Source organism: Vigna angularis, chromosome 5, assembly GCF_016808095.1.
Source record: "Vigna angularis cultivar LongXiaoDou No.4 chromosome 5, ASM1680809v1, whole genome shotgun sequence".
NCBI lineage: Eukaryota > Viridiplantae > Streptophyta > Magnoliopsida > Fabales > Fabaceae > Vigna > Vigna angularis.
In genome coordinates, this window is record NC_068974.1 from 10,125,161 (window position 1) to 10,197,249 (window position 72,089).

At 36.3% G+C, this 72,089-nt stretch overlaps 2 protein-coding genes and 3 long non-coding RNA genes across 5 annotated transcripts; 3 read left to right on the top strand and 2 right to left on the bottom strand.

The window, feature by feature from the left end:
* Positions 1-2,537: 2,537 nt before the first annotated feature.
* Positions 2,538-4,994, bottom strand: LOC128196449 (uncharacterized). The gene is made up of 3 exons (XR_008248747.1): positions 4,546-4,994; positions 3,970-4,031; positions 2,538-3,095 (listed from the first exon to the last, which is right to left on the bottom strand). It is a non-coding gene; the product is annotated as an uncharacterized LOC128196449 (long non-coding RNA).
* A 318-nt stretch (positions 4,995-5,312) lies between these two features.
* LOC128196448 (uncharacterized) lies at positions 5,313-11,881 on the bottom strand. Its single transcript, XR_008248746.1, has 2 exons — positions 11,225-11,881; positions 5,313-5,705 (listed from the first exon to the last, which is right to left on the bottom strand). It is a non-coding gene; the product is annotated as an uncharacterized LOC128196448 (long non-coding RNA).
* A 21,289-nt stretch (positions 11,882-33,170) lies between these two features.
* LOC128196620 (uncharacterized) lies at positions 33,171-35,805 on the top strand. Its single transcript, XM_052878107.1, has 10 exons — positions 33,171-33,373; positions 33,454-33,702; positions 33,796-34,144; positions 34,213-34,526; positions 34,607-34,827; positions 34,910-35,071; positions 35,149-35,253; positions 35,322-35,397; positions 35,489-35,584; positions 35,668-35,805. Exons 1-10 carry the CDS (start codon positions 33,356-33,358, stop codon positions 35,761-35,763), a joined length of 1,686 nt encoding a protein of 561 aa, XP_052734067.1. The 5' UTR covers positions 33,171-33,355; the 3' UTR covers positions 35,764-35,805.
* A 30,240-nt stretch (positions 35,806-66,045) lies between these two features.
* Positions 66,046-69,078, top strand: LOC128196621 (21.7 kDa class VI heat shock protein-like). Its single transcript, XM_052878108.1, has 4 exons — positions 66,046-66,078; positions 67,822-67,900; positions 68,042-68,167; positions 68,776-69,078. Exons 1-4 carry the CDS (start codon positions 66,046-66,048, stop codon positions 69,042-69,044), a joined length of 507 nt encoding a protein of 168 aa, XP_052734068.1. The 3' UTR covers positions 69,045-69,078.
* Positions 69,079-69,516: 438 nt separating this feature from the next.
* LOC128196450 (uncharacterized) lies at positions 69,517-70,566 on the top strand. The gene is made up of 3 exons (XR_008248751.1): positions 69,517-70,028; positions 70,252-70,375; positions 70,467-70,566. It is a non-coding gene; the product is annotated as an uncharacterized LOC128196450 (long non-coding RNA).
* Positions 70,567-72,089: the final 1,523 nt, after the last annotated feature.

Genomic DNA, 72,089 nt, shown 5'->3' on the forward strand with positions numbered 1-72,089 from the left:
GAGTGAATGAGTGATTACCTCTTATACACTTGTATGTTTGAGTGAAACACTTTATCTAGTGAGGAAAGATTCCATGAGCACATGAACATCCATGCTTACTTGATTGATCATTCATGAAAAGGAGCATTTGTTGGATATTAGGTGATTATGTGAACACTAAAGCATGTGCATGTCTTGATTGAAGTTTTTGTCATGAGCTTAATTGAGTACTTACTTATCTTGAAAAGAGGATTTTTGAATGCAGTGAACCATTATATTGATTGGTAGAAGATTGAGTTACATCTTGTTTGCTTGAGGACAAGCAAAGTTCTAAGTTTGGGGTTGTGATAACAGTTGAAAAATTGTTAGTTTCATGCTTAAAATTGATACTAAAAGCAACCTTTAACACTTAGAAACTAGCTTGGAATCATGCTTTTGTTCATATTTTTAGAAATAAGAGAGTTGGACAGGTTTATGCTTGATTTCAGTGTTTTATGCAGGTTTTAAGGTGAATTTGTTGAAAGAAGTGAAGAAGGATAGAGATGGAATCAGAAAAGAACTCAAAAAGTGCAAAAGAAGAGAAGCCGCAAGTACCACTCAGCGCCAATTTACCGCTGAGCGGCACTAATGAACACCCGTTGGCTCCACTGAGGGGTGAAAGTGCAGCTGAGGGGAAGAATTCAACACACGCATTTACCATTGAGCGATAGTTTACCGCTGAGCGCCATTATTTTAGGCTTAGGCCCACTTTTCTGTGATATTTCGAATGGTATATAAGCTTTAGGACACACACCTTTCCACCCCTTGGAGGAAGATCTTGGATGTTAAGGCTACCTACTCATCTTTCTAGGGTTCTATCGTTCACTATCTCATTGTATTTCATCTAGTTTCACAATGAATATGGTGAACTAAACTCTTCTTGTTGTTGGGGAATCAATGTAATCTTGTGAAAGTCTCATATATGGAATTTTGTGTTTAAACATCATATCTTTGATACATGCTTTCTTTCATCATTAGTTAGGGTTTTTCCTCTTTGCTCAAAGCATGCATTGTTTAACTCATTCGATGTCATGATTATTGATTTTAGTGATATGGACACATACGGTAAAATCAAGATCTGGGGAATTTCTCCCAAAAGTAATATCGCCTAGACATAGGGATATGAGGGTTGGCTGCCTTTAAGCTTCTATGCTTCAGAATTAATTATTAGGGATGGTAGGAATTGTATGAACTCGTAATTAAGGATAGGCTTTCTTCGCAAGGTAATTTAGAGAGTGGCATTAACATTGATGAAAAGAATGTTGAATTCCTAAAATATATGAGAGTGGATAAGATGAAATTGATTTCCTCAACAACATACTCATCCATATAATTCGTTTCGTGTTATTGTGTTCCTCTTTTCCATTGATCAAACTCATACATACATGTTTATTTATTGTCTTTTGCATTTGAAACCACAAGAATTTGTTCACAAGTCTTAAATAATCAACAAATCATATAACTAACTAGGCCGTGAGTCCTTTGGGAAAACGATACTTGGTCTTACCGAGTTTATTACTTGATACGATTCGGTCACACTTGCCGAGGGTTAAACAAGTTTTTGGCGCCGTTTTCTGATGTTCATAAATTTGTCATCAGCCTATCAAATTGTTCGACAACTTGCCCAAATTGACTTTGAACCATGTTTAAGTGACGTTTCCACCAGTGGTTGAAATTACCTTGCTGGAATTGAGTGTCCATATAGTTAACTTCTTGTCCGAATTGCATCCTACAAGCACTAGACACAAAACCCTAGAAAACACTATTAGCACAAAAACAATAAAAAATAAAAATAAACAAAACAAAACACCAAAAATAAAGATAAAAATAAAAATATTAAAAAGAAAAATAAAAATAAAGTTAAAGTTAATCAAGAATCACACAAATAGAATAGCTTAAACCGTGAGTCCCCAGCAACGGCGCCAAAAACTTGTTAACAATATTTTTGGTCCCCGACAACAGCGCCAAAAACTTGTTGATGGATTGGCAAGTGTACCAAATCGCACATGTAATATAAAATGGTAAGACCAAGTATCGTATCCCAGAGGACTCTCGGCACTAAACAATTGTGTGATAACTCGATTAAGTAAGACTTAAAAGAAACGAGATCATTGGCTTAAGATTCAAAGACAGAAAATTAAATATGAATGCAATTGATCAATAGCAGAGAACACAATGATGAACGAAGGTTGTTTATAAAATGAGATGATTATGTTGTTAGGGTTTGATTTCACCAAGTTTACTCTCATGTATATCAGAATTCTTCTTTTTTCATTAATGTTAACGTCACTCACTAAATTACTTAGAACCCGATCCCTCGCCGCAATAAGCCTGCCCTAAATCCTAGTTCGTGCAATTCCTAGCGTTCTTAGAAAATTAAAACTGAAGATCAAGAGCTTAAGACAACCAAGTACTCATACCCTCATCCTTTAGAAATATTACCCTTGGGAGAATTCATAAATCATGCTACTAAATGAGTTAAATAGAGCAAGCATTGAAACAGATGAATTCCCTAATAATTAATGAAAAAACATATAAATTAAGAATAAATTCAAATACATGAGAGTTTAGAAGGTTACATCATTCCCTAATAACAAATAGAGTTTAGTTCCTCATAGACATAGAGAAACTAGATGAACAATGGAAAAGCATGAGATAGAAGAACCCTAAAAGTAGAGGATGGACGCTCCCGTATCCAAACCTGCCTTCAGAGAGTAGAAGAGTGTGTTGTTGTGTTGCTCAATCCAGAGATAGAAAACCTAGAGCGCCTGGATCCTTTAAATAGAGTCGGAAAAGAGTAGAAATAGGGTCCGGTCCAAAATTGTCAAAACAGAGCAAAAACTGGGACTGACCCGCGAATCCTGACGCTCAAGCACCCCACCTAGGGCGCCCGGGCGGTGAGCAGAGCTCATGTAAGCTTGAGCTTCCAGTTGGGCGCCCAAGCTTCGAGGCTCGACGCTCAAGAGCCCAAGAGGGGCGCCCGGGCAGTGTATGTCGAATTCCCAAGTGCTTTTCCAGGCCTTTCTGAGCTCTGTCTCCTTGGTTCTTCATCTCTGTTTTCCGTATTCTCTCATTACCTATCAAAATAAGGGAAATTAGTCATAAAATCATCAAATTCAACCTCAACTCTCTTATTGACATAAATAAAGAAAAAACATGAGTTAAAGCAAGTTTCTAAATCAAAAAGGGTGCATTTAGTATCAAAATTACATCATAGATAATGGTATTTTAAATCGTTATCACCTAGCAATTAATTCTGCATTACATATGCACAGAAGCTTAAGATAACAAAAACTTGTATCCCTATGTTTAGGCAATACTACTTTTGGGAGAAATTCTCCAAATCTAGGTTTCCCCGTATGTTTCCATATCACGAAAACCAATAATCATGCCTTCAATGAGTTAAACATAACAAGCTTTGAGCAAAGAAGAATAACCCTAACAATTAATGAAAGAAGCATAAAAATATGGGAATTAATTCAAATACATGAGAGTTCACAAGGTTACATCATCCCCAACAACAAATAAGGTTTAGTTCCTCATCGTCACGGAGAAACTAGATGAACAATGGAATGAAAGAATGAAAGAGATAGAAAAACCGTAGAAAGAGAAGAGGAGAGTTTTCACATCCCCAAATCTACCCCCAAAGGGTGAAAAGTGTGTTTCTGTGCTCAAGCAATCAAAAGATACAATCCCTAGGACGTCCAAGTCCTTAAATAAAACTAAAAAATAATAGAAAACAAGTCAAACAACCCACTTCACTGACGCTCAGTGCCCTAAATGGAGCGACCAGGCGTGGTACGGGACAAGCGCCCTAACGGGGGCGCTTAGGCGCCCTGGGTACAAAGCTGGCGCTTAGGCGCCCTTCTAGGCACTCAAGTGCCCTACAGTACACAAACTGGCGCTCAGGCGCCCTACGTGACCTCCTGTGCTCTTTTTTTTATACTTTACCTGTCCCTCTTAAATTCCAACTCCTTGATACTTTTGCTCTTCTTTGAAATCATTCCAATAACCTACAAAATCAAGGGAATTTAGTGATAAAATCATCAAGTATACCCTTTACTCTGTTATTCACAAAACAATACTAAAAACATGAGTTAAGCAAGCTTCTAAGTAAAAGGGTTGATTTAATATCAAAATTAAATCTTTGATAACGGTATTTTCAACCGTTATCACATATCTGCCCCAAGATTAGAAAGAGACTTACAAAAAAATTAAATTTATCCAAAAATTGGATCCCTAGGTATGCATTTCCTTTCCCACTATTAATGCATGTCACTTGGTTTGTGATAAAAATTTTGATATTCATCACTTGATATTTAGCTTTTAATCATGTATTACTTGATGACAGTTGGTCTGGAGAAAAAATGTTTGAAGTTAGGTATTTTGTAGTGATTACAAACAAGTTTGCAGTCAACCTTGACAGTCAAGAGTGTACCTGTAGGTAATATCTCATTAGTGGTATCCCTTGTTACCATGCAATTGCAATAATGAGATTCTTAAATTTAGATCCAAAAGAGTATGTACCAATTTGGTTCAGAAGGTCCACGTATGATGAAACATATGCCTCCATCATATATCCAGTGAATGACCACCTTTTATGGGAAAAAACATCCTTCCCAGACGTCATCCCACCATTTAAAAGAAAATTACCTGGTAGACCAAAGAAAAAGAGAAGGTTGGAGAGTTGAGAGCTAAGGAGGGATGAAACCCAGATGACCAAAGGTAGCCACCGCAAAAAAAAAAATGCAACATTTGTCATATTATTGGGCATAACAGAAATCATTGCCCATTACATCTCAAGATCAACCAGACTTACCACAACCATCTGAAGCAGCACCCAACCACCAGCTCAGGAAATGACACAACCATCTGAACCACCACCCCAACCAACACAGGAATCTAGAGAACAACCAACTCAGCCAATCAAAAGGGATAAGTTACCAATTAGGAGACCATCTGCTTTATAATCTTTAAAATTTGGTGTATTTTTGTCTTCTACAAACCATTACACACTTGGCACTAGATCTGTTTTGATATACTTTAGTAATTAAGAGCTAATGTCCTTTATAATGTTTTGATATACTTGGCACTGGATCTGTTTTGATGTGCTATATAGTAACTTGATGTTTTCATGTACCCATGAATTGACTTTTGTTTATTAAAAGATATTGTTTTGATGTTTTCATGTACCCATGTTTTGATATTGATTTTGACAACTTCCATTTTGTGCACACATCACTCATTATCATGGGGACCACATTCGCACATAATTAACTAAAATGAGGACTAAATTGAACAATTAAACACTAATACACATTTCATTCCTTCATTTATTACAAAAGACAGTCGCCCAACCTTAACATTGGGGTCACCCAAAAACCTCAACCTTCAAAACACTAAAGTAAATCAGATGACGACCACCTAAAAACACACAGAACATATCAACCTAAAAACACACTTACAACACATCAACCTAAAAACATACACAACATAACTATGATCACTACACTGATAACACACATCACTGCTACTAATAATTGGATCCGTCTCTTCAAAGCTTTCACTGTGTTCTCCATATCATAAATCTTCCTCCTTTGCCTAGCAATGATAACATCCCTTTCACCAACATTTTCTTCATTGCATCACTTGAAATAGTTACAACACATCACAATAACAGGTCCACTCTGTTATTCATCAAACACAATGTTAATTACCAACAAATAAAAAAAAATAAGCTTTAAATAGAAATGCTTTTATTCACATACCAGCACAGTAACGACAACCCCAAAAATATCTTCCAACATTCTTTGAAGTTATAGCCATTTTTACTACTATCATCTCAACATAATTGCAAATGGGAATTATCCCTACCCCCATTGAACCACCACTAATTGAGTAATGACAACTTCGGTGGCCCAAGCTATTGTAAGAAGAAGAAGATTAGGAAGCAAACATGGCTTATAAACCACCAAGATTGGGAAAAAGATTGCTAACCTCGAACCTCACTATGGCTTTCATAGAGGAAAAGTAAAAAACCCTAATTTTAGAATCCACCCTCATCAAAAATTGGGTTTCATTAAATAAGTGGCATTTCTTTCAGAATCCACCTCACTGTGCCTGAAGGGAATCGACATGGGCAGTTAAATACCATCTCATTTGGGTTTTGCACAACTGGACAGTGGGTTGTTAACGATTTAAACGTTGTCTGTAAAAATGACTAAATTGAACATAAATTACATTTTTTAGGAATACATTGAACAGAAAAAAAAAACTAGGACCATTTTGAACAAACCTGATGAAAATAGGGACCAATGGTGTTATTAAGCCTAATTAAAATTCAATTAATCTTATAACTATCAAGGAAAGGTTAGAAAATATAACTAGGTTTATTTTATAATTTAGGATGACAAATTATGGAACAATATATACATTTTGAGAAATGATAACGGTTGAAAAACCGTTATTTTTATACTTAATTTTGACATTAAAAATAACCTTTTATGACTTAGAAACTAGTTTGAAATCATGCTTTTGCTTAAGTTGTGAGAATAAGAGAGTTAAAGGTGGTATTATTGGTTTTATGCTTGGTTTTCCTTGTTTTGACAAGAATTAAGATGAATTGGATGAAGAAGTTGAAGTAGCAAGGAGTTGTAGTTAGAAAAAGCGGGAAAAGTAGCACTTAGAAGAATCGCAGAGAGTGTTGAGCGTCATTTTGGGGCGTTGAGCGCCAATTTAGAGGTGCAACCATTGTTTCACGCCTGAGCGCCACCGCTGAGCGTCACTTGAGTGCTGCAACCACTGTTTCACGCCTGAGCGCCACCGTTGAGCGTCATTTGAGTAGAACTCCACTATTTGAGTAAAACCTTGAGCCTCAGCTTGTAGGGTAACTCCATTAGTTTGAACTCTACTTTTATCATCTTCCTCCTTTGAATAGAACAAGTAATTGTTTGTGTAATAGCCGCCGAAAGTGATCACATAAGTGTTAGGTCCACGAGCTAGTCTCAATAGATTTTCATAAACATTCCGAGTCGCATAAATCTTTTTCTTAAACCAAGCTAAAAAGGATTTGTTATGTTCATTAAGTGTCAACTTTTCACTCATACGTGGATGTGCTGACTTAATTTCATCAATGTGTTGTGAAATGTAAGGAATAACATCCTCTGTGCTGTTTAAAATGTACAAATGTGCTTGATTAACTTCTTTTCCACTAACACTTTCAATCCTTACTCCTCGAACTCCCTTTCCTTCACATATGTTTTCATGTCTTTTCTTTGGAAGTCCTATTGGGTCACAACTTGGCATATAACTTGAGCAGAATTCAATGACTTCCTCTACAATTTAGCGCTCTATCACTATTGCAGTAAGGGGAAATAATATTGGTTCATTTTGCTTATAGGCACCGGTTATACAACCGAGGCATATACGGACGAGGTAAAAAGGGGTGGCTTTATGCCTCAGTTCTGAACCGGGTTAAAACGAGATCGGATTAAGCCTCGGTTCTTAGATAATCGAGGCAACTGCGTGTTTTTTTTTCGGTATGCACAGTCCACTTCTCCCTGTTCCTTGCACAGTCCACTTCTCCCTCTTCGTTGCACAGTCCACAGTCCACAGTTTAAGAAAAACAGTCCACAGTCCAAGCAAAAGGGTTAATGAATTTTCCTTCCCTTTCACAGAACAAAATCTCAAAAGATACAAAACCAAATCTCAGAAGCAAGCACTCCAACAGCAACTACACTAGCCTAACAAAATCGCTCCCAAAATAACACAGAAAAAATATTATGGGTTTTTGATGTAATGAGCATTGCGGAGGTTGTCATTACCAACTCTGAGAACGATTTGGGGAAGAAGAGAGGCTCCTACAAGGCCAAACTAGAACAGAGAGAAGAAAAGATGAAGGTTGATGCCTCCCCTTCTCGCAGAAACGCCACCACTGCAGGACGCCCTCGCTGCGACCTTGCTACGGTCTCGCCGCGGCCTCTTTGCGGTCTCATTGTGACCTAGCTGCCACCTCGCCTTCACAGAAACAACCGCGATTCATTCAACTCTTAGATCGACGAACCTCCCATCATCTCCAAGGCACCATCTTCTATGCTTGCCAAACGCCTTAGATCGGCGAGCCTCCCATCATCGTCGCCGCGGTACTCGTCTCCACCATCGCGCCTCCCCTCCGCTTTCGACGCCGGCCACAATCGCGCCTCTCCTCCGCTTTCGACGCCGGCCACCATCGCGCCTCCCCTCTGGAGCACAAGTTGCTGCAATGGAGGAAAGAACCTCCTCGCGCCGTGGCTGCCAAGTGGGAGAAGAGAGATTCCCCTTTTTGTTTCTGCTTCTGTTGGGAGAGGAAAGAAAAGAGTTTCGTGTAAAATGAAAAAGGAGATATGAGAGTAGGTCATGTGCGAGAGGTAATAGGCCTCGGTTCTCCTTTAACCGAGTCAATACACCAAAACACAGACCTCGGTTCCACCTTTAACCGAGTTAATAGGTTGTAATATGTGTTATATGCTTCGGTTCTCACTGAACCGAGGCATATAAATTCATCAAAACTACAAAATTGCCACCGCTTTCTGGTAGGCTTCGGTTTTTCTTAGACCGAAGTCTATTAGGCGAGTTAAAAAGCATATTTTTTACTAGTGTATAATCGAAGCTTTCGGTCTCAATTAATTCTTAACACATCCCTTTAAGATCTTCATGTATCTTTCAACCGGGTACATCCACCTCAAGAAAACTGGCCAACATATTCGAATCTTTGTCACTAGATGGACAATGAAATGAACCATGATATCAAAAGTTGAGGGTGGGAAATACATTTCTAATTCACACAATAGTCTTATGGCCTCATTTTGCAAATCATCTAACTGTCAAGGATTAACAACTTTCTTGCAAATGGCATTGAAAGACAAACTCAAACGTTGAGAATACCTCTAACAGAGGCAAGTAATATGGCTCAAATAACTACTGGTAAAAGTTGTTGCATTAAGACATGACAATCGTGAGACTTTAAACCAATCAACTTCAAATCTTTCATAGAAACAACGCTACTAATATTCGACGAATAACCTTGTGGAACCTTCACACTATGTAAACATTGACAAAAAAATTGTTTTTCTTTTTTTGAAAGAGTGTGACAAGCTGGAGGAAGATAGGTGCGTCTTCCTATGGATTGCGGATGTAACCAAGAACGGATTCCCATGTCAACCAAGTCTTGTCATGCTTTCACTCCATCTTTTGTCTTTCCTTTAACGTTTAGTAAAGTCCCAACAACACTATCACATACATTTTTTTCAACATGCATCACGTCTATGCACTGTCGCACATCAAGTTTACACCAATATGGAAGATTGAAGAATATTGATCGCTTTTTCCAAACATTTTTCTCAACATTCTTCGTTTTATGTTTTCTGAAGACAACATCAATGTTCCTCATATGGTCGTATACTTCTTTCCCATTACGTGGTTTGCACACTACATCATCCTCCAGACTTCCATTAAACGCTTTTTTCAATCTACAGTAAGGGTGATTTCGAGGAAGGAATCTTCAGTGTCTTGTGTACACAGTTTTCTGCCCATGCTTCAGTTGAAGATAACTAGTATTTTCTTCACAAATCGGACATGGAAAATGATCTTTAACATTGTAACCACTCAAGTTCCCATATGTTGGGAAATCATTAATGGTGCAAAACAACATTGCACGTAAACGAAAGTTTTCTTCTAAATATGAATCGAAGACCTCGACACTCTCTTCCCACAACATTTTTAAATCGTCAATTAATGATTTTAGATAAACATCAATGTCATTTCCAGGTTGTCTAGGACCTGATATCATCATAGACAACATCTTGTATTTTCTCTTCATGCACAACAGAGGAGATAGATTGTAAATCATCAAAATAACAGGCCATGAACTATGTTTGCTATTTAAGTTGCCATAAGGATTCATATCATCGGAAGCAAGTGCAAGTCTTAAGTTTCTTGGGTCTACACTAAATTCGGGAAATGTGCCATCAATTTTCTTCCATTGTGGGGAATCAGCTGGGTATCGAAGAAGATTATCACATTTTCTTCCATCAACGTGCCACATAAGATTCTTCGCATCTTCTTTAGCAGAAAACAATTGTTTCAACCTTGGTACTATAGGTAAATACCACATGACCTTAGCCGGTGGACCTTCATTGTGTTCATCGTTATTTCCATCAAGTTTCTTCTTAAATCGTGACGAACCACATGTCCGACACACCTTCATTGAAGCATACTGATCTCTATACAATACATAGTCATTGGGACATCCATGTCTCTTTTGGTATTCCAAACCCATTGGACATAGAATTTTATTCGCGTCGTAATTTCGGATAGGTAACGTGTTATTTTCTGGTAGCATCTCCTTTAGCAACTCCAACAATTCCGTGAAACTTTTATCAGTCCATCCGTTTCTTGCTTTCTGATGCAGTTGTCGCGGCCCATACAAATTTGATGTGCATTAAATAATACAGTATAGTGCTAGGAAGTGACTCCTAGGTCGTCTCTCAAGGACCAAATGTGATTCGAGTCTTAGGTTAAATACGTAGTGGGAGGTTTTGAAAGTTTTTTTGTGATTAGAAATAAACTAAATTAAAACTTGAAATTAAATACCACCAAACATAATTAAAAACATTGAAATAAATGAACAAAGCATGAAAACTAAACGGTCCTACAAATGACCGAACGGTTCTACATTGAGACCGGACAATCTCTAAAACAAGATGTGCGAACTAATTAACATGTAGCATATAATAATAATAAAAAAACTTAACTAAAAATGAAATGTACATTATAGTCATCCACCAACGCATATCTATCACAGGAATCAATAAACTAATACTAAAAATGCGCTAACAATAAAAATGAACCATATTGCTGACTGTAATTCCAAATTCAATAATATTAAAGTGAGTCTCGGTGCAAGTTGAAGCTAAATCAAGAAAAATCATTTTGGAGCAAACCGTGTACTACTCTAAAATTAAATTTTCAGAAATTAAAAAAACAGCGTGTACAATTTAAAAGAAAATTAGCGTCCACCTTTCTAAAAGTTAAAAATTGAAATTGAAATTATAAAACAGCGTGCACCACTTCTATATGAAAGATGAAATGCTTAAATAAATCACCGTGAATAAAGAAAAAGCCAAAATCACTGCACACGATCCAATTCAATAAAATTAATCTCCATTACCAGCCGAAAACCAATGCCTCCAAAGCTGAAATGAAAGCACCGAATAAAATGATGTCTGTGCCTCTCCAGCAAGCAAAGCAATGCACGTCCTCTCCAGCTCCTATTTCAAACGAAGAAAAGAAATCAAACATTTTTTTTTTCTCAACATGCTGGATGAACGTGACTTCTTCTAGCATCTGGAGCACCGCTGCCTTCTAATGAGAAGTGTGCCCCCCAACGCTACTTCGCTTCTAAATAAAAGATATTGCTCCCAGGCTGGCGGCTGCACACATCTTCTCTTTGCAAAATCCAGCTTCTCTCCGCGTGCCTCACTTCTTCCAGGACGTGACCGAATGCTTCTTCCAAAAACGAAACCGACGTGCTTCTTTTCGCGCTCTCTGAATGTTGGACATGGCAGTTGGATGTGACCGTGCCTTCAATTCAGAATATATTAATTTTTTCCTCCGTGGCGGCTGCCTTACTTCATATTAATTGGCCCCCATCCACGCTGGACGCTGCTGGACGCTGCTGGACGCTCCTAGGACGTGTGTTGCTGCTTTTGGACGAACATCTCTCCAAGCTGCTGGATGTGTAGCCCATCTCGTGTGCTTCTTTCCAGCCCAAGTTGTGACACTCCATTCTACGTGCAGCCCATGTGCCTCTTTGGATGGAGGGTTACTCCCTACACCACCCCACTTTGTTATCTACATCATCACATTTTTTTTAAATTTCAAAATTATTCTTTATATTTCAAAATATCTTACCCCTTCACCTTTTTTCTTCAACAGATGTTAACATCCGTTGAAGAAAAAATTCTTCAACGGATGTGCCACATTTGTTAAATTTTTTTTTTAATTTATTGTATTTTAAATTAATATATAAATTAATTTTTTTAAATTATTACTTAATTATTTATAAATTAATTTTAGTTTATTTAATAAAATAATTATTATTAATTTAATTTATGTATTATTATTTAAATAATAATTAAAATATTTTTTATAAATATATTAAAACGGATGTGCCACGGATGTGGCAACATCCGTTGAATTTGTTTTCTTTTTTTTTAATTTTTAGTTTTTTAATTTTTTGTATTTTAAATTAATATATAAATATTATTTAATTATTTTAAAAATATCACTTAATTATTTATAAATTAATTTTATTTTATTTAATAAAATAATTATTATTAATTTATTTTATATATTATTATTTAAATAATAAATACAATTTTTGTTATAAATCTACTTCACATCCGTTAAAGGATGTGGCGACATCCGTTGAATTAGTTTGTTTTTTTAATTTTTTTTATTTTAAATTAATATATAAATATTATTTAATTTTTTTAAAATTAATACTTAATTATTTATAAATTAATACTTAATTATTTATAAATTAATTTTATTTTATTTAATAAAATAATAATTATTAATTAAATTTACATATTATTATTTAAATAGTAAATAAAGCATTTTTTAAAAATCTATTAAACGGATGTGGTCACATCCGTTGAAATTTTTTTTTTAAATAAAAATAATAAAATAAAATATAAAATATGTAAACGGATGTCAACATCCGTTGAAGGTGAAACGGATGTTGACATCCGTTTTATAGCAAGGGCAAATTAGGTATGAAGTGGTGCAGGGAACGGTTGGTAGTGATGGAAGTGATTCAGTGTTTCTTCACCTCCAAAACGCTCCTCCCTTAAGCTAAATAATGAATCTTTTTCTAGGTGGCGGTTGGCTCCCTCTTTGTTGGATTCTTCTGTGATTAAAAACAAAATAGAATCAGCACTCCAATTAATTTCGATGGGTCGGGTGTGCTACTGCCATTTTCTTTGTCCACACCTTCTTTTCCATTTAAAAAAAATGTAAGTGAGTTGACATTTCTCTTTGAGTCCCAAAATATCACCCAACAATTTTCTTACAATTAATAATGCAAATAATTAGTCTCAGATATTTCAAATTAATTAAAATAAGAATTTATGGTCAAATTAAGCACAATTAGAAAAAACGGAAAAAGATCGGACATTTAAGCACAATTCTGTGATTAATTCTATCACAATAAACTAAGTGAAGTCAAGAAAATATCGACTCATCAAAATAGACCACACTTAGTTTTTTACACTCCTGGGCAAAATCAAGATGCAGATCAAGGAATAGTTAAGAGGACATCACGGGAATGACACAAACATAACACACAGAAAACAAAGACTCACAAGGAAACAAACAGAATTACAAAGTTCTCAAGGAATCTAGACAAATAAAAGAAGTATACAATATCCAACACAGAATCAAAGAAAGCAGATACTCATGAAATCGCCCAAGCACTTCCAAAGATGGCAAAATGATCAACCAGCTTAAGAGGTGAATCAAAAGTAACAAAACCTCACAAATGCACTTTCACTATTTATCTCAAGTGTCTAGGGTAAACAACTTCAACTCAATGCACTCAAGAAAACAAACACAAACAGACTTGGCAAGCCTCTAATATCAACACTCAAAATATATGCATGTTCAAATCAAAAGGTCTTTTCATGGTTGTAATGGGGCTAAAGACAAGGGAGGATAACATATGGATGAGAAGCTACAAACCAAAAGAAATAGAGGAGCAATGGGGAACAAGTGTAAACACAGTCAAATCAAACCCAAAACCTCTAATTCAATCCTCTTCTTGGCTCCATTATTCACAATTTTTTTTATTTTTCTCATTTTTCTCTATCTTTGTTTTTTTTTTCTTTCTCATCTTGTCTCTTTTCTTTTCTCTCTATTTAGGACACAACTTTCAAAGACAAGATGTACACATTTTTACAGAATCAACCAAGAAGAGGAACCAACTAGCCAACTCATCAAATTCCCCAAGGAGACCACACTTGTTCCCAAAACACTTTCGAAGCTCCAAAATTCCCTCATGTTAAGGTAATCATGGGTTTTTCACTTAGGGCTAGTGTATGAGCTTCAAAACAAACAAATGAGGAAAGTATAGGCTCAAAAGGGGTTATCAAAGGATTAGAACAAGGTAAGCTTATTTGGCTAGAGAGGCTCAAGAACAAAAATGCCTTTATCACTTCCAAACATGCATATCAATCAAGAATTATCAACAAGAGTCAAGCCAAGGCATATGCGCAAGCAATCAAGAGACATCACACAAGAAAGAACATAAAGTGGCTCAAATCTCACACAGGGTATTTCTATCACAATCAATCACCCTCTCAAACATCATGATCATCTTCCAATCAGAGAAAAACATGGATTTCAAACCAAGTATCAATCAAGTGAAGGAAAGGACACATCTACAACCTAAACAAAGTCCAGAAATCAAGAGAAACATGCAAAATTGTACACAACACAAAACAAAAACTACCTAGAAAACAAAAAATTTAACACAGAAAAGAAAAACTAACAAAGAAAATAGAAATCTCTCCCAATAGACCACACTTAAACTACACAGTGTTCTCAATGTGTCACAAGCATAAGATCAGAAATCAGAACAGTCAACAGATCATGGACAAGTGCAATAAAAGTAGGGAAAGGGGGAGAAGGAAAAAGAAAACTCCCCTACGTTAGGGTGGAAGGTGCCAATTTTGGACTATCAAGGAGATGTTTTCCACCACTGGATCCAACAAGGAAGTTTTGAGGAAGAATTTCTTCATCCTCCAGATTTGATCTAGTAGGGAAATGTCTTCCACAACTAGATCTAAGAAGCAAAGATTGTTGATGGGTGGGTTCAGTCGGTGCCTATTGATCTTCAAGTTTTTATGTATGCTAGCACCTTTGTCTTCCACCGTGGGTGTTTGCTGGTCAAATTCATGTGTACCTCCTGCAATAAGGTTAGTGCATGTGGGTCCAAAGAATCTATATGCAGAGGTATAAAACCCAATCCCAATGTAATAGGTTGAACCTCATATATACTCTAAGAACATGAATCAATTTCAAATTTAGAAGCAATATCATCAACAGACTCAGATTCATGTTCAGTGCATTGATAAGAAGTATTCAGATAGGATGGCAAAATTTGTTTCTCATCATGCAAAGAGTGGAAATGAAAATCATGCTCATCAACATCATAATCATCAACAACATACCCATCAATAGTATAATCATTAAAAGCATAATCAAGCTCAGGTATGTCTGCCTCCTCTTCCTTGAAGATTGGTAAAGTGGTGGAAGGTGAAAATGGTCTACCTGGCTCAAAGGTGTTGCTCATACCTGCCTGGTCCTCAAAATCTTTATCAGGATCTATCTCCTCAAGTGCAAGAGTAGGGACATCTGAAGGTGGGAAAGTAGGTGGCACAATGAGCACAAGACTCTGGTTCCCATCTCCTATGTGGATGACACTAACATCATTAGGAATCTGAACAGTCTGAAATGGTGATTCCTCTGAATCTTGAGGTTGTTCTTGATTAAGTTGAGTGGCCATCTGCCTCATCTGATCAGTCAAACTATGAATGGATGCTCTGGTCTCTTGCTGAAAATGAATGTTCTGCATGGTCATCTACTCCAACAACTCCTTCAATGTAGGCTCAGAAGTAGTGGAAGGATGAGGAGTTGCTTGGGCAGGCTCATGAAACTGCAACTGCTGTTGTTGTTGGACAAGTGGAGGCATACAAGTACTCTGGAATGGAAGTTCTTAATAATGATGTTTCTGTGGGGTACCCTGCCATCCCAAGTTAGTGTCATTCCATCCAGGATTATTGTTGTAACCATACTAAGCAGGGAAGAATTCATCCAAGAACAATCGCTTAAAATCTTCCCAAGAAGTGATACACCCTGAAGGAAGACAATAAAGCCAATCCCTTGTTGCTCCTTGTAATGATTGCGGAAATGCCTTTAAGAACATATCATCATCTTGGACATGTGGAGGTTTCATTGAAGAGCACATGATGTGGAAGTCCTCCAAATGTTGATGTGGGCATTCACCTGCAAAACCATGAAACTTATGTAGTAAATGTATCAGTCCAACGTTGAGAACGCAATGAACATCATCCTCAGTAGGTGGAACCGGCTCCCAAAGAGCACTTTCATTAGTTGGATGATGAGTCGTATTGTTCTCAGCATAGAAATCAGCAGAATATACATGAGAATCATAATCAAAGGCACATGCAGAAGGAGAATCATAATTATAGGCATAGGGAGAAGAAGCAGTGTGTTCATAATCAAAATAGTAGACATGGAAAAAGAAGGGGGAAGGTAGAAAGGAAATGCTCAAAATTATTAAACAAACAAAACACAACACAACAACATTAAACACGCAACATGCATACGCAAAAACGCACACACAACACATAACAAAACACAACACACACTAACACAACAAAGACCTAAGACTGAACCGTTGGTCCCCCGCAACGCCGCCAAAATTTGATGCGGCTGTCACGGCCCATACAAATTTGATATGCATTAAAGAATGCAGTATAGTGCTAAGAAGTGACTCCTAGGTCGTCTCTCAATGACCAAATGTGATTCGAGTCTTAGGTCAAACACGTAGTGGGGGGTTTTGAAAGTGTTTATGTAATTAGAAATGAACTAAATTAAAACTTGAAATTAAATACAACCAAACATAATTAAAAACAATGAAATAAATGAACAAAGCATGAAGACCAAACGATCCTATAAATGACCGAACGGTTCTACATTGAGATCGGATAGTCTCTAAAGCAAGATGTGTGAACTAATATAACATGTAGCAAATAACAATAAAAAAAAACACTTAACCTAAAATGAAATGCACATTATAGTCATCCACTAACGCATGTCTATCACAGGAATCAATAAACTAAAACTAAAAATGCGCTAACAATAAAAATGAACCATATTGCTCACTGTAATTCCAAATTAAAGTGAGTCTCGGTGTTAGTTGAAGCTAAATCAAGAAAAATCATTTTGGAGCAAACTGTGTACTACTCTAAAATTAAATCAGAGTTTCTTCAGAAATTAAAAAAATAGCGTGTACAATTTAAAAGAAAATTAGCGTCCACCTTTCTAAAACTTAAAAATTGAAATTGAAATTATAAAACAGTGTGCACAACTTCTATATGAAAGATGAAATTCTTAAATAAATCACCGTGAATAAAAAAAAAGCCAAAATGAATGCACACGATCCAAATCAATAAAATTAATCTCCATCACGAGCCGAAAACCAATGCCTCCAACAAAGCTGAAATGAAAGCACCGAATAAAATGATGTTCGTGCCTCTCCAGCAAGCAAAGCAATGCATGTCCTCTCCAGCTCCTACTTCAAACAAAGAAAAGAAATCAAACATTTTTTTTTTCTCAACGTGCTGGATGAACGTGACTTCTTCTAGCCCCTGGAGCATCGCTGCCTTCTAATGAAAAGTGTGTCCCCCAACGCTACTTCGCTTCTAAATAAAAGATCCTGCTCCTGGGCTGGCGGCTGCACACAACTTCTCTTTGATAAATCAATCTTCTCTCCACGTCCCTCACTTCTTCCAGGACGTGACCGAGTGCTTCTTCCAAAGACGAAACCATCGTGCTCTATAAATGTTGGACATGGCAGCAGGATGTGATCGTGCCTTCAATTCAGATTATAATAATTTTCTCCTCCGTGACGGCTGCCCTACTTCATATTAATTGGCCCCCATCCACGTTGGACGCTACTAGGCTCTCCTTGGACGCGTGTTGCTGCTGCTGGACGAACATCTCTCTCCATGTTGCTGGATGTGTATCCCATCTCTTGTGCTTCTTTCCAGCCCAAGCTGTGACACTCCATTCTACGTGCAGCGCATGTGTCTTTTTGGATGTGTTGCCAAATTCCTTTGGACCGTGCACTTCCTTCTAGCCAGCTAAAAAAAATGAATTGTTCTTTGATGACAATTTAGCACCGAAAACGGTGCCAAAAACTTGTTAAACCTCGACAAGTGTGATCGAATCGTATTAAGTAATAAACTTGGTAAGACCAAGTATCGTTCTTCCAAAGGACTCACGGCCTAGTTAGTTATATGATTGCTTGATTATTTAAGACTTCAAATGCAAAAGAGAAAAAGTAAACATATGTATGCATGAGTTTGATCAATGGAAAGAAGAACAAAAACACTTGAAACGGATTATATGGATGAGTATGTTGTTGGGGTTTATCAATTTCATCTTATCCTCTCTAAATTACCTTAAACGCGATGTCTCGGTGAAGAAAGCCTAATCATAATCACTAGTTTACAATGTCTTGTCTCCCTAGCAATTAATCATGCATTATAATGAACAGAAGCTTAAAGGCAACCAACCATCATACTCCTATGTCTAGGTTTATACTACTGTTGGGAGAGATTCCTCAAAGCTAGATTTTACCATATGTGTCCATATCAACAAAACCAATAATCATGACATTGAATGAGTTAAACAATGCATGCTTTGAGCAAAGAGGAAAAACCCTAACTATTGATAAAAGAAAGAATGTATCTCAAATAAGATGTTTAAACAGATATTCCATATATGAGAGCTTCAAAAGATTACATTGATTTCCCAACAACAATACAAAGTTTAGTTCACCATATTCATGGTGAAACTAGATGAAAAATAATTAAAAGAGTGAAGGATAGAACCCTAGAAAGTTGAGTAGGTAGCCTTAGCATCCAAAATCTTCCTCCAAGGGGTGGAGAGGTGTGTGTTTGCTTCATTCTCTGTCAAAGATACAAACCCTAGAACGTCCTAAAGCTTATATACTATTCTAAAAATACAGAAAATTAGGCCCAAGCCCAAAATAATGCCGCTCAGCAGTAAAATACCGCTCACCGGTATCGACGCGTCGTCAATTCTTCTCCTCAGCTGCATTTTTACCCCTCAACGGTGCCAACGGGTGTTCAGAAGTGTCGTTCAGCGGTAAAATGACACTGAGCGGTACTTGCAGCTTCACTTCTTTTGCACTTTTTGTGTCCTTTTCTGATTCCAACTATGTCCTACTTCACTTCTTTCATCAAATTCATCTTAAAACCTGCATAAAACAATGAAATCAAGCATAAACCTGTCCAACTCTCTTATTTCTAAAAATATAAGCAAAAGCATGATTCCAAGCTAGTTTCTAAGTCTTAAAGGTTGCTTTTAGTACGAAATTTAAGCATGAAAATAACAGTTTTTCAACTGTTATCACAACCCCAAACTTAGAACTTTGCTTGTCCTCAAGCAAACAAGATGTAACTCAATCTTCCACCAATCCATACAGTGGTTCACCACATTCAAAAATCCTCCTTTCAAGATAAGTAAATACTCAATTAAGCTCATTACAAAGACTTCAATCATGACATGCACATGCTTTAGTGTTCCACAATCACATACTATCCAACAAATTCTATTTTTCATGAATGATCAATCAACTAAGCATGAATGTTCTTATGTTTTCATGGAATCTTTTCTCACTAGATAAAGTGTTTCACTCAAACACACAAGTGTATAAAAGGTATTCACTCATTCACTCTACTATCAGAATGTCATATGAATTGACTTTGCCTTTCATTTAACCACAATCAAATACATTCACAAGTAAGCATCATCACAAGGACTTTTCAATGGCTTATAATGTGGCTGGGCTAACAAGGAAAAATTGGTTTTTCTAGATCACAAAACCCGAGTTAAGAGAATCATCTAAACACAATCATTCTTACTTATTCCCAACTTTCCTTTGCATTGAGCTTTTCTTTTTCTTCTTTTCTTTACTTTTTCTTTTTCTTTTCTTTTTCATATGCTTAGCTCTTAGCTCAAGGCTTTCTATTTTCCCTTTCAAAACTAACAACCCCAAACTTGAGCATTTATCAATACCATAGAATACTTTCAACTCAACTCAAGGTAAAGCTTTTCAAAAAGGGTTTTCAAATAATGTTCAAGGCTAAGGGTTCAAAGGATAGAACACATAATGCTCTCTTTTAGTGGGATAAATTTATGCATTTGGCTAACAAAAGGGTTACCAACAAATGGCCTTGATCATATGATGCAAACAAGCAAATGATTCAATCATAGAAAAACCTGGGCAAAGTTATTCATGCTTTCAAAGTAATAACATTCAATCACAACAACTTTGGAGCTCAAAACCTCACATATAAGCTCATTCACATTCCACATACAACATCCTGCTAAGCATCATAATCACAATCACAACATCATGCATTTATTCACAAAGCTTGTGAACCACCTATATAAGCATATAATGTGCACAATATCAAAGCATCATCAAACATTACTTATCACACAACAATCATAAGCAAACCATCATAACAAATAAAGTTTCCAATTGAGTACATCAAATCCTATTCTAAAAACAGAAGCAAATAAGTTCAATAAAACAAAACCAAACAAATCATGCTCTAGTGCTGATAGCATCCATCAGTGAATGCTATCTCAGCTCCTCATCAGCCTGTGTTGTCATTTGTATCTTCCTCCTCTTCCTCATCTTTAGCATCCTCAAATGCATCATCATCAGCATCATCTTCATCCTCCTCCATAGCTAAAACTTTAGCTGCTCTGGCTCTGCCGCCTTGGGCCTGCTCCTCTGGCCAAGCTACTATATTATGGAATTCATCCATGGTCCACCTATGTGCTGGGGGTGTATCATATAACCCAACAATCATCTCAATAGTGGCCACCTGCCCTCTGTGGATAGACTGAAATTGTGCGCCTACAAGAGACATGTACATATCCCTCATCTGGAATGGCTCTGCCTCATGAGTCTCTACAGATGCCTGACTCTGTGCTTGTCCTCTTTCTCTACGAGGACGGTGTGGTGGAACTGGCTGAGCTGCCTCTTCACCTCCACAGTACTGCCTGTAATAAGCCTCATCAATTGCTTTGCTATCTTGCACAGATGTGTGATCAAAGAAGGATGCCCTAAAGGTGCTTTGCTATTCATCGTGTTGGCACACATCTGTATTTCGTTAGCTATCACCTTTCCAATATTGATATTCATATTCCTGATCACACAGTATAGAACAAGTGCCCTTCTAAGAGTGATGTCGGAAACCTGAGAACATGGTTGAATGTTGGCATGGGAGAATGCCATCCAATACTTTGCAAGAGGATTCAAGTCAGTCCTCCTAATATTCACCCACAGAACCAGTTTTGTTCCTCTGGAAATGTCCTCCATATATACATAGAACACTCTTCACATCATCAAAATCAGTGCCTTCCTCCACACATAGAGTAAACTGGCACTTCTCACCAACCCATTCAGTGCCCAAGAAGCTGTTGATAGAGTCAGGATCATGCCTAATAGCGTGGCCTCTGACATAGCCTAGGTAATCCTCAGCCGGATAATCACCCAACTTCCTTGCGTTGGTGTAAAATTCCTTTACCACAGTTATATTGGCTGGTGCAGGGTATGTGGCTAGCTTCCCCCAGTTCCTTCCCATCAGTTGCTCTCCAAATTGAGGAGCAAAGTTTAGTATCATTCCAACTTTCCTCTCCATCAGGAGCCTCCTATCTTGAACAATGTTAAAATGCTTCTCATGTTTGCGAGATAGGAACCTACTAGAATGGGGTTGTTCTGGTTCCTTATCTTTCCTTTTGAATGCCATGGTCTTCAATCTTTTGCCTGAAGAGGATGCCATTCCTAAATCAAACACAATTTACAAAACCATAAGACATGTTGTTAATCATTAGTAAACCACAAACAACACCCTAAATCCATGCTGAACCACCACTGAGGGTTAAAATCACCCCTCAGCGCAACCAGTACACCAAGCCAACAAGATAAAACAGCCAAAATGCAAGTCTGGCAAAGTGTCGCTCAACGAAAATTTGCCCCTGAGCGGTGATTCAGCAGATTTTGAAAAATGCTCTTTTTACACTTCCTAACTCCACCCACATGCAATTTTCATACTTCCTAATCAGTTTAATCAATTCAAACATCAATTAATTCATCAAATCATGCATCAAAATTCCTAAACAATCATGCTTCGACAATCATAATCATGCTTTTCAAAAACCCTAGAATGAAAAATGCTTAACTTACTTGGGTGGAGATGCTAGATGAATGGAGAATGCTTTCAAACTGTGAAAAACTCGACCCTAACAATGATGCTCTCTCCCAACCCCAAACTTAGATGGAAAACTAGTGAGAAATTGAGTGGAAGGGAGATTTTCTAAAGAGGAATGAAGGGACAAGTGTAGATAACTCTTGGACAAGTGTTTACGAGTGTGAGGGAAGAAGAGAATCTGAAAATAGAGGCCAAATCGTGACCTAGGGTATAAAAATACCCTAAAGGGCTCGGGTTCCGCTTAGGGCAACCCAAAAAGCCCATTCTACAATACTACCATTAAGCGAAAATTTGTCGCTGAGCGATACTTACGTGTGTTGCTTTTCTTCTTCCTAGCTTACCCTAGGTGCCTTCTACTCATGCCCCTCACTTTCTCCCTCCAATTAAGTTCTCAGATCACTCATACATTCAATCCCTATCACTACAAGAAAAGCGCGAATTACCGAGGGTCTTATTCCGAAGGCCTTACTACCGTTGGTAAAAGTGCTTTACCGAGGGGCATAAGTTGAATCACCGACGGCCTAGACGAAATCTCATTTTCGACGGTCAAAAATACCTTAGCGAGGGTTTTGAAACCTTCGGTAAGAGCGTCAAACAATTAAAATCAATGATTGGGGTTCGTCCCCAATTTTGTCAAACAAAGCCCTCCTTCCCCTCTGCCGGTAAGAGCTGCCATTTTCGCCCTCCCTTCCCATCGACCTTCCCATTCACTCCGTCTGCATTCCCTTTCACTTGCGTTCGTTCATTCTCTCCGTATCTCTCTCCCTGTCCGTTCTGTCCAGTGGCATTGTGTGTGTACGGTTCGTCGTGTCGATGTGGGTCTTGCGGGTGGGGTGGTGGTTCGTGGTCGTGCGCGTGAGGCTTGTGCGGCGAGTGGGGTGGTGATTAGCGTCAGGAGGTCATTGCGGTGAAGCCCAAGGTTGGCTGTTGGGTTGAGAGGTCGCGGTGTGAATTGGCTTCCATTGAATTGGGTGTTCTGGAGTGCGAGGTAAGTTCTCTGTTTTAGAACGCTACTTCAATAAATTGATTGCTTTGTTCTTCCCTAGTTGTGTGCAATGTGTCCATGTAATTGGTTGTTGCCCTGTTCTTACCAATATGCGTGAACTTGTTTGCATTGTTGATATTTGTGTAAGGACAAGGTACTCACACAGATATGGAACCCCATCTTTCCGAAAACGTAGACATTTACTTATGTGGCCATCCGAATCTGTTTTGTATGTAATGCAAGTCTAGCAAAATATTTTTGTCTTTAGATATTGACATCTTTTTCTGTTCTACGGGTGAATTGGAGAACTGAACAATAATTTTAGTCGCAAGATTCGATGTCTTGCTTAATTTCCTAACATTGAGTCGTAAAAGCGAGAGTTATAACTGGCTTTGTTGAGCAACTCTAATTCCTTACCTTTTTGGTCTCAACATTAATTCTAAAACCTATTTCTAACAGTATAGTTATCTCAATTAGGCGTTGATTAACCCTGCATCATGATAATACTCGCGGAGAAACAGATTATACGTTGAAGTGTATGGATGTTCAACAGTCCCATTAGAGTCATATCTCAAATATTACCGGATTGACAATAAATTTGAATGTTTGACTCTCTAGCAAGCGATGTCCCTTAGTTAAGCTCGTAATACATCTGGACTGGAATAAAACAAGTTTAAAAAACATAGGACCACTTAACAAAGTACATTGATGAAGTAAAAAGGGACATCAAAATCCTCTAAAACAAAGTAACATTGGAATAATCACCTTGTACCAGAATCTGTTTTCCAATACTTTGACCCCAATAGTCACTTTCAGATGTTGTTAGATTGTGTCAGTGGGACTAGTCCTGGAGCATTTTCTTCATGGATTTTAGTGCAACAGAAGCAGAATCCAGTAATTATGTTTGTGCCTTTCTCTTTCTAAGAAGATCATATCTCCTAAAGATAAGGATTGAAATCCATAAATACTAATCTATACAAATAATTTGTGGGTTAAAAAAAAAATTAACAAATCTATAGTAATGAAATTGGTGGCTAAGAAGAAGAAGAACATGTTGATTGTATTATTAAAGGTTCACATGATGTGGAAAAACTTGAACAGTGAACTGCTGCTTTCAAAAGGGTTTCTTTTAGCCTTGTTTTTTAACGCAACTGATATATAAAATATTCATAGTGTTGAGGATCTTAGTCCTCATTATATATATGTTGAACTGTTTTTCTTAGTCATTGTAAGGGGAATGATTGTTTTAAGTTTTATTTTGGGTAAGAACTGAGTGGGAGTAACTTTGTTCTGCTTCAACTTGAAGTCAGGGGATTCATTTTTGGTTCGTCAATTGCGTTAGGCATTGTTGCCAAGTTTATTCCTTTATGCAAACCTGGAAAGCTACCAGGTATATCTGTGTTGTGTTTGATGTAATTGAGCACTACTATTAATCTTAATTAATCTGTTTTAATTTAAAACTAGAATGTACCAAACATAGGCTGTCTATTCTGACTGGAAAAGGCCTTGTCATAGTCATATATAGTTTGATCATTCATTATTTCTCTGGGTCTGTTTTATTGTGAAATAACTATCTAGAAAACTTGAAAAACATAAAAAATAGATAAAAATGAAGTCACAAATCGAAAATAAGATGAAAATCAAATTTGACTATATATTGAGCACCTAAAGTTACAGTAGAATAGGGTGAAATAGATTAGGATGCAAATGTGCATTCTGTTTTACAAACCTATAACTATCTACACCAGTTCTAATGGACTAGAAATGACAAAGAATTGAGTGAAGTTTTGATTCCTAAGACAACTTCTAAAAATCACTACTCACATCTCTAAATTTGGCACTTAAAACATAAAAAAGTGTACTAAATAGGTCATAAATTCGAAATTCACCTAAAGTAACCTTAGAATGTGAAATCTTCATATTGTAACAAGTTTAAACTAGTTAAATGAAGGTAAGAAAGAAGTGAAATTGGTAGTGTACCTGAAACTCATAATTGGACTACTTAAAACCTACAAAAGTGTAGTAAATATTTGAGAAATTGGGAACTCACCTAAATTAGCATAAGACGGTGTGTTGTACTAATCCTAACAAGTTTAAAGTTGTTAAATGAAGTTAAGAAACATGTAAAATTATATGAAGTAGCTAAATCTCAAAGTTTGGGTACTTGAAACCTTAAAAAGTCAAGTAAAAGGCTGAGAAAGTGGCAATTGACCTAAAGTAGAATAACAATAACTAATGTTACTTTCCTAACAAGTCTAAAATAGTCAAATGAAGCTAGGAAACTACTAAAAAGCAAACAACTACCTAAAACTCAAAGTTTGAGTAGCTAGAACCTAAAAAAGTGTACTAAAAGGGTGATTACTTATCAATTTTTGTTCTGCTGTGATTCTGTGGTGTTTGGAAGTTTAAACAAGTCCAAATTGATGTATTAAAGCTGTTAGAACCATTCATATAAAGTTAGAATCACTTGTATGCAATTGAATATGTCAAACCATCATATTTAAGGCATTTTTTGAACTTGGAAATTGAATCTGAGTTGTTGATCTATTTTGTGCGTAATTAGAGTTCAAACGAGTGTATTTTGATGAATTAAAATTGTTGAAATGATTACCAAAGTGTAAGAATAGCTTAGGCACAAAATCACTTCCAAAACCACCAATTATGAGTCAATTTTGGGAAGTAGAAAGGTCATTTTCAGTACCAGTTTGGTTTTGAGTTAAATTTGAGTTTTAACATGTTTCAATTCATCAAACAAAGTTGCTAAAGTAGTTAGTTTTGATCTAGAGTTTTTGTTGTGTAATTTTGACATTTCTTCTGTTTGGCATTTAGACCATGGCTGAACATCTTGCAATTTTATTTCCTTACAGATACAAAGTTATCAAACCTATATCCCTCCTAGAAAAGTCTACTAAAGAGGTGAGTATTGAATTTGTTTTATAAATTTCACACTTTGAGCAATTTGAGCATGTATGAATGTCTGTTTTGCTTATTATAGCCTTCATGAGAATTAAATTCTGCAAATTGAGCATGGAAACTTATGTAGATGCTTTATTTTAGTTTATTGTTGATGGATCTGTGTAAAAGCCTATTCATTAAAGACACTTTTTTGTTCTCTAATTTCAAAAACTATAACAACTGATAACAAACCTAATGAAAAAGGAGATACAGTACATGCTTTAAGGTTGCCAACAACAATAAGAATGTGTATTGTACACTTCTTCTCATCTTTGCCTTTTATTTCTTTCTTCATTCTGCTCTTGCCAGGTCCATGCCCCCCCCCCCACCATGCTCCTTCCTTTCTCATTTAACTTCCACCCAAAAATGATAGGCCAGGACCATATCCCTCCAACATGCGCCTAGGGTCTCACATATTTCAACCACTTGTTCATCCCATATCTAAACAAGAAAACAAAATCTCTCTCTTTTTATAACATCAAAATCTCTCACATTTTTATTTGAAAACTACAATTTAGATGTGTCATGTAGTGATTGGTTGTTCCTCTCGACCAAGGTTATTCAAATCTCACTTCTAAACTTTGTTAGGGTTCTGTACCAAGTATCTTTTAGAGGATAGAAACTCAATCTTACAATCCCTCAACTATTTTGCTTGTGTCTCAAAATTTGGGTAGTGTAGTTGCCAAATTTTCACTGTTTTTCTCACTATAGAATGATGTTTCAGTAAGCTAATTTTCGTTGCTGTATAGCCACTTAGATCAAGAGCTATTCAAGTTTCCACCCCTGAAGATGCTACCACTATCTACACAAGTGCTGTCTGGTTCATTTTTTCCAAAAAAATGAGTTAAAATTTGGTGGTTCAAGACAGGAAATGTCATAGCAGTGGTTGTAGGTCAAAACTAATCACTCCAACAACTTGATTTAGTGATTTTAAAGTTCTTATAACTTTGAATTCGCTCAAATCCATACTATTACTCAAAAACACCTTGTCACTTCCCAATTTTGACTCCAAATTGATGGTTTAGTATACTATTATGCACTCAGCCCATTATATCACTAATTGAACTCTGTTAGCAACTTTTAAACATCATTTTAGACTTGTTCAAACTGTCACACAACGTAGAAACTTCTAGAATTCGAAATATGACTTTGTTATGGCCAAAAAATGTGGTAAAATGACTCCATCACACCACCAAAACTGAGTTTAAAATATGATTTCAACCACTGTGAGTGGTTGGAAAATCTATCACCCAAGGTTCACTTTAACATACCCCTTCTGATATTTGTATACTTTAAATGCACTTGATTGAATATGATTGCTAGTTTTTGTCAACCTTGGTTGACCATATGTTTCATTTTAAGTTTGATCATGATGCGTGATGAATGGAAGGTGTATACGCTTTATTTTGTATTGTTTAAGCATGTTTTGGTGGTTGTTTTAGTGGGCTGAATATGTTGGTTGTAGATGACTACAAATGTTACACAATTAAAAGAATGTAAACAACTTTTAAATGGTAAAAGAATGTCAAAACTAATATAACCGGTACAAACAACCAGAATTGTGAAATTCACCCAAACAAACCCAAAAAAAGCTATCTGAACCAAGTAAAAACTGGAATGTAAGTATGTAGACAAGTTCACAATGGTAAAATACTAATAAACACTTAACTAACCACTACAAATGACTAAGAAAACAAAATCTGACTATGGATGTTAAAATTAAAGCACTTAAACTAGTAAGAGTAAACCATAAAAAGCTGCACTAAGTTTAAATTTGAGCAAAAATTCCATTTGAACATGTTTCCATTCATCAAACTAAGTTGCTGAAGTGGTTAGTTCTGATAATTAAACTTGTTTGAGTAAACCACTACTAAAACCTCAAAATAAGTACTAAAAATGTACTAGAATGGTAAAAATTTGCAAACTGCACTAAAGTAGCCTAAGAAAGTTCAAAGAAACTATCCTAACAAGTTTATATGGTAAAACCTAACTAATTAGGAAATCACACTACAACAACAACGTAGAAATCAAAATATGACATCCTAGAACCTAAAACTAGTTACTAGAATAGGCTAAAAGTGGTCATAATGCATAGCATATTAAAGTACTTACCAAAATAGTTAATAAACACTAGTAAAAAATCGGGTTTTTACAGCGCACATTATGCCGCGGTTCAACGAAAACCGCAGCATAATGGTGCGCGGTGGCAGTTTTGTAAATAAAACGAACATATATGCCGCGGTTCTACGGGGAACCGCGGCATATACCCCAGTCAACCATTGCCTTTGACGCCACGTATGAATAAAAAATTAAATAACAGGGTATATGCCGCGGTTCTCTGCACAACCGCGGCATATACCCTGCCAATTTATTGCAGGTGCTGACTGGGTCAGAGAATTTGAAAAGTTACAGGGGGTATATGCCGCGGTTCTCTGGGGAACCGCGGCATATACCCCTGTAACGTCTCAACTTCTCTGCCAGTCAGAGAATTTCAGAAGTTACAGGGGGTATATGCCGCGGTTCCCCAGAGAACCGCGGCATATACCCCCTGTAACTTCTGAAATTCTCTGAAAGGCAGTTGGGGAGACAGTTGTGTTGAACACGTTTCAGGGGTATATGCCGCGGTTCTCTGGGGAACCGCGGCATATTCTCCTATATGAAATTATTTTAATATTAATTTGAAATATTTCGATGTTTATGCCGCGGTTGCCCGCTGAACCGCGGCATATAGTTTGAATATAATTTCAAAAATGCCATTTCTGATAATTTTTTAAATTAGTATATGCCGCGGTTGGGGGTTAAACCGCGGCATATAACCCTTTTATACCGCGGTTAAGTAGTGAACCGCGGTAGATTCCCCCGTTCAGAGTTAAAAAACAAAACTTGGAACAGTGCATCGTCTTCCTCGCTGTTTTCGCGTTTCTTCTTCCTCCGAACCACCCTTCATCTCAGATTTTGCGTTTTTAACCGTTTAAACTCAAAATTGTTCGGTCATTATTCGTTTTTGACTTTAAAAACGAGTTTTAGCCGTTCAAAATCGTGATTTTCTGGCGTTTTTCACCCTCTCCGCCGCCGCCGCCGTTGTGTTGCGTTTTTCACCCTCTCCGCCGCCGTTCCTCTTCCAGGTATTTATGTCCATTTGCATTTTTAACGTGATTGCTTCATTAATTTTTGCATAATGCTATAGTTTTGGTAATGTATGAAGTTTCTATAGTTTTGGTATAATTTTTGCTTTAATTTTGATAGTGCATGAAATTGTTATAGTTTTGGTAATGTATGATATGGTTTTTGCTATAGTTTTGGTAATGTGTGTTGTAGTTCTTGTATTATTTATAAACCTTAAAATATTATTTATGTAATATTTAGGAATATGGATTGAAATTGGATTAATTTACCACGTATTAGTGCTGAGTACGAGAGAGGTGTAGAGGAATTTATACAATTTGCGCAACGTAATGAGGGGAGAACTAATGATGAAGTGAAGTTTAGATGTCCTTGTGTGAACTGTTTGAATGAGAGAAAGTTGAACGCAACTCAAATTAGAGAACATCTTATATGTGATGGTTTTCTAAGATGTTATACAACATGGATCTGGCACGGCGAAGAAATGGATTTTCCCACTGACTCTCAAAGTGTAAATGTTACTGATTCCACCATGGAAGAAGATCGACCGGATGAAGACAAATTGGAGGACATGATCCGCGATGTTGGAGCAGAAAATTTTGCCAAAGCTCATGTGTATGAGACGATGTCGACTGATGCAGAAACACCTTTGTATGTCGGTTCAACTAAGTTCACACGTTTGTCAGCGGTGTTAAGGCTCATGAATTTGAAGGCGAGCAATGGATGGACTGATAAGAGTTTTACAGAACTGTTGACGTTGTTGAATGAAATGTTGCCAGATGGAAATACACTACCCACTCGTAATTATGATGCGAAGAAAATTCTTTGTCCAATGGGTATGGAGTATAAAAGGATACATGCTTGTCCCAATGACTGCATTTTGTATAGGAAAGAGTTTGAATTTTTGACAGAGTGTCCAAAATGTGGCTTATCACGATACAAGTCAAAAAACAATAGTGAAGATAATGGTCAGATAGAAAAAAATGGATCTGCTTTGAAAGTAGTTTGGTACCTTCCAATAGTGCCCAGACTTAAGCGTTTCTTTGCGAATCCCAAAGATGCTAAAAATCTTAGATGGCATGCAGATGAGAGAAAAATTGACGGGCTGCTTCGTCATCCAGCTGATTCAAAGCAATGGAAAAATATTGATCGACAATTCCCCGAATTTGGTAAAGAGTGTAGAAATCTTAGGCTTGCTTTAGCCACTGATGGAATGAACCCATTTGGTAATCTGAGTACCAATCACAGTTGTTGGCCAGTTATATTGATAATTTACAACTTATCTCCTGCATTGTGCATGAAGAGGAAGTACATGATGTTGTCTATGATGATATCTGGTCCAAAGCAGCCTGGAAATGACATAGATGTTTATCTAAGCCCACTAGTTGAAGACTTGAAGGTTTTGTGGGTTGACGGGGTTGAAATATTTGATGCATTCGCTTCAGAGACTTTTATGATGCGTGCAATGTTATTTTGCACCATTAATGACTTTCCTGCTTATGGTAATTTGTCAGGATACAGTGTCAAGGGTCATAAAGCGTGTCCTATATGTGAAGAAAACACTGCAGCTCATCAATTGAAACATGGAAGAAAGACGGTGTATCTGCGTCATCGGAGATTTCTAAAACGTAATCATCCATATCGAAGGTTAAAAAAAGCATTCAATGGAGATCAAGAGAGGGACGAAGCACCAAATCCACTTACTGGCCTTGAAGTTCTTCAAAAAGTTAATAAAATACATCATGTATTTGGGAAAACATCGAAGAAGTCATCTGTAACGACCCCTTGGAAGAAGAAATCAATATTCTTTGATCTTCCATATTGGTCAAAGTTAGATGTTCGACATTGCATAGATGTGATGCATGTAGAAAAGAATGTGTGTGATAGCTTGATTGGTACATTACTCAACATTCAGGGAAAGACAAAAGATGGAGTGAATGCTCGTTTGGATTTGGTTGACATGAATATCCGAGAAGAGTTGGCACCGAAGGAGATTGGTAAACGTACTTATTTGCCCCCTGCTTGTTACACAATGTCTAGACAAGAGAAGATAAGTTTTTGTGTATGTTTAAAGAGTATCAAAGTACCACAAGGATACTCTTCAAATATGAAGAGTTTAGTGTCAATGCAGGACTTAAAGCTTGTTGGCATGAAGTCTCACGATTGTCACGTCTTAATGCAACAGTTGTTACCGGTGGCTATTCGTGGAATTTTGCCCAAAAATGTTAGGCACACCATAAACAGGTTGTGTTCATTTTTCTCGTCAATATGTAGTAAAGCCATCGATCCTACAAAGTTAGATGAACTTCAAGGCGAGATTGTTATCATCTTGTGTCAACTAGAGATGTTTTTCCCTCCATCTTTTTTTGACATCATGGTACATTTACTTGTTCATTTGGTTAGAGAAATCAAGTTGTGCGGACCGGTATACTTAAGATGGATGTATCCTATTGAACGTTATATGAAGATTTTGAAAGGGTACGTTAAAAATCCATATCATCCTGAAGGTTCGATGATTGAAAGGTATATTGCTGAAGAAAGTATCGAGTTTTGTTCAGATTACATGACATCAACGAATCCAATAGGAGTTCCTCGCACAGCATGGTTGAATAAATTTTCTACAAGTAAAAGCATCCGAGGTGTCAATGTGGTGACAAAAGATCGCGAAGAATTGTTGCAAGCGCATCTTTATATATTGAACAACACAGATGAGGTGATCCCTTTTTTGGAAGCACACAAAGCCATTGTTAAGAATAAAAATCCAAGACAATCAGAGAAATGGCAATTGATGGAGCATAACAAAACATTTATGTCTTGGTTCAAATCTGAAATTGACAAAGAGCCACATTCTTCTGAAACTTTATTGTGGCTTGCAAATGGTTTGAAGTTTGATGTCGTGTGTTGTACAGGTTATGAAGTCAATAATTGCACATTCTATACGAAGACTTTGGATGATAAAAGCACAGTACAAAATAGTGGAGTCAGTTTAGAAGCTGAGTCACTTCAATTTTCCACATCAAAAGATCAATCTCCTGTACTTGGATCAATGAGATATTATGGTATAATAGAAGAGATATGGGAGGTTGATTACACCAAGTTTTCCGTTCCATTGTTCAAGTGTAAGTGGTTTGACAATAAGAGTGGTGTGAAAATAGATGACTCGGGTATGACACTGGTTGATTTTCGCAAGGTGGGTTATCGAGACGAACCGTTTATCATGGTACATCAACCATCTCAAGTTTTTTATGTCAAAGATCCTTCGTCTGACCATTGGTATGTTGCTCTTCAAGGCAAAAAACAAATTGAAGTTAACGAAGACAATCTAATTAATATTGATATTGCTGACAACCATTCATTTCAAACTACAACAAAGTTGGATGACCAATCTGTAGTTGACGATGATGTACATGCAATTCGGTCAGATCATGATGAGGGAATATACATATGATGAATCCATATCTTTATGTATGAATTTTCAATTTCTGTACTATTACATGTTTTGTTAATTTATATGATATTACATAAGTCTTGAAAGAAAATTTAATGTTGTTATTTATTTTGACAGATATATGGCTGATCATCCACATTCTTCAGGGGATGAGGCTCCCCCACCCAGATCCACTAGAGGACCCACTAGGATGAAACAACTATTAATCAGGAAAAATAGTGGTGAAAGAACTCCGGTGAATGTGAATGTCACCACGGGTGTGGCAACTGGCCCCCATGCAGATGACTTCCGATCATACCTTGGAGTAGTGGCACGTAATAAGATTAGCATTCTCATTCCATCTTTTGATCATGTGTCCGAGGGTGATAGGAACATTATTTGGCAAGATATATTGGTAAGTTAGTTAATAGCATTTGAATTATAATTTGTTTATATTGATAATTTTGTACTAATACAACTTTATTATGTTTTTTTCAGATGACATTTGACATTCCAAATGTCCCAACACTTAGAAATAAGTGTTTGTCAACTGTTGCAGAAAATTTCAGAAACTTTAAAAGCAAGTTGACATCAAGGTACATCTTTGGACACCTTAAACATAAAACTCCATGTAATGCATATAAGTCCATTGATGAGGAGACTTGGCGGGTTTTTAAAGAGAGTCGGATGTCAGAGGAATGGCAGGTTAGTGTAGTTCATATTATTCAATTCCTCATTAACAAATATATATCATATGAACTCATTAATTAATGTGTATGTGACAGGCAATTAGAAGCAAAGCACAAGGAACAAGTGCTAAGAACAAAAACCCCCACCTATTATCTCGTGGTGGGTATAGGAAGCTTGAGGAGAAAATCCTCAAGCAAAAGGCAGATGCTATACCACCATCTCAGAGTGGTAGCCCTCCTCAGCCTCCTTCTCCACCGTCTAGACATGAGAAATGGAAGTTGGCCCGTATGCGACCATCGGGCACCTACTCTTCCGACACTGCACGAGAGATTTCTGAAAAAATTGTAAGTTATCACTGTTCCTAAAATAATGAATATTGTCATTATACATACTACATTAAACTATTTAAAGAATAATGGTGTTTTGTAATGTTACAGGACGCCTTGGTTGAGCAGAGCTCCCAAGGCCAATTCACTCCAGAGGGTCGCCAGGATATTCTTGCTGCTGCAATTGGACGACCTGAGCACCCTGGACGTGTACGTGCTGCAGGTCCTGGAGTAGGCATTACGGATTATTTTGGGAGCTCTTCTCGTCAGCCTTCATATTCGTACAGCGATACACAAAGGATGACAGAAGAGATCACAAAAAAGGTCCGACAAGACCTTATGCAGGAGATCAGGGCCGAGGTGAGGGCTGAATTCCAGATGCTCTACCAGGAGCAGTTTCAGAGCATGCGCCCGATGCAGTCTCCTATAGAGGAACATGTGGTCCCTCCCCCTCCCACAGGTAAACTTAATAAACATTTATGTGCAATTATTTCTATCTCTTGTATAATCTAACATTTACTCTGACAGGGAGAAGCGGCAAAGGAAGTTGTTCCGCATCAGCCATCCCAGAGGATGACATGGACGATGGTAGTCCATGTCTGCTATACATTTTAGAAGAAGATGAGATGGTGCTGGTAGCTCGTGGAACAGAGTTTAGGTCAGCGACTGTATGTCATGGTATGCAACTATTAGAGGATGAGGTGAAGGTATCAGTGGATGAAATGATCATGCCAGATGCCTCGGTTCCACTGTCCACGGAAGAGATTTTCACTGTGGAACAAGCATATAAGTCGTTTATCACTTGGCCTAAATTTTTGGTTAAACCAGTTTCTGACCCCTCGGTATGAAATTCTTCTTTACACTTCTCAATTTTAAAGGTTTTTGATGTCAAAACTTATCTTATCTTTTCATGTAACAACAGACGCAGGAACAACAGAAGATTCCTCTATCTGAGGATGACCCTCTTTCTTCATTGCATCTACTTGCTGACATCCTTGATGATAAGCCTTTGGAGGTTCAGTATGATGCTAATGTATTTGGGCATGGCTCTGAGGTCCCAATATACCTTAATAGCCAAGATGTCCGTGAGCTTGCGTCGGGAACACAAGAGTTGAATATTTCAATTATTCAACTATGGACGATGTAAGTCTATGACCAATTATTTATATATAAAATTGATTTATATATCAAGTATCCTTATATCAAAGTTAATTTTTGATTTCAGGTATATGTCTGGGGTCACTAATAAGTTGGGGCGTTCTGATGATTATGGATTCATTGATCCCCAAGACATTCATGAATCAAATGATTTTGATCATATCAACACGAGAATGATAAGCAGTTTTCGAAGGGGCAATAAAATATACTTTTTGCCTTATATATCCGGGTAAGTGAACTTTGTTAACATAATAATGTTCCATATGTGATTTTAATATTTAATAGTTACGTTATTATGAATTTCAGGCGCCATTGGCAACTTCTTGTTATGTCTGTGCAAGACAACTATGCTTTGTGGTTCTGCTCATTGCACAGGCCTCCTCCCACACAACTCAGACAAGCAATTGATTGGTAAGAACCTCAATGTTTGGACTTTCTTTGTTATATAACTGAATGCTAAAACATTTTTTTATATACAGTTCTATTCCAGCAAGTATGATGATGGACGGGAGATCAATTGTTAAGAGTAGAAAGATTGCTTGGATTTCTCTCAAGGTTTGACATATGCTAAAGTCATACTTTGTTATAATTGTTTTATAACAAATGTTATTCACTAACTATTATCAACTGTGATGATATATTGTAGTGTAACAGACAAAATGGGTCATATGAGTGTGGATACTATGTAATGTATTGGATGACCCATATTGTTCGTTCTCACATCACAAGAAGCTGGGAAACGGTAATATTTAACTTTAACAAATTTTTATTTTTTAACAAATGTTGAATTCATATACACTAATTAAAATGAATTGTCTTTTGCAGAGATTCAAGACTACTACACCAGTTCCTGAGAAGTCACTACTATTCATTAGGAACGCTGCTGCGAAGTATATAGTTAGATTATACAATAGCTCTTAGATTTAGATTTAAACAATGCATTTGATTAGATAGAATTTTCTTACACTCTCTACTTTATTTGATGTTGAAATACATTTGAACATGTGTTTGTTCTGTTGAAATTGAATTTCTGTAAATGTTTTTATATGCAGGTCTGTTTTTGTGGTAGTGGATATCACAAAAACAGACCTGCTATTTTAAAAAACTGCAGGGGAATATGCCGCGGTTCTAACCACAACCGCGGCATATAAGGGGAATATGCCGCGGTTCTAACCACAACCGCGGCATATAGTGCTTTTTTTTTTTTTTAAAAAACGAGACATATGGCCGCGGTTTTGACGCCAACCGCGGCATACTCGTCGGCCTATATGCCGCGGTTCAACCGCGGCATATAGTGCATTTTTTAATTTTTTTTTTAATTTTTTTTTTTAAAAAAAAATGAATTTATGCCGCGGTTGTCTAGGGAACCGCGGCATATTCCTCAGCCTATATACCGCGGTTAGAACTGCGGCATAAAGTGTCTGACTTACTATCGCGGCTGAATATGCCGCGGTTCATGAACCGCGACGTATAGTGAAAATCAACCGCGGTAAAAGCCCCTCGCTGCACTAGTGAAACTATGTACACAAGTTTTAAAACATAAAAGAAACATAAAAATGAGGGCACAATTCGAAAATACAAAGAAATACAAGATTTCAATATTGAGAACCTAAAAGTACACTACTTAAAACATAATAAGTGTACTAAATAGGTGACAACAAGACCAATTTACCTAAATTGGACTACTTTTAAGTAATGTAAAGATCCTAAGAAGTCTAAAGCATTGAAATCAAGTTAGGAAAGTAGTGAAATGCAAACAATAACCCAAAACTCAAAGTTTGAGTATTTAAGTTCTAAAAAGTGTACATAAAAGGTGACAACAAGACCAATTTACCTAAACTCCACTACTTTTAAGTAATGTAAAGATCCTAACAAGTCTAAAGTATTGATATCAAGTTAGGAAAGTAGCGAAATGCAAAGAATAACCCAAAACTCAAAGTTTGAGTATTTAGGTTCTAAAAAGTGTACATAAAAGGTGACAACAAGACTACTTTACCTAAACTCCACTACTTTTAAGTGATGTAAACATCCTAACAAGTCTAAAGTATTGAAATCAAGTTAGGAAAGTAGTGAAATGCATAGAATAACCCAAAACTCAAAGTTTGAGTATTTAGGTTCTAAAAAGTGTACATAAAAGGTGACAACAAGACCAATTTACCTAAACTCCACTACTTTTAAGTAATGTAAAGATCCTATCAAGTCTAAAGTATTGAAATCAAGTTAGGAAAGTAGTGAAATGCATAGAATAACCCAAAACTCAAAGTTTGAGTATTTAGGTTCTAAAAAGTGTACATAAAAGGTGACAACAAGACCAATTTACCTAAACTCCACTACTTTTAAGTGATGTAAACATCCTAACAAGTAACAAGTTTAGGATGGTAAATCAATGCTAATGAGAAAGTCACACTACAAAAACAAGAAGATCTAAAAATATGACACCCTAGAACCTAAAACTAGTTAGTAGAATACACTAAAAGTGGTCATAATGCAAACTGTATTAAAGTACTAACCAAAACAGTAAAACAACTATATACACAAGTTTTAAAACATAAAAGAAAGATAGAAATGAGGGCACAATTCGAAAATACAAAGTATACAAAATCAAACAGCACTAAAAATGAAAACTGCATAGAAAAATGACTTTAAAAGTGTGCTTTCAAACCCAAAAATGATTGGCAGTGTTTGTAAAGCTTAAGTGATGATTCAAGCAACTTTATATCATCAATTTAAAGGTGTTTAAACATTGAAACAACAAGGAATCACAGTACACTCGAAAATCACTAATTCACTTCCAAATTTAAGCAAAATTAACGGTTTTGGAAGTGATTTTGCATGTAGGCTCAAATTTGACCAAATGAACAGTGCACATAGGTTTGAAATGGTAAAATAAACTTGTTCAAACATTCACAATGCACACAAAGAAGCAGATGCTTCAAGTCACACCTGCTATAGCCAATTATGCAGCATTTTTAAACCAAAATTAGCACTAGAAGTTAGAGTTTTTAGTACCTAAAAAGTGTACTTATAAGGTGAGAATTTGTCATTTCACCTAATGTAGACTCATTCTAAGGTATGTAAACATCCTAACAAGTCTAACATAGTGAAATCAAGGTAGGAAAGTATCGAAAACCAAATAATAACCTAAAACTAAAAGTTGTAGTATTTAGCACCTAAAAAGTGTGTTCAAAGGGTGAACAATTGCAAATAGAACTAATGTAGACTAAATTTAAGTAATGTGAACATCCTAACATGTCTAAAGTAGTGAAATAAACCTATGAAACTATTCAAAAGCAAAGAATTAGGTACAACTCAAATTTTGAGTAGTTGGAAGGTATAAAAGTGTGCTTAAAAGGTAAGAATTTGCAAGCAGACCTAATGTACACTTATTTGAAGTAATGTGAACATCCTACCATGTCTAAACTAGTAGTGGAATGAAGCTAGGAAACATGTCAAAAGCAAAGAATTACCTCAAACTCAAAGTTTGAGTATTTAGAACCAAAATACTTTAGGTATTTTAACTAATGTGATTGTAAGTACATACTTTTATAGCTATTTCATTGCCTAAATTATGTTAATATGTATTATATATCAATGCTTCTATACATATTTGATTGCCTAAATTATGTTGATGTATATATTGTATGTTCCTCTATATTGTATGTTCATTTATTACGCTACAACTTGATTAAGTTAAGTAGTCTTTTAAAGTCCTATCGTACTACACACATTCTCAATGGAATGAGAAGAGTGAAAGTACCTTAAACACTTACAATGTACAAAATATGTGGAAGTACTCTATAAAAGAGAACTTCAGTAATGTAAGAAAATTGACTCCCCCAAATTTAATACACAACCACTTAGGATGTCAAAGACCGTTCAATACACAGGACTTGTCTTTGCATGCCCTTATTGAATGCCTATGACAATAGTGTTGAAATTGCCTTCGATGTTCGACTTGAGTAGTAATAGGTTTATTACTTATGTGACATGGAGTGTTCCAGTTTTGGCTAAGTTTTGATTTCTTTGGCTTGTCACAGAACATGGCCCATTTTCACAATCATCGTGGATGGATGTACGACCGTTGTTATAGTGGAAGGAGAGGTTTGAAGGAATCTTTTGTCCTTGGAGTTGAAGAGTTTGTGGAGACAGCCCGACGATGTCAATATTATGCCCTTGATGGAGGGATTCGATGTCCATGCATCAAGTGCGAATGTACAAGGATTTTGAAAGATGAAGTGGTCAAACTTCACCTTTACCAAAAAGGGTTCATGCCTAATTACACGGTTTGGACATACCATGGTGAAGAAATGCCATCTACCTCCACCACAGCTGAAAAGCGGATTGCATCAGGTTCGAATACTATTGTACATACATCTGAGATAGATCAATTTGCCTATATGCAAGAGATGGTCGACAATGCACTTCGTTACCATGCTCAACAAGAAGCAGACGATAGTCATGATGAAGAACCTCCAAATGAAACGACGCAGAGGTTTTACAATTTACTAACAGAGGCAAATCTACCTGTATTTAAAGGTTCATTTGAGTCAAAATTGTCAGTGTGCATTAGACTCATGGCTGGGAAATCTAATTGGAATGTTCCCATTCAAGCAGTGGACTTCTATACAAAATTGATGTTAGATTTGACACCACCAAACAATTTCATGCCGAAGAACTATTACCAAGACAAAAAATGTGTTTCAAAGTTGGGATTGGATGTCAAGAAGATTGATTGTTGTGTTAATGGATGTATGTCATTCTATGACAATGACAATGGCAAAAATGATGCATTGTTGGTTGAATGCAAGTTTTGTGGCTTACCTCGATATCAGACAATGCATGCTGGACGGAGGCAAAAAAAACCAATTCCATTAAAGTCCATGTTCTACTTGCCTATAATTCCAAGATTACAAAGATTGTTTACTTCAATGCAAACATCAGTACACATGACATGGCATGATGGTAACAAAACTCCGGGATTTTTGCGTCATCCTTCTAATGGTGAAGCTTGTAAGTATTTCAATCGTAAACAACCATCCTTTGCTAGTGAACCACGTAACGTCAGACTTGGTCTATGCTCTGATGGGTTCACCCCGTACATTCAGGCGTCTGCATCACCGTATTCATGCTGGCCCGTGATAGTTACCCCATACAATCTACCACCTAAGATGTGTATGACAAAGCCTTACATGTTTTTGTCGTGTATAATACCAGGTCCATCTAATCCCAAATCATTGATTGATGTTTACTTGGAGCCTTTGATTAATGATTTGAAGAAGTTATGGAATGGTGTTTGGACGTATGAAGTTTCAAGGAGGCAAAATTTCCTTATGAGGGCAGCCTTGATGTGGACTATTAATGACTTCCCAGCGTACGGCATGTTATCTGGTTGGAGCACACATGGTCGATTAGCTTGTCCACATTGCATGGAACATACAAAGTCATTCCAATTGAGTCATGGCCGGAAAAGTAGTTGGTTTGACTGTCATCGACGGTTCTTGCCCATTGATCACCCATTTAGAAGAAACAAAAAGGCATTTCGCAAAGGACAAGTTGAAACGGATATGCCCCCGCCAAAGTTGACTGGATCACACGTGTGGAGAAGAGTGAAAGACTATCCAAAAGTCACTGAATCTGGTCAGAATAGGCTACAAGGGTTTGGGGAATGACATAATTGGACTAAAAGAAGCATATTCTGGGAACTTCCCTATTGGAAGGACAACTTGCTAAGACACAACATCGATGTCATGCACACAGAAAAAAATATCTTTGACAATGTCTTCAACACAGTTATGAATGTTAAAGGTAAGACAAAAGATAATGAGAAAGCAAGAAAAGATTTACCTTTGTATTGTGGACGAAAAGACTTAGAGTTGAAGGCACAAGGTAACGGCCGATTATTTAAACCAAAAGCAAATTACACCATGTCAAAAGACGAGACAAGAATAGTGTGTGGATGGATCAAGGAGCTTAGAATGCCAGATGAATATGCTTCTAACTTGTCCAGATGTGCCAATGTTCAAAACGGTACTATTCAAGGGTTGAAGAGTCATGATTGTCATGTATTCATGGAGACTTTCATCACTCTTGCGTTCAGTTGTTTGCCAATGCACGTGTTAAATCCACTGATAGAAATCAGTAACTTCTTTAAAGATTTGTGTTGCACAACACTGAAGGAGAATTCCCTTAAAAAGATGGATGAAAATATCCCGATTATTCTCTGCAAATTGGAAAGAATATTCCCTCCTGCATTCTTTGATTCAATGGAGCACATTCCAATTCATCTTGCATATGAAGCTTGGCTTGGGGGACCCGTGCAGTACAGGTGGATGTATCCCTTTGAAAGGTTTATGGGAGAATCCAAACGTTCAGTTAAAAATAAAGCTAGAGTGGAAGGCTCAATTTGTGTAGCTTACTTGCACAAAGAGACAACGTATTTTTGTTCACATTATTTCAAAAACTTCATGTTGTCCCCCACTCATGTCAAAAATGAAATGCAATGGCAAGTTCAACCACGTGAAGGTGCATTATCAGTGTTCCGACAATCAGGCCGTCACGCAGGGAAATAATTCACTCATTGGTTAACTGATGCTGAATTCAACTCTGCTCATGTCCATGTCTTAATCAATTGTAGTGAAGTAAAGTCGTACCTTGAGTATGTTATCATCCATCTCTTATCTTTCAAACGGTTGAATTATTATTCACTAATGAATTTCATTTCTTCCAGCTCATTTGTTGTGGCTGAGCAAGTCGCAGAAGGAAATACTTCTGCTAGAATACACTCAGAGTTTCCCCATTGGTTTAGAAATCAGGTCCGTACTTTTTCCTACATTTAGAGCAAGGTTAATTTGACTCTTGCTTTTCTAATTTTGTTAGTACGTTTGTAGGTTTTTAATCATGCATTAACTCCCACGGTTCAAGAGTTAAGACATCTGTCGAATTGGCCAATGAGATGTGTCAAAGAATGGCACACTTACTTCACCAATGGTTACAAATTCCATACACATGAATGGTCTAAAGGAAAGAAAACATCAAATTGTGGTGTGTATGTGAAGGGCCTAACAGAGGGTTGTTATGATGATTTCTATGGCATCATTCATAAAATATATGAGTTAGAGTACAACAGCACTACTTCTCCAAACAGAGTAGTTCTTTTTTATTGTGAATGGTTTGATCCTTCTAGAGCTGGTACTAGAGTCAATCCACGCTTTAATATTGTTGAACTCAACCAGAGATTAAGATATGGACCGTTTGATCCTTTCATTCTACCAACTAATGTTAGACAGGTTTATTATGTGCCATATCCACCATTCCGCAATATTGACAAGCGTGGTTGGGCCGTAGCAATACAAACCAAGCCTAGAGGTCGCATTGACTCAAATGAGGTTGAGGAAGATGTTGCCTACCAACTTGACCAAATGTCACAACCACAAGAAGTTATTGAAGTTGAACGTATAACCGCATTGGTCGACCCTGATGGTGATCGAGATGAATTACAAGCAACAATACAAGGTGATGAAGAACAAGAAGAACAGGAAGAAGAAGAAGAAGAAGAAGAAGAAGAAGAAGAAGACGAACAAGAAGATGATGATGATGATGACGGCGACGAAGAAGAAGATGAAGATGATGATGATAAAGACGATGATGAAGAAGAAGAAGATGAAGATGAAGATCATGATGACGACGATTGAATGTTGGACATCCATTGTAGCAAATTGAACTGTCATTTCAATAGAGTTATCTAAACTACCATCTTAAAAGTTGTATGCAATTATTTATACATTTACTTTAAAAACCATTGATCCTTCGTTAATCATTTCTATTTTTTCGCTTTATTTGTAACCATATCAATTCAGTAATGACAGGACAAGGTTCAGAACGTCCTGATAAAGGAAAGGGGGTAGCAAGGCCTAGAAAGAGGTAACAACAGACACCAAAGTATGTACTTAGGGTGCCTGCTAGACTACCTACCACTGCTGCCAGCAGTACATCATCTGTGGGGCCTCCTCCTACACCTACAGTATAGCCTCCTACACCTGCAGTAGACCCTACTCCTACCCCTGCAGTACAGCCTTCTACTACCCCTGCAACAGACCCTCTTCCTCCTCTTGTAATTATAACCCCCACTCCTCCCCCTGTGGTTATAACCCCCACTCCTGTCCCTGACCCTACTTCTATACCTTTCTCATCTGTTATACCGCCTTCTGACACTGTCACACCATCTGCTGATCAAGATTCAAGTGGTGATGGTGAAGGTCTTGACCCGCCCCTCCATGATCGACCATGGATTGAGCCGTATGGTAAAGGGTAAGTTTTTAATCTCTTGATATAATTTGATGTTTAAACCCTATTGTAATTCAAATGACTTTTATCCTGCAGGTTTATTCCATCTAGGGTTGCTTCCCAAGCCATCACACGTTCAATTAAGCAATAGTTTCTAAGTCCATGGCCTACTTGGGGAGCAATTCCTGATGACGACAAAAAGGCATTCTGGGAGCGCTTTCAGGTGAACAATCTATTTAACTAATTGTCCCTCTTATTTTAGTATGTTCTGTAATCAATGTTTGTTCTCTTTAATGTTACAGATGAAGGTGCAGTGGAAACCTGAACATGAAAGTCAGATACACAGAAATTTCCACATGAAAGCATCTCATCGACTGTCAGAGATGTTTAGGGATGCCCGCAATGCAGGACAGCGCCCTTACTGGCTGGGTGAAATAATTTGGAACTCTTTACTGGCTCATTGGAATACAGTAGAGTTTCGCTATAAATGTGCCAAAGCCTAGAGGAACAGAGCGTCTGAAAGGGGTGGCACCCTGCATACTGGTGGGTCGATCACCATTCATGAGCATGCCATTCGTATGGTATAATTTCATTACATAACTTTTTCTTTCATATATAAGTTATGTATTTATTTCATACGTACTTGATATAATTCTAAATTATTTTACAGGCACAAGCTCTGGGACGGGCGGTCCATGTTGATGAGGTCTTTGCACAGACTCATGTAAGGAAGGGCACTAATCAATTCGTTGATGAAAGATCTCGGAAGACTCATGTAAGCAAATAACACTATTACTATTACTATTACTAATTTTTCAGTTAAGGTATTCTATCATTTTCTAACATTGCTTTTAATGTTTCAACATGAAGAATTTTCTACGAGACTTTCACAGGTTAGATCTGAACATGAGTCAGCTCCTACACCGGATTATGCCAGTAATGCAGAAGATGACATACGTAGGACACAATGCTGGGTCGAGATCGTTGGTGGGAAGAAAAAGGGACGAGTGTACGGTGCAGGACAACTTGCTGCAAACTATACAGCATCGAGAGGAGGTACTCTGAAGCACCAACCTTCTTCTTCCACCACTACTCCTGACGAGGTCGTTCTCCGCCTCACGCAGGCATTACAGCAACGTGACCAGGAAATCACTGATTTGAGAGCAGAGTTTACAAACTTTAAGGCCCTGGTCATGAGAGTGTTGCCTGCTACTTCACAGGATGAATTAGTTATCCCTCCGACCCAGCCACAACCCTCCTCGTCACCCGCTGTCCCTCAGCAGTCCACATCAGTCCAACCCTCATCAGTCCAACCCACACCAGTCCAAAGCACACCAGTCCAACCCACACCAGTCCAGCCATCAATAGAGGAGCAGGATGATGAAGATCATTCTGATGATAACTATGTACATTATTAGTTTCATTTTCTTATTACTTGTTATAGAAACATTTGGATATTAGAACATTTGGAGTTTAGATAATTTCGATGTTAGATGAACTTGGTGACTTTGAATGTTAGAACATCATTATGATTTATTGTTTTATGTTTTAACTATAAATAGATGTTCTATGGATTAATGGATATTCTATAGATTACTGTATTTTCTATGGATATTGATCAATGATTGCATCTTTCAGATGCACATTATGTAGGTCTGTATGTGCTTGAAAACTGTTTAGCAGGTCTGTTTGTGATTGAAAACTGTTATGCAGGTATGTTATATGTTGTTGGTTTCGCCACAACAGAATTGTCCCTTTCATTTCCTTCGAATTTACCGAAGGCTTTTGCCCTTCGGTAAATTCCCACGTTCGACACTTACCGAAGGCCTCCGCCCTTCGGAAATTACCGAGGGCTTTTTCCCTTCGGAAATTACCGAAGGCTACTGCCCTTCGGTAATTACCGAAGGCTTTTGCCCTTCGGTAATTACCAAAGGCCAAAAGCCTTCGGTAAGCCTTCGGTAAGTACCTTCTACCGACGGTTTTTGGCTGTTTCCGAAGGCTTCTGGCCTTCGGTAATGCCCTTCTTTTTTGTAGTGTATCATGCAACTAAAGCAGAATCAAAACAAACAACATAGATAAAATCAATCAACTAGGTTGCCTCCCAGGTAGCGCTTGTTTAACATCACGAGCTTGACCCAAAATCCACCAACACGCATCAGTAAGTGTGACAAACCTAGTATCCTATAGTAGATACTTAACCACCTAGCATCCTTCAGTAGATGCTATACCCAAAAATTAACAAAAATAATATCCATTGTTTATAAAATTACATCAACAAAATAAAACAAAATTAAAGAAAAGGATGTCCTCAAATCATTGGGATGCCTCCCAGCAAGCGCTCTTTTAACGTCACTAGCTTGACCCAGTAAAATTCATGTTCCATTTTCATGGTTGATGTTCATATTACACCAACTCATCAACTGCTTCCGGTCCACTTTTCTAACTCTTCTGGAATGTGGAGACTATATCTCTATCACCTCATTCTCTTTATAGTCTTTCACAACCCACAACTTGTTTTTGAATTTCACAAGTTTAACAAGTTGGAGTTGTTTTTGCATCCAGTCATCATGGACCTTTCTTCCTTTTCCATCTTTCTCTTCTTTCCTTACCTGAAACAAGAAACCATGTTTACCTTTGACATTTAGCTTTTCATCTTTAGGGCTAGTCATGAGTACATCTGGATATGTAGCTTTATGACTAGCTTCTTCCTCCTGCATTTGCCTCTCTTCTTTGAAGACATCTACAACAACTCTTTCTTCTCGGTATTGGAACACTACTATTCCCTCATCCACATGAATGATGGATTTGGCCGTTTTCATAAACGGTCTTCCGAGAATAATGGGAACCCTCTCATCCTCCATCTCCATCACCACAAAGTCCACCAAGAACTGTAGTCACGCCAGTAACAAACTAATTTCCAAAGAATTAAACAACCAATTTATTTTCCATGGTTAAAATCATAGGGAATCATGGAGAGTTTCTCTGCAATTCTCATATTTGTAAGAAAAATGTTTCTAATTGCAAAAATGTGGTGGAGAGCAGCGATGGTGGAGAGCAACGGTGGTGGAGAGCGATGGTGGAGAGTAGCGTTGGTGGAGAGTAGCGATGGTGGAGAACAGCGATGGTGGAGGGCAATGGTGGTGGAGGGCAGCGGCAGTGGAGGGCATCGACGGTGGAGAGCTGCGGCGGTGGATAGCAGTAGTGGTGGAGAGCAGCGATGATGGACAACAACGATGGTGAAGAGCAGCGACGGTGGAGAGCAGTGGCGGTGAAGAGTAGTGGCGGTGGAGAGCAGCGATAGAAAGAAGTATTACACTGAGATAGAGAGAAATGAGAGGAAAAATGAGTGTTTGCCACATATATTGGCACTGGATGCGAAGTTAGTGCCGAAAAATTTCTGCTTTTTTACCGACGCCAGAAGCCTTCGGTAAATCTGTCAGTAATGTCGTCAAGCGAAATAATGGGCGGGAAAATTCCCGCTCTTTTTACCGACGGCCAAAAGCCTTCGGTAAATCCGTTGATAATGTGCATGTCACTTACCGACGGCCAAAAGCCTTTAGTAAATCCGTCGGTAATGTGCATGTCACTTACCGACGACCTTACCGAAGGCTTTTGATCGTCGGTAAAAAAGATTAAAAACATCGTCGGTAATTTCGTTGGAAATTAAAATATATGGACGGATATTTATTCGTCGGTAATATTAATATTTTTTGTAGTGTATATTGAAGGAAAAAAAACCAAACATGAAATTATGTCGCTGGAGAAGATGGCGAAGTTCGCTGACAACGAACAAACACAAATAGCATACGTTGAAGGAAAAAAAATATCATAGTATCTTTATACATATAGATATTGTCGCAACCCGGATCGCGACGGGACGACGAGCCGGAAAATAAACGGGTTTGAGAAAAAGGTTTTGGGAGTCGCCACAATAATTTATTATGGAAAAACTATGGAAAACCATAAAATAAGACATGCTCTGCAAAAAGTAGATTTTTTGGTTGGGGAATCGGTTACGCGTAAGGAAGGTGTTAGCACCCTATCGCGCCTGCCCAAAGGCAGTACCTTTAATTAAATGTAAAAAGGTTGACGTGGTTTTTTTAAATGTTTAATTTTCCCTAAAAAATAATATAAAGAAACTATTAAGAGACAAAAAAATATTTTTTGTTTTATGAACCCGACAAGAATTGACCTTGGTCCTACGTACATCCATTTATAATGGACAATCAGGGATCACGTAGTTCTTTATCTAGAAAAATGTTTGTGAGTTTGTTTAAAAGATTATTATTGATTGATTTAGATTTTTTAAAAGTAAATCCGAAAAAAGATTTGGTTTCACAAGATTGACATCCTTTTTTTGGTTTTGAAGATTTTGTATTTTTATTTATTTAAGAATGGTGGGAAAAAGAAAGAAACCGGCCATAAGCCGACACATACTTATAAAAAAAATTATGATTTAAAAAAAAACATTATTTGTGTGTTGGAAAAAAAATACCTTTAAAAAAAACTTCAAAGTACAATAAAAAGAGAAAAAGAATGGTATAGAGGTGACATACCTTTTTAGCTTTCAGTACTCTCCTTTTTCTTCTTTAATGATTGTCGTTGACAGAACCCTTATGGTGAGAACCTATTTTTTTTCTATATATACTCTCTTTCTATTATTTCTGCATACTTCTCTCTATTTTTTTTTCGTCCCCCTTTTTCTATGACAGAGTGCGTATTTATATAAACACATTATAATATTATGGAAATCTTGCCTTAATTGTGAATTAATTGACAATAAAACAAAATAGGGAAAGAAATGGTCATGGTTGCCAGAAAAAAAATTAAATAATATTCAAAATATTGATTATCATTATTGTCAGAAAATCATATTTTCCTCTTTAAAAGCAACTGATGCAACAAATTATATTAATATACTCTTTTAATTATTGTTTATAATTATTAGCATAATATTAATTCAAATTATTACCATATTAAACTAACATTTCAAAAATATTGTGTTTGGTATTAAAGTTATTATTTTATCCCTTTTTAATCACCATTAATTATTATTCTCTTATTTTTTATTTTTATTGATTTACTTACCCAGACGAAATTGGTTGTTGACAGTTGCCCCTCTTTATTTGGATTTTGCTAGATAACATGAACCTTAGAGTTTTTGTGTTATCATAGTAAGAGCTAAATAAAGATAAAGACATTAATTTCGTTTGGGTCCAAAGAAAATGAAAGAGATTACCTCGAAGCATACCTAGTGGAGCATGTAGCAACCTTGTGGATCTAGTTGAAGAGCCGTGAAACCTGTGGAGGCGCACGAACCTCCTAACTTGATGGTGGGCGCACGAACCTCGTAAAATTAAATGGAGAGGCGCACGAACCTCGTAACTTGACGGTGAGGCGCACGAACCTCGTAAAATTAAATGGAGAGGCGCACGAACCTCGTGGAGGGGGTACCACCTTTGATTTCGCTTAAGAGGTGTACTTGCCCTATGAATCTCGCTGTGGAGGGGGTATCACCTTTGATTTCACTTAAGAGGTGTACTTGCCCTATGAATCTCGCAGTGGAGGGGGTATCACCTTTGATTTCGCTTAGGAGGTGTACTTGCCCTATGAATCTCGCTGTGGAGGGGGTATCACCATTGATTTCGCTTAAGAGGTGTATTTGCCCTATGAATCTCACTATGGAAGGGGTATCACCTTTGATTTCGCTTAGGAGGTGTACTTGCCCTATGAATCTCGCTCTGGAGGGGGTATCACCATTGATTTCGCTTAAGAGGTGTACTTGCCCTATGAATCTCACTGTGGAGGGGGTATCACCTTTGATTTCGCTTAAGAGGTGTACTTGCCCTATGAATCTCGCTGTGGAGGGGGTATCACCTTTGATTTCGCTTAAGAGGTGTACGTGCCCTATGAATCTGGCTGTGAAGGGGGTATCACCTTTGATTTCGCTTAAGACATGTACTTGCCCTATGAATCTCGCTATGGAGGGGGTATCACCTTTGATTTCGCTTAAGAGGTGTACTTGCCCTATGAATCTCGCTGTGGAGGGGGTATCACCTTTGATTTTACTTAAGAGGTGTTCTTGCCCTATGAATCTCGCTGTGGAGGGGGTATCACCTTTGATTTCGCTTAAGAGGTGTACTTACCCTATGAATTCCGCTGGAGAGATGTATAAACCTTATTTTTTTTTTTTTGAAGAAAAAAGAGATTTGGTGCCAGGATGTATGAGTGGAAATTCCTGTGAGACCCTTGTTCGCCCCCTTTTTTTTCTTAAAATTCTGAAGTTTTTACCGATGTACTTCTTGAATTCTAGTTGGAGTTGGCGATGCATGGTGTGTACATCGCTAGTTACGGGAAAAGCCAAAGAAGTATGCTCTGCCTCTGAATGATCTCCAATAGGCGGTGTGTAACCTGGTGGTAAACCATACATTGGAAATGTGAATTGTGTGCCCACAGCGTCATGTACTGGAGTGTGAGCATTATCATCAGCCTTTGCAAATGAAGTCTCTCTTGCGGTTTTCATGGCTTTCAACACTTCTAAAATTTGACCGACTTGATCCTTTAGCTGACTAATATCAGACTTTACAGTTTCACATTCCTCTTCCCAATCTTCCATAGCTTTGGAGTTTGCTCGAGTCTTATAAGGATGTCGTGGAAGTTTCGCCGTTGTTTTTTCTTAAACCTTATACTGTTTTTATTAACTTGGATTAGATGAAAACGAATTATGCGAAAATGCAGAAATGATGCATGCTAAAAATAAACGAAAATCACAAAAAAGTTGAAAGTGGTAAGGATTTAAAGGACAATGGATAGCCACGTTGGCGTGTAATATGTGAATATGAGATACAACACACCAAAAAGATGTTGGTGTTTGGTAAAAGGATCCATGAATGTCAAAGCTACCCCAATTTTTAGGCATGGGTTTTGTTCAGGATAGGGAACGGGTATGGAAAGGATTTACTGAAAAAGGATTGTCCCAAATGGTTTGATTTTCCTTTGCATGGCTAGTTAGGGAGTTCTCAAATAACACAAGCGAGAATAACTTTAGCAAGACAAATATGCTCAAGTATATGGTAGCGTTAGTGTTTGTTAGAGTTAATCTCTTTTCTTTTGGGGAAGGCTAGAAAATGAGTGTTTTCAAGCAATGCACACACACATGTCTCAACAAAAAATACTATTGGTTATTTAAAATATTTGGTCGCAAAAACGTATGATAATAAATTACTCAAAATGTAATTATTTCTCTTTCTATGTTTTTTTTGTGAAATGAAAATGATAAAATATTTTTTTTTATTTTCCTCTTATCGCATTCGTTTGTTTTTTTTAAGAAATTGAATTTGAAAAAAACTATCAACTGGGCCCAATGGGCTTAAAAAAAAATTTCTTGTTATAGTGAATGAAAATTAAGTTTGTCATCTAATTTGTTTTTATTCATTTTCAATTCTTTTATTTTTTTGATTTTTTTTCTTTGTGTTTTGAAATTTTGATTCTTTTTTTTTTTCAAAAACAAATCTTTCTAAATATTATTGATGAACTATTTCTTAAATAACATGATGTCAACCTAACTTGTTCAAAAACTTTTTTTTTTTAATTTTGAAGACTCAAAATAGGTTACAAAGAATTATACTTATTTTTTTTATGAAGAAACATGTCTACACATTAAATTATGATCGTTTTATTTTCGAAAATCTTAACTTAGATAAGTTTCCCCTGATTTGTTTTTATTCATTTTCAATTCTTTTATTTTTTATTTATTTTTTTGCCAAAAAGATTGCTTTCGATCATTTTGAGATAGTGCCCCTTATAAACTGAATTTCTTTTATGAGTGATGGAAAATGATGAAGAAGAAAACTATTTTCGCGATTTCATTTCATACATGCTTCAAAAAAAAGTTAATTAACTCAATTGATTAAAAAGTGTTTATTTTGCCTTATTTATTTATGCATTAAAGCATGACATTTTTGTTCTTGCTTTTTTATTTAAGTAAAAACAAGACACATTTATTATTATGTATAAAGAAAATGAAGGAAAATGATAAAAATGTTGCTAATGCATATGATGCATGAAGATGTCTATGCTAAAATAATGATTAAAAGACAACATGTTTTATGTTTTTAAGTTAGGTCCAACGCCCTAAAGTCTCAATATTGCATATGCAATCTCACAAGGAAAGCTTCCTAAACCTAAAATTAAGGCCACCAGAGGGTCCTTTTCACAGCTTTTCCACAACAGTTGAAACGCAACTAGGTGTGAAATTGCATGTAAAGAGAACAGACACTGGCTAGGGTTCTCACGATAGCCAAATTGGAAATAGTCCAGACGTGACACCGCTACACAACCCCTCTAATTCTATGTTGCACTCAGACCCGGGTATAGGGTCTCACTCATGATATGCACAATAATAATAATAATAGAAATGAATATAAATAAATTACAAAAATAAATAAAGACAAACATATATAAATAAAGGGAAAAAATGAAATAAAATAAAATAAAGAAAAACCACATCAATTTTGAACATTTAATTAAGAAAGCCCGGTTCTTGTAATGAAGGCTTTTTGACAAAAATGTTATGTTAAGAAGTCTTGGCCTTTAATATATTTTTGGATTCACTTTGCTTTGAACATTCCCCATGATAAAATGAAGACACAAAGTGATGTTTTTAAAAAGAAGAGTCAAGGTATTTACCTTTTAATGAAGAAGTTAACAACATGCATACCTTTGTCTCCTTCTTTTCTTGATAAGATTGTTGTTCTAACCTATTTTCTTGTTTTCTTTCTTTTACAATTTTTTCTTTGATTGTTATCTCATCCTCTTTCACTTGTTCAGCTGTAAGAGGAATCAATGTGATTTTATTTCCTTTATGAAGGAAATTGATTTTATTGGTATAGCCATCATGAGTGGAGTTGTGGTTATATTGCCATGGCCTACCAAGTAATACATGCCCAACATCCATTGGAACAACATCACATAAAACGTTTTCTTCATAGTTGCCAATGGATATTGGTATGGTTAATTGTGTGTTGACTACTATTTCTTCATCCTCTGTTATCCACTGAAGCTTATAACGCTTGGGATGAGGAATAGTAGGTAAGGCCAATTTGTTCACCACTCGAAAACTACAACAATTGCAAGAGGAATCACTATCCACAATCAATGAACAAGTGTTTTCAAAGATTTTGCATCTTGTCCTTGTTACAATGAGGAGCATTGGTAAATTTGAAGATAAAGAATTTTGATGCTGAAAGAGGATAGATTGTTATAATTGTTTTAAAAGCACTTTGTAGATTATAAATGTATTAGGAAAAGCCTTAAACATGTAATACTTAGAAAAATTCGTATTTCTAGAACTGTTACGCATTTAATCGATTATTAGAAGCTATAATCGATTATTCTGAGCCCTTCTGAAAAACCTCATTGCTCTGGAATAATCGATTATTACTACAAATAATCGATTATCACTAGCTCTGATGAGAACTGCCAAAGTCTCTGGAATAATCGATTATCACTAACAATAATCGATTATCTGTGGCAGTTATAATTCATCTCTGCGAACTTAGACCAGTTGGCTATATAAGGTAGTTCCAAAACTCTTAAAAAAATATACTGAGCTTTTTAAGAATACAGTTTGTTTGAGGAAGTTCTAAAAAGCTAGCTCAAGTGCTTTGCCTGGTCTCGTGAAGAGGAGAAGCTCGCATTTCGTGTGTCGATAGTCGGAGCGGTTCTCTTCGAGTTGGCAAGGTGGTCATCTTCCTGTTCGTCTATCGAAGGAAGATTTTAATCTGCGTTGTTCCGGTTCGTTTGTCGAAGGAAAGTGCAGATTACCCTTCCGGTTTGTTCGTCGAAGGAAGGTTTTTTATCATTCTTTTTATTCACTCTATTGTAAATCTTTAAACTGATTTTTAGTGAAAACGTTAATCACTTTTTATAGTGATTAACAACTGGACGTAGATTCTTTTGAATTGAACCAGGATAAAAATTTTGTGTTGAATTTTCTTACTCTTTATACTCTTTACATTTTACGCATATCAACTGTTTGATAAATTTTCTCTAAGAAAATTGTTTTTCTAAAACGGACCATCAAAACTTGATTTGTGACCGTGTCACGCTTTACTAATATTTTATTCCGCTGTGCCACTCTATAACGGTACCGATTGTTCCGACAGTTATGAATAGATATTCCCTTTGTGATTGTTCTAGTTCTTAGGATTGACTTCCAAGAAGTCTTCTTACCAATAATAAATCACCTTCACAAGGTAAGGCTTCTTCCTCATATACAGAAGTATTTGAGTCACTAGAAGAATCTTCACTTTCACTTTGATGGTCTAAGAGATAAGTAGACCTTTTGTGAGGACACTCAGAAGAATAATGTCCTCTCTCTACACACTTAAAGCATTGGTCTCTCTACCCCTTGTGTCTCTTGAAGATTCTTTGTGAGAGGTATTTCTTTCTCGCTCTCTCTCTTTTTCTTTACCTCTCACTTTCTCTTTTTCATTTTCTTTTTCTTTTTCTTGAGGTTTTTCATACCTCCTTGGACTACCCTCCCTCTTAAGATCTTTCCTATACTCAGAGGTGGTAGGGTAATTCCTTTTAGTGGAAGCTTTACTTCTATTTTGTTCTTCCACTCGCACACATAGCTGGACAAAGTCATTTAGATATAAGTAAGGTAAGAGTTCTACCTTATCTCTAATCTCATAGTTTAATCCACTCTGGAATCTAGCTATGGTGAATCGCTCCTCTTCTTTTATCCCAGCTCTTAACATGAGTAATTCTAACTTTTGCCGGTATTCCTCAACACTCATGTTTCTTTGTTGAAGTCGATGGAGGTTGTCCATCACTTCTCTAGCATAATAGGCTGGGACATGCCTTCTGTGTAAGGATGCTTTCAATTCATTCCAATATTGCATGGTGTAGTCACCATGCATCTTTTGATCTCTTATGATGGATGTCCACCAATAGAGGGCTGCTCCTTGAAAAGTCAAGGTGGCTAAGGTCATTCTCCTCCTATCATCTATGTGGTAGCACTCAAAAATCTGTTCGACCTTCATCTCCCACTCAAAGTATTCTTCTACATTGTCTCTTCCATAGAAGGGTGGAAGGTCAAGTTTAGGTTCCACATTATGGTCTCTATGGTTATGATGACGCCTAGGAGGGCGTTGATAGTGATCATAAGGGTGATAACTATGGTGATCACTATGTTGGGAATGATCATCATGATCATGGTTTTGCCAATGAGAGTGATCCCCTTGTGAATGCCCTCTTTGATTGAAAGTAAGATTGGCGACCATTTGCCTCAGTTCATGCAACTCAGCCTTTGTTCTATTGAGCTCTTCTCTCAACGCTATGTTTTCCTGATCATGATTGATGTTACCTTGAACACTAGACTGACACATGCTTGTGAAGTAGAGAAAGTGTTATCACAAATATTTGAAAGCCTTGCACAAGTATGAATCAAAACTTTTGGAAAAGAGGATTTGCTTGTTTTTGGTGAATGACTTCTATAGAGATTCTAAAGGTGAAGAAACCGAATAGCTCCCAGGAAGGAGAGGTGAGTCACAATGGACAAGCTTAGAAACCTTGTCCTTCCTTAGCCAGAGTGTCTCCTGACGTTTCTTACCGAAGTTTCTAGATAGAAGTCTTTCAAAACCTTTTTGGAATGCAACGATGTTATGCCCCTAATAAACCAAACGAAGGTTTGTCTATATGGTAGCGCACCTAGCTATCACGGAGACATAGAACACAAATATTCAACAAGCAAAAGAAAGAAGTATGAAATGAATGGAAAAAGAAAAACGACCCTAAGTGAAAATGCAAATGACACTTGGAGCCACTTGACACACTTCCACACTAAGATGCACAACTAGACTATTACAATGTTTAATGGAGTACTTGGAATTGCTTGATAAGCATTTTCCCAAGTAACTCAAGTTTTAAAAGCAAAGAAGAATTTACTACAAAGGTTCCGTGATAGAAAGCCAAATATACAATGAAATGTAGAACTATTTAAACAAAGCCAAGTGTGGCTGCAAAGACAAAGTAAATGAGCTGAAATGGAACTTTAGAATGGTGTTTTTCTGCTGCAAGGAAGTGCTGGACAGCCAATGTAAATTCCTCTTGAAGTCCACTTGAAGCAATGTTAGCAAGACCTCCACTCCTTAAGATGCTACCCCTTTGATAAGGCCCAGCTGGATGTTAAAACTCCACCAAAATATGATGTTCCAACAGAAAAAAGTCACAAAACCTGTGAGTGATAAAAAAAAATGTTGCAGCAAAGTTTAATGCAGAAATAACGTGACAACAGTATATGGAAGCCAATAAAAGTGATTTCTAAACACTTTGGGGCTGGAAGAAAGGCTAGCACACAAAAGGAACTTAAGATAGGGTCTAGAACATATTAGAAAAGCAAGAAAAACCCAAAAACAGTGATTGAATTCTGTGCTGGAAAAGTGTTTGATGAAAATTCAAAATTGTTTGATGAAATGCCACAAAGAATGACAGATTTTGTGTTTTCTGGTTTTGACCTTTCAAATCTGGATTGCAGGGTGTAAATTGCTTTTTATGATTTCTATACACTTGGATAAGCATATAAATGTATCTAGAAACTTAAACCCAGCTTTTGCCAATCCAAAAATGAAAATCAGAATATGGCTAATGCCAAACAACACCAAAAAAAAACATTTTGCACCACAAATATGACAGAAAATTGGTGGTTTCAGTGTCAAAATTGATTGGCAGTGACTCAAATGTGTAAGTGACACTTCAAATAGTTTGAAATTGTTAGCAAAATGATGAAGATGAAGTTTTGATGATGTCCAAATCAAGTCAAGAAGAAATCAAGAATCAAGATGTTATGAAGACTTGTATTGATATGGAAAGCTTTTGTAATACTCTTAGAAATATGTAGCAACCTGAAAAACCAAATTGCCTCTGGATTAATCGATTAAAGCTTGTTTTAATCGATTATGTAATTGATTAATCCTGAGATTAATCGATTAAAACAGTCCGTTGGGGGTTTCAGAGTTGAAAACTAGCCGTTACACTGTAATAATCGATTAAAGCTTGTTTTAATCGATTACATAATCGATTAATCCTGAAATTAATCGATTAAAACAGTTCGTTGGGGGTTTCAGATTTGAAAAACTAGCCGTTGTACTCAGTTTAATCGATTAATACTTGGTTTAATCGATTAAAACAGTCAGATGGCTCATTTTCGAAGAATGGAAGAGCCTTTGGATGAGTCTATAAATAGACTCTCATTTCCTCTCAAGAAAAACAACTAGAGACATAGAAACTCTTCGCTTATGCTCAAAATACTCAGAAATTCTTGAGACTTGTGTGTTCTTGTTCGGCTTGTGAAACTCTTGTCTGTGGAGCTGGTGAAGTGCTGCTACGGTGACAGAGGAAATAGCCGGTTCATCCTTGGTGTGTCTAAGGAGGTGTTCGGAAGAGAATCATCCTTCGTGAAGTATTCGGAGGAGGTGTTCATCCTTCGTGAAGTATTCGGAGGAGGTGTTCATCCTTTGTGAAGACTCAAAGGAGGTGTCGTTTCATCTCTTGTGGTATCAAGAGAGGTGTTTTCTAAACTCTTACAAATTGTATCTTTGTGATTGTAGTTTGTAATTGTTTTGTGTTAGTGAAAAGGTTTATCTTGTTTGAGATAAACGACTGGACGTAGGATTGGTAAGATCCGAACCAGGATAAAATCATCTGTGCAAATTTCTCTCAACCTTACTTTTGCTTTATTTGTCTTTGTTAATTGCTAAGTAAGTTTAATTGAGTAGAAATTAAAAGGCACACGTTAGTATTCAAAACCCTCTTGGTTTATTATCCCACGCTAACCATTCCGCTGCAGCCGCTCCTGACAGAAATCATCATATGGAATATGTGCACAGCAAAGAAAGGAACCACAATAAAAAATCAATGGTCCACTTGCCAAGGTCAAGCAAATTCAATGGTTTGGATAGTGATTTTGCTCATAAACTGAAAAATGACCAAATGAACAGTGCACACAAGTTTGAAATGGTGAAATAAACTTTTCCTAATGTTCACAACGCACAGAAACAAGGGAAGGCAGCAATTGGCAGTGGCAGTTGTGATTTATGCAGAATAAATGCACAAAAACTACACCAGAATTAGAAATTTGGCAATATCACTCTTAAAAGTTGCCACAAAGTCTCAATATCACTCTTAAAAGTTGCCAAATTATGTTGAAAATTAGTGAAAACTACAGCAGTTTGGAAAATACTGGAAGCAAAGCTGGATTGATCAAACAAGTGATTATGAATGTCCTAAATCTAGATTTAGCTTCAGAAATTAAGCTAGGAAATAGAAAATGGCCTAAAACATGGCAAAGATTCAAGCACGATGCAAAGCTTTAGACATATCAAATCTGGACAAACTTTGGAAAACTATGACAACACTGTTTTATTGAAATTTGAATCAACTCACATATGATTTTCACAAAGTAGTGGTTAATCTGAGTTGATACAACTTGAAACATGTTTCGAAACTTCAAATAAAGTTGCAGCAAGATTTAGAGACAAAATCTGGTCAGAAACAATTTGCACCATATGAACCGAGAATTAAATTTTAATGCAGAATTTGAAACTAGATTGTGATGAATCAACCACTAATTTTGCTATTCTGTGATGAATATGAGTTGGAATTACTTTAGACACAGTTGAAATCACTAGGAAAACTTGGACAAAGCTGGAAAACCATCAAATCTGGACGAAAATCAGATGATATCAAATTAATCCAAAAATGATGTTTTATGCAGATTTTGCTACTGGAATCAATATTTGCAATGCTAATTGGCTCAAATGATCAAACCTGGACATGATGCCATTGCTTTACATGATCAACATAGAGCTAGCAACTGCTCAGGACACACTTAAAACGAAAATGAAGGCTAGAACAGAATCAAATACATGATGACAGAGTTGAAAAACTGTACAACAGAACATGACCGTGACATAACTGGAAAATGAAAAATAAAGGTTGAATTGAACTCAAACAATGGAAATGCACCGATTAAAATGATGAAGAAACACTTAAGGAACAGTGAACGAAAACAATTATCCACTCAAACATGAAATCAAATCAGAAAAAATAAAGAAATAGTGAAAACAAGAACAACACAATACGCAAATGGAGAAAGTGAAGGAAAGAGCAACTTAGCTCTTGAAGCACAACGTGGAAACCAACTGGCTCTGGATGCCAAATGATGGAAGCAGCTCCATGATGTGTACAAGGATGCTTCAAGACGTAGAGAATGACAGCGGATGGAAGATGACAGTGGATGTCCGAATGCACTCAAGGTGTTTGTGAAATTGTCTGGTGGTGTTTGGATGAGTGTTTTGGTAGATTTCTAACTCAGTAGGCTTTCCAAAAGGGAAAGGAGCTAGAGGAGGTGCAAGATAACAAAGCACAAAGGTGAACTTGAGAGTAACAGCTGTAAATTGGCAGCATTTGTTTACTTCAATTCAAGTTACCATTACAAAGGATCTGGCTTCTCTTTTATAGATGAAGAGAAATGTGCCTAGCAAGCTACTGGACATATTAGCAATGTACATGAAGCTCTATAAGAAGTGTGCAGGAGAAGCTATACAGCTGGCCACATGTTCCATACGGTAAACATTGAAAACATGCTTTAAAAGAAAGTGGAAACGCTGGTTTGCTTGGTTGGTCGTATGCTGTATTTCAGCTTTGCTTTTCCAATCCAAAAAGCACTTCCTTTCTTTACCTCCTTTCCTTCCCTTAGCTCACCAAGCTTCTTTGGTTGATTGGCTATGGTTTTCTACTCTTATTAGTGACCTACAAAAAAGGGTAAATGTATTTAGTTAAAGAGAACATTCTAAGACTTAGAAAGAAAAGATCAAGTCCTTATTCAACTTCCCTTTCTTAGTCTTAGTGTTAAGTTGATACTTCTTTGGATGGGAAGTCCCTAAAGGGATTGCCATCACTTTGCATTTTCCTTTCCTTAGATGTCTAAGCATTTTTGTTCTTCATATTGCAATTTGATAACTTGAACTTGAAAGTGGTTCATTCATTGTCATTTCATATGAAGGACCCCTTTAAGGTTCAAGTTAACAAAATGTTTTTGTAGTACAAAAATGGTTAACATATCTTACTAAAAGGGAAGTGCTTAGGAAAAAGAAATATGGTTCACAATATGTTTAATGCTGAAACAATTTTTAGATCTAAAATAATTATATAAAAATGTTGTTCAACTTCATCATTTAAAATTGTATGATTCTTTTTTAAATTGTCCACAAGTTGCACTCCTCTGTTAGATTTCAGAGCTATCTTTTTTCTAAGAGAGGATGCAACTTAAGGACAATTTGAATTTGGAATCAATTTACACAGTTGACGTCGAATGTTGAGTACCCTTGATGCAAAGACCTGGAGTTTATTCATTGTTCACATCCATTTTAAAGTCGAATGTGGCATTTCGCTGGATCAAAAAGTACTTGTCGATGAAGTATATTTGGATATATTTTGTTTTTCCCCTCTCATAAAACGTCGAAGGCAGCGAGATAGTAACGTGAAGGGAATTGCAGTATAATGGGAGCATTAATGGTGAGCTCTTAACTTCACATTAATAGAACATCCTATTTGATAGGGCTTCGACGTTTTCTTCTTCCACAATAGCAAAAGGTGGCGTCTTATGATTCTTTCTTCTTTAAAATCAGACATGAAATTTTTTCTTTTTACTTCTTCCTTAATTGATTCAAGTTAGCAGTGTACTGAAATTTGCACTTTTAACCAGTGATAAGTTTTTGATCAATATCAGAACAACATAATCTTCTATTCTTAACTAGATTGAGGGTTAGTCCACATACAATGGAATCAACATTCACAAGTCACAGATCTTTTACTAAAATAAATCTTCATTTCATTTCAATCTCAAACCGAAAGAAATACAGAAACCATAGGTAGCTTGCTAGCCATGATTACAAAATAAAAAACAAAAAACATAGAAAAGTAGGGTCTAAAATAATTATCAAGAAGATTTTGTTGAATCTTCCTCATCAGAATCTTCAGTATGATCTTGATCAAGAGTAGGTGGACTTCAAATAGTTTGAATGATGTTTGAACGTCGAATTCGGCGGGGCTTAGATGTTCATACAAGAAGGTAAAGTGTGGCAATTACTAAGCATAATGACATGATGTACATCATCAGTTTATCTATAAATATAGCTTGCATTTCACATAATTTCTGCCTCTTGTTTCCGTATTGAACATATTAGGATTCATGTTTTTTATCTCCTTTGCATTTTATTTTCCTTAGATATCTAAACATGGTTGTTCTTTAAATTGCAATTTACTCGGTTGAATGTCAAAGTGCTTCATTCATGTCTCAGTTCATATGTAGGTTGCCTTTGATATTCAAGTGAACAAAATGTTTTTTACAGTAAAGAAATGATTAAGTTATCTTACTAAAAGGAAAGTGCTTGGGAAAAAGAAATATGGTTCACAATATGTTTCATGCTGAAACAATTTTATGATCTAAAATAATTATATAAAGAAGATGTTCAACTTCAACATTCAACTATGTATGAATCGTTTTTTAAATTTTCTTGGAGTTGTCTTCTACCATTAGATTTCAGAGCCATTTGATTTCTTATGGTGGAAACAACTCCAAAACAAGTTAAATTTATAATGTTGACGTCGAATGTTGATAACAGTTGAAAAACTGTTATTTTCATGCTTAAATTTGATACTAAAAGCAATCTTGAACACTTAGAAACTAGCTTGAAATCATGCTTTTGGTCATATTTTTAGAAATAAGAGAGCTGGACAGGTTTATGCTTGATTTCAGTGTTTTATGCAGGTTTTAAGGTGAATTTGGTGAAAGAAGTGAAGAAGGATAGAGATGGAATCAGAAAAGACATCAAAAAGTGCAAAAGGAGAAGTCGCAACTACTGCTCAGCGGCAGTTTACCGCTGAGCGGCACTCAGGAACTCACGTTGGATCCGTTGAGGGGTGAAAAGGTCGCTGAGGGGGAAGAACCAACTCACGCACTTACCGTTGAGTGGTAGTTTACCGCTGAGCGGCACTATTTTAGGCTTGGGCCTAATTTTCAGTATATTTTAGAATAGTATATAAGCTTTAAGACATCATAGGGTTTGTATCTTTGGCTGAGACGAAGCAAACACTCACTTTTCCAGCCCTTGAAGGAAGATCTTGGATGCTCAGGCTACCTCCTCATCTTTCTAGGGTTCTATCTTTCATTCTTTCATTATTGTTCATCTAGTTTCACCATGAATATGGTGAACTAAACTTTGTATTGTTGTTGGGGAATCAATGTAGTCTTGTGAAACTCTCATATATAGAATTAATGTTTTAACATCTTATTTTAAGATACATGCTTTCTTTCATCAATAGTTAGGGTTTTTCCTCTTTGCTTAATGCTTGCATTCTTTAACTCATTCATTGCGATGATTATTGATTTTGTCGATATGGGAACGTACGGGGAGATCTAGATCCGGGGAATTTCTCCCAATAACATATTGCCTAGGCATAGGAATATGAGGGTTGGTTGCTGTTAAGCTTCTGCACTTCAAAATTAATTATTAGGGATGCTAGGAATTGTATGAACTCGTAATTAAGGATAGGCCTTCTTGACAAGGTAATTTAGAGAGTGGCATTAATATTGATGAAAAGATTGATGAATTCCTAAAATATATGAGAGTGGACAAGATGAAATTGATAACCCCAACAACATACTCATCCATATAATTCATTACGTGTTTGTTTTACTCTTTCTGCCATTGATCAAACTCATGCATACATGTTTAATTATTGTCTTTTTCATTAAAAACTTACAATCAATCGTTCACAAGTCTTAAATAATCAACAAATCATATAACTAACTAGGCCGTGAGTCCTTTGGGAGAACGATACTTGGTCTTACCGAGTTTATTACTTGATACGATTCGGTCACACTTGCCGAGGGTTAAACAAGTTTTTGGCGCCGTTTTTCGGTGTTAATAAATTTGTCAACAAATGTTGAGTGCATTTGATGCGAAAGACTGTTGAGTTTGAACGTCGAATTCGGAGGGGCCTCGACGTTCAGACAAGATAGTCAGTAACCATAATAACATGATGTAGTCATCAGTTCATCTATAAATATTGCATCTATCACCTAATTCGTTGCTTCCTGTTTCCGTATTGAACATATTAGGATTCATGTTTTTTATCTCCGTGGCATTTTCCTTTCATTAGATTTCGAAACATGTTTGTTCTTTAAATTGCAATTTGCTCGGTTGAATGTCAAAGTGCCTCATTCAGGTCTCAGTTCATATGAAGGTGGGCTTTGATATTCAAGTGAACAAATGTGTTTTACTGTAAAGAAATGATTAAGTTATCTTATTGAAAGCAAAGTGCTTGGGAAAAAGAAATATGGTTCACAATATGTTTAATGCTCAAACAATTTTATGATATAAAATAATTATATAAAGAAGATGTTCAACTTCAACATTCAACAATGTATGAATCGTTTTTTAAATTGTTTGGGAGTTGTCTTCTACCATTAGATTCAGAGCTATTTGATTTCTTATAAAAGAAATTAAATTTATAATGTTGACGTCAAATGTTAAGTGCATTTGATGCGAAAGACTGTTGATGTTTGAACGTCGAATTCCGAGGGCCTCGACGCTCAAACAAGATAGTCAATAAGCATAATTACCCGATGTACGCCATCGGTTCATCTATAAATATTGCATCTATCACCTAATACGTTGCTTCATATTTCCGTATTGAACATATTAGGATTTATGTTTTTTATCTCCTTGGCATTTTCCTTTCCTTAGATTTCGAAACATGTCTGTTCTTTAAATTGCAATTTGCTCTCTTGAATGTCAAAGTGTCTGATTCATGTCTTAGTTCATATGAAGGTGGGCTTTGATATTCAAGTGAACAAAATGCTTTTTACAGTAAAGTAATGATTAAGTTATCTTACTCAAAGGAAAGTGCGTGGGAAAAAGAAATATGGTTCACAATATGTTTAATGCTGAAATAATTTTATGACCTAAAATAATTATATAAAGAAGATGTTCAACTTCAACATTCAACTATGTATGAATCGTTTTTTAAATTATCTTGGAGTTGTCTTCTACCATTAGATTTCAGAGTTATTTGATTTCTTATGGTGGAAACTTCTCCAAAACAAATTAAATTTATAATGTTGACGTCGAATGTTGAGTGCATTTGATGCAAAAGACTGCTCAATGACATGTCTACGTTTAGTCAACAAGGAGTTCATAAGAATCCAAATAGATTTTTACTTTTTCAGTGAATGATGTTTGAACATCGAATTCGGCCGAGCTTCGACGTTTAGAAAGTTAATGTCAAATATTTGTGCTCGAGGACGTCCTATATCATTATTCATCATAGAAATGTCTATGTTTAGTTAGCTAGGAGTTCTTAAGAATCCAAAGAGATATTTTACTTTTTCAGTGAATGATGTTTGATTGTCGAATTTGGCGGGGCTTCGACGTTCAGGAAATTAATCATGTGTATTGCTTTTAAAATGATTTAGTTTTCCTCCGCGGATCATTTAATTTTTAGTATTTTTTTTCTTTTTAATTTTTAATCATTCAATGGCACGTCCAACTCTGTGGAGCAGTGGGACATTAATGGTGTGCATTTTCCAACGATTTTTTAACGTCTTTAGTTGGGGGCTCGACGTCAATTAGTTCTTATGGTAGAAACAACTGCAATACAAATTCAATTTATACGATTGATGTCGAGTGTTGACTGCAATCGATGCAAAAGTCTGGAGATTGTGTCAAATATTGTGATCAATGACGTCCTATATCATTATTTATCATAGAAATGTCTTGATTTAGTGAGCAGGGAGATAATAGCAGAATCCAAAGAGATTTTTTACTTTTTCAGTGAATGATGTTTGAACGTCGAGTTTGGCGGGACCTCGACGTTCATACAATGTGGCAGTTTCTAATCATAATTACACGATGTAATGCTTTTATAATGATTTAATTTTCATCAAAGGATCATATAATTTTTAATATTTTTTTCTTTTTAATTTTTAATCATTCAATAGCACGTCCGACTCTGTCGAGTAGTGGGACAATGTTTCCAACGATGTTTTTCACATCTTTTGTTGGGGACTGGACGACAATTAGTTCTTATCTGAATCAAATGAGATGTATTACTTTTCACTGAATGATGTTTGAACGTCATCATTTTATCTATAAATATAACTTAAATTTCGTGTAATCTCTGCCATCCTGTTTCTCTGTTGAACATATTAGGATTCATGGTTTTTATTCCCTTTGTGTTTTCTTTTCCTTAGATTTCGAAGCATTTATGTTCCTCAAATTGCAATTTGCTCACTTGAATTTCAAAGTGTCGCATTCAGGTCTGAATTCGTATGAAGTTGGCCTTTGAAATTCAAGTCAACAAAATTCTTTTTATAGTACAAAAATGATTAAGTTATCTTACTGAAAGGGAAGCGCTCAGGAAAATGAAAAATGGTTCAAAATATGTTTGATGCTGAAACAATTTTATGATCTAAAATAATTATATAAAGAAGATGTTCAACTTCATCATTCAACAATGTATGAATCATTTTCTTAATTGTCTTGGAGTTGTCTTCTACCATTAGATTTCAGAGCTATTCGATTTCCTATGGTGGAAACAAATCGAAGACAAGTTAAATTTATAAAGTTGACGTCGAATATTGGGTGCATGGGACGCAAAGGGCTGGTGATTGACGTCTTCTTTTTGGGATCACCGACATAACTAATAATCTCCATAAACATTATCATCTTGTGGTTGATCTGTTGGTTGTTGTGCTTGTTGTGGTTGTTGTGGTTGCTGTGGTTGTTGTGGTTGTTGTGGTTGCTGTGGTTGTTGTGGTTGAACATTAGGTTGTGGTTGATTTTGGGATTGAAAAAATTGTTGTGCAATTGCGACTGCAGGAGGCGGAAGGTACTGCATTATGACGCTAATAAAGCCTTGCAATTGAGAGTTCATCTGTCGAAGTTGGTCATCATGGGTTGATACTCGTGTGTGGAGGTTAAAAATGTCCTCTACCATCGGTTGCTGAGAAGAAGATGCTTGTGTCTGTTGTATGTAACTATCAACACAGTCATCTTGAGCATTGACATTTCCGATGCCGTATACGCGTCCCTTGTACCTTCCACCAGCAACGTCCAACCAACATTGGTTCCTCAATCTTTCCTCATCTGCAGGGTCTAGGGGAGCACTTGTTGAAGCACCAACAGATGCTGTCTCAGATCTTATTTGAGAAAATTTTGCTTCGAAACTCTTCCTGTTAAACGAATACATGATTATCATTAAATAGATAGACCTAAGAATTAGAACCTAATAAAGAATATAATAGAGTTAGTAGAAACTAACATGTGTCCGCCTAGACCTTTCATCGACAAATTCTCCTGTTGATGCTCGAATATGTGTCTGCTGAAATATTTCATCAACATGCACTGAACGACCAAGCTCTTGTGACTGCAAGCAAAGAAGATGTAAGTTGTTAACATCAAATACTTGTAAAGTTTATGAGTAGAAATGTAAAAATAAATTTATATGTACCAGACGAATTGCATGTTCATGCACGCTAATGGAACCCCTAGTGTGCAAACAACCACCCTCATCAGATGTCCTGTTCTTTTTGGCCGTTTCACATTTTTGTCTATAAAGTGGCATGTTCCACTTCTCCAAAAGACCATTCCAAACAATATCCCCCATCCAATTAGGTTTTTTTCCTTCTGATCTAGCCTTTTTAAACATCGCACTTTAAACATGGACATCGGAGCCCCCCATCTCTTTGATAACGGTCTTGTTCACAAGCTTTAATTATAAACTCTTCAACACCCAATACAAATGACTCTTTCAACGCACCTCTTCCTCTATAACACCTATCGTACATCCATGAACGATTTGGTGGAACTTGATCCATGTTCTGTATACATACCAATTAACGACAAATTAGCCACTAGTTAATACAAGGCTAAATTAATTATGTATTACAAGTTTTCCTTCAAGGAAAACTATTAAGAAAGTTCAACACTAAACATGCAGTAATTGAATTTCCATCACTATAGACCCCTATAGGAGGTGGTAATGTTAGGTAAGTACTTACTTATGTTATGTAAGTACTTAGTCATGTTATAATGAGTACACATGGTTGGATACTTTGGGGTGTTGTTTGTGTACGTTAAAGTGTCATGGATGCACTTTAAAATCATGTATATTGTGGGTATGTTGTCCAAGAGTTCGGGTAAGAGGGTTTGGAGTATTCTCTTCCATTATTTGAAGAGAAAAGAACTAGTTTTAACTATGAGAGGAGGGAAAGTGAGGTTTTAGCGAGTAGGGGTTGAGAAGGAGAACAAAATGTGGGACAGCTTTGGCTTCAGTAGGAAAATGTTAGAGATAAACATAAGAAAAAAAAGGATATGGTGAACATGTTGCAGCTGCACATAAATAGCTATGTGCATATTAATTTAGAGTGATGTGAGAAATGGTGATGTACATAAATAGCTATCTGCACATAAGGACAAAATAATTGTGCAGATTATTAATTTAGAGTCACTGTTTCAGTGGTTAAGTAAGTTTCATTTGTATTTGGATTGTTTGGACCAGCACTGTATATAACAGAAGAAAGCATAAAGGACAAAAGAGAAGTAACCTTTGTGGGTGGTAGGAAGAACATGATAGAAGAAGTGACTAAGAAGGATGAAAAAATTAACCAAAAAAAAGAAGACAAAGTGAGAATAAGATGCATATCTTGTTCATCACAAAGGGAACACACCCACAGTGTAACATCATACTACAAATTAACTAAAATAGAAACAACACATGTTAAAATTAACATACTTTACTACATCCATAACCAAATTTAAGAGACTAATGACAATGACACAATGCAATTGAACATCAAACAATCACAAGGCAAATTTATCTCCCCATACTAAATACAAATAAAAGGTTAGAACCACTTACTTGAGTGTTGATGTCACTGTTTTTGCTACAAAATTGGTGGAAATTTTTACCTAATAATTAACATACTTCAGAGTCAACAAAAAATAGGAGAGACTCACTAAAATAATAATCATCAAAACTATTTATTACTTCAAAGATGGTAGGAATATAACATTAAGCATACCTTTCAGGAATTATGGACAATCTTCTTTGCTTGTTGCCTTTTCCCTAATCACACCTTCGTACACTACCACCTTCAAATCATAATTGAAAAAGAATGTAAGACAAAAGAAAACAGAGGAGCCTTTGCAAGATGGATTGTGCCTAAGGAAAAGATTGAGAGAAACTAATATAAGGGCCATAGTGTGAAGATAAAATAAAAACAAATAAAGTGTTGTAAAGGTTGATTATGAGAAATATGATTGAGTTAGATGAGATTTCCTACATCACATGATTGAAAAAGTAAGCTTCTACTATAAATTTATAAACTGGACAAGGAATGTTTGGGGTATTGTTTACTAAAGAGTCAAAGTAATAAGTAAGGATTCCAAACCAACCAGTGGGTGCTGCTTGCAACACTCATTCTAATGTGCAAGAATTTTTTAGAGCATTGATTAGTTTGAAAGTCAGGAAACTGAAGTTAGCATTTGTTTTGACTCATTAAACATAGTTCATTGAGTTTTAGCCAACTATCTTGTTTCTTTGGTATGGTTGTTGATTTCACAGGCATGGTTGTTCTTTTATGACAGCAAGAGGGAGACAGCTAAGATGTTTGAAGGGAAAAGTAGATTTTGGGATGGAATTGGTTGGTGTGCAACAATTATTGTTTTTGTGACAGTGTTAAAAAAACACAGTGTGTTCAAAGATCTTTAGCAAATAAACTAGGAGTGCAGAATAAAATTCCTAATTCTAGCTAGTTTAGGTAGCCTAAAATGTGCATAATGAGTCAAAACACAACCACTATGGGAGTTTGAGTCAGATGTATTGTTATCTCATTTAAGGAGCTCCAGCCAAAGCACTGTGGATTGGTGTCAGACAGTTGAAGGCTACATATTAAAAGCAGAAACACCGGGTAAGGCAAACAGCTTTTTAGTTACCCTTATATTGTAAACTGAATATATGTTAAACAAATTATGCTACAATGAAACTGCCCCATCATTTTATAGATCTGAAAGACAAAATAGGATCTCAGAACTGGAGGAACTATATAAAATTTGCAAGCACCTAAGGAGAGACAGCCTTTACCTTGCATCAAGAATTTTCTTTTCTTGTACCAATGGGTAGTAACCTATGAATAAATAATATAGATTCTAACAGTGTAACACTGTCACCTAACTATATCTAATCACAAACTATCATGTATGAGTATGGTTTCGATTAGTTGATAGTGCAAACTGATGGATCTTTTAAAGTTTTGAGTTAAGGATGATGACAATCTTTTACTATGAGATTAAACTCAGGTTTTGTTGGTGTTAAAACTTTCCAATGAATTTTCCTTCAAAAGATCCATCACAAACTTATATCAACTCATATCAATATGTTTATTAAAGTCATACCAAATAACGAAATAAATGAACTTGAGCCGATTGGAGTTGATGGGGGCCAAGTTTCCATAGATTCAATTAAGAAAAGTGCTTAACTAAACAAAATTTATGTGACACCAGTGGTTTGTCAAAACAGGAACTGGAAAAAATAACATTCAAGTCGTTGTTGATAAGGGGAAGGTTGTGGAAATTAGTGGACCGTGGAAGCAGCAAAGAGACTCAAAGGCCCATGACTGGAGGTGTGGCCATTGGTGGGAACATGGATATGTGAGAAGGCTTCAGATGCCAGAGGATGCAGATTGGAAGAATATAGAAGCATACATACATTACGACATATACTTAGAAATACGTATTCCAAAGAGCAAACAGGGTCGTGATCTTCCTCAGGGAAAGGATGTGGCTTGAACATGCAGAAGCAGTGTAAATTTAAGAAATAACAGGTGGATTTACCTTGAACAATGTCATGATCCATCTCATTTAACTTCAAAAAGTTATATGAAAAGCACATTGCATATGTGAAAATTTACTCATTAAAAATCTTGTTAAGGTTTGTAGGACGTATGCTGTTATAGATTGTTTTATAGTTCAAGATATAGTCTGTTTTGACAAGTTCGTTTGTCTTTTAAACATCTAATGACATCATATCGTCACCTCTATATTAAATGATAAATTTCTTCGCCAGTCATAAGAGATTTTCTCTACTTGATTTCTTCACTAATTTAAGTGTGATATAAGAAAATTAGATATAACAGTTATTTCTATATAAATAGGACCTTTTTATTAACAACACATACTACTGCTTTATTATCCTATCTTAAATTCAATTAATTATTTTTTCTTAATTATAGTGACAGTAGTTTAATTTTCTAAGGACTGCAACATAATTAATTATAATTTTCTAAGGACTAACCATTTAGTCTTTTAGTTATGATTTGGGGGGAATTTTCATTTTCAAAAGGTTCTCTCACAAGTTCTTTGCTTGGCTAGAAAAGTTTTAAGAAACTAAACAATTGTAACTTTCCAATGTAATTGTGTTCCTAATTTCAGGCTTGCCATTTGGCCTTATGCCAAGTTGATACTTAGTTGCAAGCAACATTAGACAGAAAACAGAACATTGAAAGCAACATTAGACAGAACACAAAACATCATTTCAAACAATTAAATGGAATCTCACAACATTAGACACAATTAAATGGAATCTCACAACATTAGACAGAACACAGAACATCATTTCCATTCTCTTTTCTTCTAACATTTCACCAATGTCTCTTTTACGTGATTTTTATTTTAATTTCAGCATTGGTTCCTATTGAAGAATTAGAAAACCTACTCTATGAATGTATGTTGCTTACATTCAACACAGAGATAGAAGATGGCAGTATTGAACAGGTTTATATGTATTCATCTTTCCACTTTTATATTCTATGATTTGGTTCATTTACCGTATTATGATTTGAAGTAAATAAAACGTATTCTCGACAGTCTAAAGTACTTTTTAACTCTATCACTCAAGCCTAATTTTATGTGAAAAGATTATGCCTCTTTTAGTTTTATGTTGTTACATTGACATCATTTGAATTCTGCTTATAATGTTCCGAATTATGCATAACAGGTAGCAGAACAATTATTTGTTATTCATGAAGAATACTTGCTTCGTCAATCATCTTAATGTTTGAAAGAACTACACTTTGAGATAGGTAGAAGGTTTTTCACTTCAGAACAAACACACGACTTTGGTAAATCTCGTTAACTTCATGAAATAGCCACAAATGATTAATTATGTCTAAGCTTGATTAAGAAACTGACTATCTGCTATTGCTCCAACAGAGAAAGTGGGAATAATGCAGAAGATAAAAGTTAGAATGAAGAAATCTTTCAATTACAATTCATGCCCACAACTCAAACACATTGCAGGTTCGAAAGGTAAAAATCTTCAAATGATTCATATGAACGCATGAAAATTTTAAAAATATTCCTATAACATTGAAAATGACAAAATCATAATGTCATGAGTAATATAACGTGGAATGAAATAAAATCAACGTGGAATTGAAAATGACAAAATCATAATGTCATGAGAAGACAATACCCATTTTCAATCATATCCAATAAACACAAACCCAAGTCTAACGAATTAATACCTACCAGGTGCAGAAGGCAATTGGAGCTCCACCTTATCTCTTTCAACGGGAACAAACCAACCTAGGGTTTCACAAATCGGGATTTCCAACCTCCAAAGAAACAAGAACAATAATCGGTCAATGTAACATTATAGATACTATGAAAATGAAGGAAATTTGGATTACTTACCAGATGAAGGTTTCAACTAACCACGGAGGTCGTCCTACAGTGTTTGCTGAACGAGATTGCTTCGGCAACGACACACAACCACATTTAGGGAAAACGCTTCCAAGCCCTTTAGTATGTTCGATAGAAGAGCCTTTCACTGCGTTCGACAGAGGAGACTTCAAGTTAGGGTTCGAGAGAGGTTCAAGTAAGAGCAGTAGCATGCAGAAGAACGCTCCATGAGGGAGAAGGTTGCAGTGAGTAACGAAGATTAATGACGACAAGGAGGCATGGGTAGGAGTGGAGAAGGAAGAATAGTTAGGGCTGGAGAAGGGGAGAAACTTGGCTCGAGGGAGGGAGGGAGAAAAGTGTTACGAAAGTTAGGTTCTATATTTACTTAGTTTTATTTTTTATTTATTAATTATCTCCATATCCGTATAAAAAATCAGCAGGTAAATATTTTGTCAACTTACATACGGTTTTACATACGGATCTATCTTTGGAAAATTTTTCGCTAATTTTACCCGCCGATATTATATACGGATAATCCGTATATAATATTTTACCCCATTATATACGGATTTTTCCGTATGTACGCCTATTCCACAGATTCGTATATAACATCCCTATTATATACGGATAAAATCCGTATATAATAATCTGTATATAATTACCATTTTTCTTGTAGTGCAAGTCTATTAATTCACATTGAGCAAGTTTGTTAATTCACAGATTAGATGAATCTTGCAACACATTAGATGAATATGTTCATACAGTGATTAAATAAGTGTAACGAACAACATTAGACGAGTACAGCAATAAACATTAGAAAAATTATAAGAGTCATTCTATTCATTGATTAGACGATTTTAAATACACATTAGACATGTATGTCTATATTCTAATTAAACAGAGTAATAATATATGTGACCCGATCATATATTTTTTCTTTCTCTTTCCATAATCTCGTCTTATTACGAGATCCGTTGAAACATATGTAGACTGAATGGTTGTGGGTTAATAAAAGAATTGTTTTTTTAATATTTTTTCCAAGATAATGTTATTTCGACATTTTATTACACTTAGACATAAAAACAATCATCTTGATTTGTGAATTATATGAATATTTGTGGTAGTTCAACCTCTTAATAAAGCATATATTTA

What these genes read in the sequence shown, in the direction of transcription:
- LOC128196620 (XM_052878107.1), top strand. An exon ending in GAGAGATTTCTGAAAAAATT is followed by an intron (nt 33,703 to 33,795) that starts GTAAGTTATCAC and finishes GTAATGTTACAG; the next exon opens with GACGCCTTGGTTGAGCAGAG. An exon ending in TTTTTGCCTTATATATCCGG is followed by an intron (nt 35,072 to 35,148) that starts GTAAGTGAACTT and finishes TATGAATTTCAG; the next exon opens with GCGCCATTGGCAACTTCTTG.
- LOC128196621 (XM_052878108.1), top strand. Translation starts at nt 66,046, where the DNA reads ATGAACGATTTGGTGGAACTTGATCCATGTTCT. An exon ending in TGGAACTTGATCCATGTTCT is followed by an intron (nt 66,079 to 67,821) that starts GTATACATACCA and finishes TTGATTTCACAG; the next exon opens with GCATGGTTGTTCTTTTATGA. An exon ending in ATTAAAAGCAGAAACACCGG is followed by an intron (nt 68,168 to 68,775) that starts GTAAGGCAAACA and finishes TTGTCAAAACAG; the next exon opens with GAACTGGAAAAAATAACATT.